Below are 72,089 nucleotides of genomic sequence, written 5' to 3'. Positions count from 1 at the left end.
TTTCTCCTGTGATTCCAGCTACTTGGGAGGCTGAGGCAGGAGGATCACAATTTCAAAATCAGTCTGGGCAACTTAGTGAAACCCTGTCTCAAAATAAAATAAAAAAGGCTAAGGCTGTAGCTCAGTAGTAGAGCTTCCCTGGGTTCAGTCCCCAGAACCATTAAAAAAGAATTTTAAAAAACTGATGCAATTTTGATTTTGCCCTTTTTGGAACAGTAATGTGGAAACCGTATCTAGAATCAGAAAAAAGACATTAATGGAAAAACTAGTGAAATCCAAAGTCTGGGGTTTAGTAGTTAAACATCACTGAGGGTTTCTTAGTTCTGACCAATGTACCGTGGTAATGTACACAGTGGAGGTGACTAACTACATGAGTTTGCCTGGGAAAGGGCTTTCTTGGATGCAGGGTTTTTTTTTTGCTAAAACCAGGACGGTCCAAGCAAACTGGGACAATTGGTCAGTCTACACTGGGGAATCTGGGTTAGAGATACACAGGAACTCTATTATCTTTGTAATTTCTTTTTTTAAATCTTTGTAATTTTTAATTTTCATAAATCTAAAACATTTCAAGATAAAAAGTTTATTAAAAACAAATAAATTAAACATAGCATAAAACAAGTTAGGAATAGTCAACTAATACTAGGAAGACAGGGCTAAAAAAGTTAAAATTTATAGACGGATAAAATTCAAATTTATTGACATCCAATTATGTGCGAATTTTCCTGCTGATCCCTGCCATCAAGTGGACCACAGATGCACACAATATATGTTGCACTTCTCCCTTCTGTTGCATTATCAGAGATATACATGTGTATTTGTGGGGAGCCCGCTGGATTTATTCATTTGACCTGTTATTCATTTTGCTTTTAGCATATATTAAACAAGCTTTTAAAGGTTTTTGCTTTTGTCCATTCTACTGCTTTACCTACTTTCAAAACATTCATTTCTAAACCTGTGTTTGTATGCTTTTATCTTCTCCTCAAAAAAGTTTTCACAATTAGGGGCTGGGATTATGGCCCAGTGGTAGAGCACTTGCTTGGCACGTGTGAGGCACTGGGTTCCATCCTCAGCACCACATAAATAAATAAAATTATTAAAAAGATGAACGATTCCTAATTTAAAGAAAAAGTTTGCACGATTAAACAGCCAGTGTAAAACTTTCTTGGGAGAAAACCTGCACCCGACAGGGGCCGTTCTCACGAACTTTTTTCTTTAAGTCTTCTACTAGTTTTTTTTTTTTTTTTCAGACAGGGTCTTGCTAAGTTGCTGAGGATAACTTTGAACTTGTGATCCTCCTGCCTCAGCCTCCAAGTTCCTGGTATTACAGGGGTGTACTCCCCACGCCCCCAGCATATTATTTAGTTTAAAAGGGGTCACATAGACTCTCATCATACCTATTTGGTGGATGTGAAATAACTTCTGGGTCTCATAAGTATTGGCTAAGGGAAGACATGAACCAATTACTCGGGCTTTGAAATAAAGTACCATGAAAAGACACCCCACAAGCAACCAATTTAGAAGTTAGGTAAGTATGGCATAGGGATGAACTACTTAAGTCGATTAAACATTGATTTTCATATCAAAGTGTGGAATAGTTTGGAATGGATGGGTTACAAAGCTCCAGAGATCAATATTAGGACCAATTTTATTCATTTTATGTGTCAGTGATTTGGAAGAAGGAACATGCGGTAAGCTTGTTGTACAAAACAAGAGGGAGGGTCAGTCAATACCAAGAAGGAATGAAATGACTTATAGACGGGGAACATAAGTAGATAAGTGGCTTATTCAGTCCACTGTGGAGGAAATATGAAGTAGAAAGATTATCTCAGGAATGTGAAGTCAGAATGTTCAAAATAGAGTAAAAAAGGTAAAACTTATGAGTAAATAAGTATGCCATAAGTAAAATAATTCAAATGCTATGAGTAGGGCAAAAATATTGAATATAGAACTTAAAGAAATATATTCTTGGTAAACTATACTAAGAAAACAACTCACTGAAATATATGCATATATATTTATATGTAAATATACATTTATATGTAAATATATGAGATATGTAAATATATATGTGGTATATAAATATATGACATATATACATATACATGAGAAATGTGTATACATGAGATAAATAGTATATGTTATATATACATATAATTATACATAAATAATTGGAAATATATGAGATATGTAAATATATATATGTGATATATAAATATGATATATACACATATACATGAGATAAATAGTATATATGTTATCTATACACATAATTATACATAAATAATTGGAGCAAAAATGAGGACATTTGCTGCCAAGGATGACAGAGTCCTTAAATTATGGGTAGACTATCATTACCAGAAATCTCTTAAATTAAATGATGGAGTCACCTAATTTATTATGCTTTGTAACTTAGATGTGCATTATACTTATTTTATGTATATCCATAATAAGAACATTTAAACATTTCCTTATAAATTTTTAATAATCTGTTCAATTGGTTAATACTAGTTTTGTGGCACCTTTACAATCAATAGGTCATATTGCTGTTTCTTTATTAACATAAAAAGTCTGAAACATGAATCCCAAAAGAACAAATCCATGGCTTTTTGGAATCAATGAATTGTTCAATAGGCTTTTGTTTGATTATCTTCTATTTACTCAACACCGTAGAGATGTTTCTTGATCTCTTTCATTAAATAACATGACTCTTTTGGTAAGGCATAACAAACCCATATTTTCTTGTAATATTTGAAATTAAAGTAAGCCAAATGTCATAGCTTATAAAAAAAGAAAATGTCCCTGAGGGACAAAGCAAGAACTGTTTTGTTTACAAATCATACCTCTCTCTTTCCTTGACATTCACTGCTTAAGAACCACAGAAGAAACAAAACAAAACAAAAGAAACAATAATAAACTACAGAGGAAGAATAAGATATTATAAGATATTATTAAAAGATATTATATTTATGCACAAAGTGCTTATCAGTCAGTCATGGTTGACCAAGCTAAGACAAGCATTAAGTGTACCTTTGAGGGGTGCACTGGAATATGGGAAGTTAAAGAGGAAGGAATTACCAATAGCTGGAAGCAAGGGTTTTATGGAAAGAGGCTGGGACTCCAGCTGAAGCTTTAAGTCTCCTTAGGATTTGCAGGAACATAGGGGAGAGGGAAGGCCAATCCTGGTTGGTGGCAGACAATGAGTTCAGAAGTAAGAGTGATCAACTGCGGGACAGTGGGGAGTCGCAAGAAATGCCCTTGTATGGGAATCACTAAATGTTTTCAGCTAGGGAAAGGAAGATTAATATGATGGCAGATGTAGAACACAAAGGGGCAGGAAAGTCTAGAGTCCTGTCTAGGGCTGTGGAAGCCTGCTCAGGGCAAGGCATGCTCTGATGCCTTCCAGAAGGAGCTGCCTGATGTCCAGGGAATTCTGAATTCAGAGGGCAGTTCTTTGGCAATGGATCTGATATATTTTAGACTTTGTTATTTCTCATCATTTGAATTTGTGCATGGTTATATTTCATTTCTTGCATGCATAGATTGTCTGCTTTTTGAAGGTAAGGGGCCATCCAATGTCTTGCAGATTGGGGTTCAGTAAGTTTTGTGGTTTCAATCTCTCTGAGAGAGATTGTGCAGGAAAACCTGACGGGACACCTGGTGACCAGCTGTCCATGGGAGAGATATGTCAAAGGTGATTTCATGACCCGACTTCTGAGAGAATGATGGCATCACTGTCTAAGACACAGTGTCAGAAGGGAGGGCAGTGCAGATAAGTTGTGAGTGCAGAGTTGAACGTGAGAGTTTGAGGCAAAGTGAGACAGTCAAGAGGAATTTATAGTGCTTACGGCTGTGGAACAGGATCTCAGATGACAGAAGACAACTAAAGATAAGGTTTGAGTTTATTCAATCAATTTATTTCAAAACTGAGGATTTTTGTATTCAGATGTGCTCCAACATTGAGCTATATTGCCCACCCTTTTTATACTTTTTGAGACAGGTTCTCACTAAATTGCTGAAGCTGACCTTAAACTTGTGACCCTCCTGCCTCAGCCTTCTGAGTCTGTGATTACAGGCATGCACTGCCACACCTGGTTTTGTAGGCTCATCTGGAAGCTCAACATTCCTTTTAACTCCAGCCCTCCCCTCTAAACTCAATCCCTGCCGGGCACAGTGTGCACACCTGTAATCGCAGGGACTTGGAAGCTGAGGCAGGAAGATCAAAAGTTTGAGGCCAGTCTGGACAATTTAGTGAGAATTTCAGCAACTCAGCAAGACCCTGTTTCAAAATAAAATAAAAATGACTGGTGGGCTGGGGATATAGCTCAGTGGGTAGAGTGCTTGCCTTGCAAGCACAAGGCCCTGGGTTCAATCCCCAGCACCGCAAAAAAAAAAAAAAAAAAAGAGAGAGAGACTGGGTGGGGATGTAGCTTGGTATAAAACACCCCTGGGTTCAATCCCCAATACCGAACAAAAATAAGACAAAACAAAAACAAAACCAGCACATGAGCCTTCAAAGAAAAGCTCGAGGCAAGGAATTAAAAATAGCCTGGAGTCATGTCATGTCTGAATTCAAGGGCTGGACAGAGAAGAGACGAAAGTGGTGGCATGTCCAATATGATAGGCACGGGACACATGTAGGCATTTAGATTTACATTTATTAAAATTAAATAAAATGAAAACTTCCAGTTCCCGAGTCACACTGACCACATTCCAAGTGCCTACTGGCCACACGTGGTTAGTGGCTATAGGGATGAACTGCAAAAACAGAACACTTCCATGACGGAAGCTAGTTTTTTGAATGGAACAGCATTGCAAAGATCCAAAGAAATGCTCATCTGTGTGAAAACCAGAAAGCAGATGATGCTGAAGGGAGGAGAGCATTTTAAGGAGGAAGTATCAAATGTAAAAATTGGGTGAAGAATTAAATTAAGAAGGCCAGAGGAAGAGAACAAGCTATTGATTTTGGGAAAGGAAAGGAAGGAAAGAAGACAACTGCTAGAGGCAGCAGCAGCATCACATGGAGGTATTCAAAGATAAGAAACTTATGTTATTCTGGGTGTGTTGGCACATCCCTGTAATCCCAACAGTTTGGGAGGCTGAGGCAGGAGGATCACGAGTTCAAAGCCAGCATCAGCAATGTCGAGGTGCTAAGCAACTCAGTGAGGTCCTGTCTCTAAATAAAATACAAAATAGGGCTGGGGATGTGGCTCAGTGGTCAAGTGCCCCTGAGTTCAATCCCCCGTACCCCCTACCAAAAAAAAAAAAAAGAAGCTTGTTCATGTCTGCAGATAAACGGACAAAAGATCTGTCAAAATGGCAAGAGCTCCCAAGTCTACACTCTAGTCTGGGGGTCATGTCATGGTTTCCCTGCTAGCAACTCCAACTCCACCAGTCTAAAACCACTCTCATGATTATCCACCCATACCAAGTCCCATTCATTACATTCCTTCTTTCAGTTCATCTTTCCAGTTACTAAAGCTGGAACACTTAGTCATATTGAATCATTCTCTCCCTTAGCTCTGCAGTTAATTAGTTGCCTGGGAATATTTGTTTCACTGCTTCTATCATGTTCTCATTTGTTACTTTTTTTTTTTAAGTTTAAAATTATTATGTAATTTCAGGCTGAGCAGCCGCATAGAGCAGATGATGATGATGATGATGATATGCTCATCCTGACTTAAGTAAAACTTGTAAAATACAAAGCCTCTTGAAAACCCAAACCCCATTCTATTCTTCATACCAAGGGTAATCACCATTTTAAATTTAGCATTTATCATTCCCTTGCAAGACTTTGCAGTGTTACTACACATTTGTATCTATATATAGTATAGGACAATTTATAGTAAAACATACAATTTGGTATGTTTTAAAATTTGTAACTGATATAAAACATGTAAATGATATTAAATTGTTTATCCTTCTATAATTTTACTTTTTTCACTTAATATTGTTTTTTGTGATTTATCCATGATGATTGTCATCTCTTTTTCCACTTATTTTAAATTCCATTTTACTGAATACATCACAATGTATTATCCATTGTGGGTTATATATGTCTATATGCATATTATGTATCTAACTTTGTGTGTGTGAATGATAAGCATTGGGGAAGTAATGGAACCTTTAAGAGGCGGGGCCTACAAAGCGTTAATTAGGTCATGGGTGCATCACCCTTGGAAGAGATTTTTTCTTTTGGGTACTAGGGATTGAACCTGGAGATGCTCTACCACTGAGCTACACCCATAGCACTTTTATTTTTTGAGACTAAGACTCATTAAGTTGCCAAGGTTGGCCTCAAATTTATGATTCTCCTGCCTTAGCCTCCCAAACCACTGCATTACAGGCATATACTACCACACCTGGCAAGATTAATGTAGTTCTTGAGGGACCTTAGTTTTTTGCATGTAGCTGGTTTCCTCCCCTCTTCTTTGCCATGTTGTAATGCAGTGAGGAGGCCCTCATCAGAAGTTAAATAGAGGAGGTTCAATCTTGGACTCTCAGTTTCCATAAGTATGAGCTAACTAAACTTTTTTAAAAAATAAATAAAAAAGAAACTGTGGTATATATATACAATGGAATATTACTCAGCCATAAAGAATGATAAAATTATGGCATTTGCAGGCAAATGGATGAAATTGGAGAATATCATGCTAAGTGAGATAAGCCAATCTCAAAAAACCAAAGGACGAATGATATCGCTAACAAGTGGATGATGACACATAATGGGGGGTGGGAGGGGTTAGTATTAGGGTTAGAGTTAGGGTTAGGGAGGGGGGCAAGAATGGAGGAAGGAAGGACTGTATAGAGGGAAAAGAGGGGTGGGAGGGGTGGGGGGGAAGGGAAAAAATAACAGAATGAATCAAACAACATTACCCTATGTAAATTTATGATTACACAAATGGTACATGCCCTACGCCATGTACAAACAGAGAAACAACATGTATCCCATTTGTTTACAATAAAAAATAAAAAAAAATAAAAATAAATAAAATACCTAGCTTTAGTTGTTTTGTTATAGAAACACAAAATGAATGAAGACTACACATTCACACACACACACACAATTACATTTATGGCATTTTTTTTTCTTTTTTTGTACAGTATTAAATATCTACATGTCAGATGGGGATTGAACCCAGGGTTGCTTTGCCACTGAGCCACATCCCCAGCCCTTTTTATTTTTTGAGACAGGGTCTCACTAAGTTGCTGAGGCTGGTCTCAAAAACTTGTGATCCTTCTGCCCCAGCCTCCTGAGTTGCTGAGATTACAGGTGTGCACCACCATGCCCTGCACATAGTTGCATATATATTTTACTTTAGCTCTTGGGTTGAAATGGAGTGATGCTATGATGTAACATTTCAGGCATTTTAGGCAAAGTTAGAAAAATTCTATTTCTTCAAGGCAGACAAAAATGGTCTTCAATATTTTCTACAATTTTATTCAATCTTCTCCCTGACACCTCATTCTTTATTTTACCCCCTTCCTCTTATCTTTTCTAGCAAGGTTTTGGACATGGTTGGCTCATTTGATATTAGTTGATGTCATGTGTCTTATTTATACAATTAAAAGAAAAAAGTTCTATTTAACACAGAGACTACAGCATGAAATAAAGTATGAATGCACTATGCTGACGGATGTTGCTCATCATTTAAAAACATCACATACTTCAGTAGCGTCACCTTATTTCTTATTATTGTAAATTTACAACCAAGAGAATTTTTAACTTTCCATATCCTTCTAAGACAGGTTATTAACAAGGTAGAAATATTGGCTCAACTTAGAAATCTAATGTCAGTGGATTAAGCTTCCTAGACTGACATGAAGATGATTTCAGGAGTATTGTGGATAATTAGAAATTTTAGAATACTAAGGAATGTCAATGACCTGGATGAAGAGAATCAGATTTCTTATAAGCACAACAGTCCTTTTTATATCACAGTAATATCCTTGGTATGGAGCTCAAATAAAAATGAGGGTCTAACTTGTGTAGGGATGGTGATCTTGAAAGAGGTGAACTATTATAAGATCAAAGAAATTTTATCATCAGTAATATCAGTTAAATTTTTGTCATTCATTTTCCTACAATTGTCTTGATGAATTTTCCGCTCAATATTAAACATCTACATGCCAGATGTTGGTTAAAGCATTCAAAATACATAATCCGTAATATAAAGAGATTGCATCCTTGCAGGATGTGGTGATTTTATCTACATTATTTATTTATTGGTGCTAGGGATCGAACCTAGGGCCTCCAGCATGCTCTAAGCATATGCTCTGTCCCTGAGGTATACCCTTATCTCCTGTTATGTCTTCTTTATCTTTTGTTTTTCAGATGATAGGTTGGAAAAATTTTAAAATTGATCATTAAAAAACTTGATATATATATATATATATATATCTTCTAGCAAGGATTTGGACATGGTTGGCTCATTTGATATTAGTTGATGTCATGTGTATATATATATATATATATATGTGTCATGTATATATATATATCTCAAGTCTTTTTAGATATATATCTCTCAAGTCTCTTATAGATCATATATTTTAGTTGTAGACGGGCACAAAACCTTTATTAATTTTTATGTGGTGCTGAGGATGAAACCCAGTGCCTCACTAGGCAAGCGCTCTACCGCTGAGCAGCAACCCCAGTCCAAGACTTGATATGTTGATTGGTGAGATTCTTTTCTCATCTATATAATGGTAGATCTACAATATTTATCTTGTAGACTTGTGAGGATTAAGTAAAATGTGAAATGTTTGTGAAATGTTTTACACATAGTAAATGCTAAAAAAAAATCACCTTTTACTAGATTTAGAAACAAGAGATACAGCTCTCAAGGTATGCTTTTGACAAAATATGGATGAACTAAGAAAGTGTTAAGTACACAGTTCATGTAAAATTGAATATTTCTGTGATAGTGATGATGTTAAGTATGAAGAACAAATTAAGATTCTGGAGAGCCAATGTGAACAGGTTAAAGATTTAGGGCAAATAAAAGTGGGGTTCCAATTATAGCAAAAAAGGTTATGTTCATGAGATATTGGTTTAAGTTGAACTACAAAATTGTCACTGTTTTGACTGAAACGCGTAGAGTATGGGTACATAAGGTTTACCTGAATGTTCAAGACTGAAGAAAGGCGTAAGTAGGGACTGTGAGGAAAGGGCATACATAGTCCTTCAGGTGTGGTCCAATTAATCGGGACAGTCTTATTTTTAATACAGAATGGCTAGGCTTATGCAGATGTAGATTAAGCAATGTTTAGTGGCCTCATTTCTTTGTAGGAAAAAGTACCATGTCAGTAGGTACCTAGATGCCTTTGGGGACTTTCAACCTTCGTCACAGTTCAAAAGAATTAAGAAAATTTGCAAAAAATAAAAAAAAAAAAAAAGAAAACCAAAAACAAAAAAGTGAGACTATTGAGGGTAAGCAGATATAAAGTGACACCCAGATCTTCTTACATTATATAAACAGGCTACCACAGAGCTTCCTCAAGTCATTTTGGAAAGAATACAACATCCAGCACAGTGTTTCTCTCCTTGTTCAGCAACTGCAATTTTGGGTTCTAGTGTAAATGTAACCGTAGGTGCCATTGAAAGGCAGCCTTCCATAAGAAAAAAATATATCAGCTGGGTATGGTGGTGGACACCTGTAATCCTACCCACTAGGAGGCTGAGATAGAAGGATTGCCAAGTTAGAGGCTAGCCTGTGCAATTTAATAGACCTTGTTTTAAAATAAAAAATGACTGGGAACATAGCTCTGTGGCAGAAGACCTGGGGGGTTCGATTGCCAGTATGGGGAGTGGGGAAAGAAAGAAGAAAATATCAATTAAACAATATTTAAGATTTGACTACAATACTGCAATAGTTAAGAACAGTATTCTTTCAAGATGCTGTCTTCATTTCCAGTCATCTTAAAATACTACCCATGGCACTAAAGTGTAGTCTGAGGTTTTGATTCTAACTGTAGTGGTGAACATTTTTGATTTATGTATCTTTTAAGAGCATGGTGTCAGAATGGTCTGCGAACCAAAACAAAGTTTCCATGTCATTTGTCAGTTGGTATCAAAGAAGAGATTAATTTAATTTCTGTGGCTAAGTACTTTATTCTCTGAGGTGGCCGGACTAATGTTTTTCAAGAGTGTACTTACACCCCAAAAACATACCCTTACTCCTGGAAAAATATCTAAAAATACCCAAAATAGCCCTTCCAGGGGAAAAGCTACCCTCTATCCAACACATTTAGGTAAGGAGAAAGAGTGGTAATACTGTGATTCCCTTGCTCCCACTCTGTTTTCTTCTCTGTCCTGCTGTACAAATTACCCAGTCCTCTTTTTCTATCTCCCCCATCAGCTTATTCTAACACTTTTATTTTCCTTAAAAATAGTACACCATTTGTTCTATTCTATTCAAAGTGATTTTTTCTACTTAAAATATGAAACCCAAAGGACTTAATATAAGATGAATCCTATTCTAGTACTCAGAATTTCGAGTCTTTTTTTTTTGGTATGGTTGTATATTTTAGGTCAATTCCCTGAAATGTTGATTTTTTGCATAATTAGCAGCCAAATATCACAAGTTTCTCATCCTATGAGCGTAGAAGGTATGTATGCATGTTTTGGAAGTGAGATGCAAACAAGTCTCTAGCAAATGGATACAGAATTTTTTGAGTTAGTGCACACAGTTCAAGTGCTTCAACTTTACAACCTTAGCATAACCTCATTTATTACACGAAGTGTAATAAACAAAATAATTGGAACACTGATTTGAGTCTGATTTCTAATAAAAGACATATTGTGGGCAACGTTTCCACTTCTTGATTTAACCTCCTTGGCAACCAAACCTAAGGGTAATAGGCAGAGATGTCGCTTGGTTGGCAGAACACACATGTAAAACCTAAGCATTTCCCCCAAGGTTGACAGCAAGAATATCAAGGAAACCAAAGAGGGAAGGAATGTTAACCTACTACAGCTTAGGTGAAAGACTTAAAATTAAAGTATAACTAAGGTGATTCATGGGGGTTAAACTTGAGATTCAGTATTTTAAAAACGTTGGCAATTGTGGGGTTTTTACAGGTGATACTTGACTTCATATCAGGAGGATTAAGAAGCAGGGAATAGAGTGTGTGTAGCAAAATGTTTTTTTTTCTTTAAAGGGTTCTGTCTCATTGAACATATACATGCTTCGTACAAAAAACACCTTGTTTTGGTGCCACTGGTCAGTATTAAAGATCTCTTCCCGTGAGGTGACTTGAGATTTCTTTTTGCTTTAAATGCCTGCCTCCCGGGTGGGAAACCTAGGTCTAAGGGGGATGGGAACGGGATGGCTCTGACTGTGAATCTGAGAGCTGAATGTGTGAGAAAAAAAATCCTCCTCCAGCCTCGGAGGGGGTGTCTCCCCCAATACCAGCTCCCTCCCCCCGGGCTCGCGGGGCGGGTCTGGTTTGCTCAGTAGCAGCAGCGGTCGCAGCAGAACCCCGGGGCTGAGCGGCGGCGGCCTCCTGGCAGCGCAGGGAAGCGGCGGCTCCAAGAGCGCGAGGCCCTGGGGAGATCCTGCCGAGGCTGCCGCCGGCATGGAGGAAACGTCGTGCGGAGCCAGAGCCAGCGGGGACGGATTTCCTCCCCAGCTCAGCGCCCCTACAGTTTGGCGGGGCCTGCTCCGAGCGTCAGCGAGGTGGAAGAGGCCTGCGCCGTGGGGCTGGCATCGGCAGCCGGCAAGCGAGGCGGGCACAGCGGGATAACCGGCGAGCCGTAGCCGCTCTCGGGAACCTACGCCGCCACGGCCGCTCATTGTCTCTCCCCTTCCACCCGGGGGGCAAACAGGAAGCGCGCCGCCAGGCCAAGCGACGGACAGGCACCCGGACCAATGAGCACAGCCGACGGAAAGCGTGGCGGCGAATGAGCGCGGAGAAGAGGGGCGGGACTTCCGGGCGGGCTGTCACCCTCTTCCCCCCTTTTGGGCTGGAGGCTCCACCTTTTGTGTTTCCCGCACAGTCAATCAAAATAGGAAAAAAAAATCCCCGGACCGCTCCGGCCGTGTCCGCCGCCGCTTCCCGCATCCTCTCCCGCCGCCGCCGCCTTCGCTCCTCACCATGTGTAAGGCGGCGGGGAGCCCCGCCTGAGGTGCCCTAAACACACTATGACCGGTACGTAAAGCCGAGAGAGAGAGAGCAACCCTTGCTGCCGCCGCCGCTGCCGCCGACCACAGCCAGCTCGGGGCCGCCGCCGCCGGCTCCCGGCCCCGAGTGTGCGACCGAGTGTCTGTGAGAGGCAGAAAGCCGCACTCCCCTCCGCCTTCTTCCCTTCCCCGCCAGCCACCGTCCAGCCCTCTAGCCCCAGCAACGCCGTCTCCCCGCCGGACCCCGGGGCAGGCGGCCCGGTCCGCCGGGAGCGCATCCCCCTGTGTGCGGGTGCGGGCGGGCGTGTGTGAGTGACTGACGGTGCGAGAGGAGCGAGCGCGAGTGAGAGCGAGCGGCGCGAAGGGAAAGGGGAGGAGAGGAGAGGAGAGGGGGCAGGGGCAGCGCGGGGAGGAGGAGGAGGAGGGAAAGAGGAGGAGGAGGGTTACAGCCGCGGCGGGCGGGGGCAGCAGCAGGAGGGGAGGAGGGAGCCGCCGCGCCGCCGCCGCCGCCGCCGGGGGGGCGGGTGGGGGAGGGGAAGGGGCCTCGGTCGGGGCTCGGAGTAATTTCGCCGCGGCCCGCGGGCCCCCCTCCCTCTCCTCCACCCGCCTTCCTCCCCACCCCCACCCCCCCGCGCTGTGCCTGCAGCTCCCGAAAAGCCCGTGAAACAAGAGGAAATGGCTGCCTTGGACGTGGACAGCGGCGGCAGCGGCGGCGGCGGCCACGGCGAGTATCTGCAGCAGCAGCAGCAGCAGCACGGAAACGGCGCGGTGGCGGCGGCGGCGGCGGCGGCCCAGGTGAGGAGCGGCTGAGCCCCGGCCCGGCTCCCCCCTCGCGCCGCTTTCTCCTCCCCTCGCCGCTCCCCTCCCTCCTCTCCCCTCCCCTCCCCCGCCCCGGGAGCTGCCCGCCCGAGGCGCCAACGCTCCGACCCCGCCCGCGCTCCCCCGCCCGCCGCCTTTTTGTGCGTGTGTGTGTGCGCGCCCTCCCGGGGTGGGTTCCGGGCGGAAGGTGGAGGCCCGGCGCGCAGCCCGCCGTCGGCCTGCCGCGGACGGGGCCGGTGTGCGTGCGAGCGGGAGGAGAGCCGAGGAGGAGGAGGAGGAGAGCGCGGGCTGGCTCGCCCGGGCGCTGCCGGCGAGGACCGAGCCGCACTTCCTGTGCGAGCGGCGGCCCGGCCCTAACCGCCACCCCCTCCCCTGTCTCCCTCTCTGAACCCGCCCATCGGGGGTAGGACACTCAGCCGTCACCGCTCGCTCTGCTGGCCGCTACCTGCAGCAAGATAGGGCCGCCATCGCCGGGCGACGACGAGGAGGAGGCGGCCGCCGCAGCCGGGGCCCCAGCCGCCGCCACCGGAGCGGTAAGTCCCGCGTGCGCGGCCCGCCCCCGCCGCGGCCCTGCGCCCGCCATCCCGGGCCTGCGGCGCGCCGGCCCCAAAGGCCTTCTCAGCGCCCGCGCGGCCGCGACACGCGCGGGTCGCCGAGTCAGGGCTTCTTTCCTGCTCTATGCATCCCTGTTTTGATCTCAAGTCAGCACAGGCTTTCTTGAGATTGTCACTGTGGCACCTCGCTCAAAATTCTCTACAAAATGAAGTCTGAGAGGGCGGGGGTAGGGGACTCCAAAATGGATGTTTGAGCAATTCATATCTGTGCTGAAAACTCCTTCGCTGAACACTACATTTTCAAGCACAGCCTATCGGCCATAGATAGTATCAGCTAGAGAGGCAGTGTGTTTAGTTTCTAGAATTTTGAGTCTGGGGCATTTTCTGCTGAAAGTTACTAGATCTTACTGACTTAAGTCGTAAAGGTTTAATTTGAACTCTTTGTATGCAGGAATGAACACTGAGTGCTTCTTTTAGTGACCTTTCAAAATGGTTGAATTTTACTTTTTGCAGACTACTACAAAGTTGTATTAATTTTTCCTAAGCCTGGTAAAAGTCTATTTAGCAGCCGTTGAAATTAGCAGTTATTTACGTAGTACTTTAGCTTTTGAAATTGAATATGAATATCAGTGTTAGAAACAAGTACAGGTGAGGAATTTTATTTACACGCACGTTAATGCATATCATACAGTAGGATTGGTTGGCAAAACTTTTTTCATTATATTATGACCGTAATCCGATAGGATGTGGTGGGTTTCTTTTGGAAGGGTTTTTACAGTGTCTGGGCAGTGGGGAGGAACTGGCAGTGTTAAGATGAATGCTTAAGACAAAATTAGTTAGTAACAGATTGTAGAGTATTAATTACGAATTTTATATTTGGATCGTTGCTATTGCTTTAGTTTAATCTGTAGATGTGTTTGTTTATAATTGAAACCCTTCTCTAATTTTTTTTGGACTATAGGAATTGATTTGTGGTGGTGGCTTTTGGAGGGGGGTACTGGAGATTGAACTCAGGGGCCCTTTTACCACTGAGCTACAAATTATTATTTTTTTTTTTTAATTTTGAGAGAGGGCCTTGATAGGTTTCTGAGGCTGACTTCGAACTTGGGATCCTCCTGCCTAAGCTTCTCTTTTGGCATACAGGCATTGCAACCATGCTGGCCTGTGTAGTGATGTTTTGAATGGTCACAGTAGACAGAAGTTTGATATTTGGTATAGTGAATATGTAGTATGTAGGCATTACAAGTTTAAGCTAATGCTTTGCTAAGTTATACTGTTGGTAAATAGTTTGGAATTTTAGTGCTTCAAATTGTGCTATGGGGGATGTGAATAGTTTTAATGTTTTAGGTGTGCTTTTGTAAGTAGATTAAAGTGTAAAAGCATAAAATTATGTTTGTGAAAAACATTGTTATTTAAACAAATCTATGGATTGGTAAACCATTTTTATGAAGTATATTTCTATACACCAAAAATGCCAAAACACATGAACTGTTAATGAACCACTGCACAAATAAAATTGAAAAATAGATTTCTTCTACTTTTTTCCAAGTAGACTGAAATTTTTCTCCAAATTTGCCAGGTTTAGGTATCAACTTATATATGGGGGAAGGGTGAAGTGAAGAAGGAAGTTATCGGTGAAAATGTTATGTGTTAGTCTCAAGCCTCGGATTAGAATAATGTCTCCAACTATGGCAATAGGATTGCTTCCTGTTTTCATGTCTCTTTAGATCTTTCTCTGAATTATCACATAATCACTGACAACACATTTCCCAACCGAACATGAACTAGAATTAGAGATATGAGATGTATCAGTCAGACACCTCATAATTTGGCAATCATAATAAAATGAAAATATAGTTTTACCAGCAAACTCTTAGAACATACATTGTTGGGGTATGTTTAGCATCTCTACATAAAATTTTTCACTTTAAGTGAAGTTGGTAAGACTGGCTTAGATGCTTGCCTTAGCAAAAATAAAAATTATTTTTTCCAGTTCATGGGCATTTTTTTTCCCCCACTTAAAAATGGACACAGGCCTGTAATCCCATCAGCTCAGGAAGGCTGAGGCAGGAAGATCGAAGTTGAAAGCCCAGCCTCAGCAATTTAGTGAGTCTTTGAGCCATTTAGTTGAGTCTCTGAGCAACTTAATGAGACCCTATCTCAAAATAAAAGGACTGGGGATGGGGCTTAGTGGTTAGGTGTCCCCCCCACCCCCAGTTTAATCCCCATAACCAAAAAACAACAATGAAAAAAAAAAATGGATTTAGATAATAACCTCATTTTAGTTAATTAAATTGTTGGGAATCATGAGAAGTCAGTGCTATTTTGTAGTTGTGTTTTTAAAAATTTATGGAATAATTTTAGATTTACAGGAAAGTTGAAAATAGAGAACTGAAAATTACCTCGTACCCTTCACCCAGCTTCCCCTAATGTTAGAATCGTGGCATATTTGTCAAAACTAGGAAATTAATATTGGTATATTAATTATTAAAGTAATTACAGAATTTATTTGGATTTTGTCAGTTTTTCCATAAATGTCCATTTTCTGCTCCAGGATCCATCTGGTAATAACCACATTGCATGTAGTATTGTGTTTAAAACCCAGTGGAAATATACACGTAAAGTTAAATGTTATGCCAGTTTAGCTTGATATTTCAAGATTTCAAAGGGCCTTGAAAGGCAATCAGCTAGCTGCAGGAAAGGTTTGCTTTAAAGATGTGAATTTGGAATTTGTTACAGAAGAGGATCCCAGACAAGGGTGTTTTGTTGCCCTTCGCATAGTACTCCGGTCACTGTCACAAAAGCATTCTCGCCTATATATAATGTCCCAAAGCATGGATTCCCAAAGATGGAAGCAAGCCTTTCATACTGTATTACTAAAAATGTTGTGGTTTATTTTAGTAATAAACCTGAAATAAAAAAAAGTATACCTTTATGCAAGTATCAACTTGTACAAATTGCTTTTGTGTGAACTTAAGGATTATTTATAATGCTTATTTCATTAGTACTGTAGTGAAATAAACTGAACAGATAAATATTACAAGTCATTGCCTGATCTTTGGTTTAAGTTGTAAATTTAGTATTCATTAGTTTAGCACATAAATGTTGGTGAACTGAAAAAAATTAATAGTAGCTTATTTCAAGAAAAGGTCATTACTCCTATATGTTAAGCCCTACAGTGTCATTGAAATCTGTTTGAGTTCTATTAATGTTCCTTGAAGGTCTCAAGAAATCTGAGTGTTTGCTTAAGAATGGTTCTTAGTTTGATTCCACTTAAGCTTCACACTTGTTCTTGTTTTCAGTTATACTCCTTCCTTGCCTATTTTAGGCTTTTTATATAGCCATCTGTGGGAACGGAGAAGTTAATTATCCTTTCAAAATGCTGTGCAATAAGTGGTATGAATTTTTTCCTTTTCCTGTTCCATAGGTATCTTCTAAGAAATTTCACCTTTTTTTTTTCTTTTCTCTCAATCCCTTCCCTTTCATTTTTATGCACAGTTGCATCCCAGAATACCTTTGTAATGAATTTGAATTTGCTGTGGTAACATTACTGCTGGTACTGTCCTCTGCCTGATACCCCCCCCCCACCGCCCCCACAAGGCTGCTGTATGTTGGGGTCTTCTTCATTTTGTGATTATGTGTTTATAGAGAGAGGAACACTTAGAATATCTTCAGTTACAACTTTTTACAATAATACCAACTTTCATGGCCAAATGATGATATTTTGTTTGTTAATTGTCCAAAAAGAATATTAGTCTAAGAAAAACATTGGATTTTTCTTATAGTTTGTAAGTTCATATAGGGGGTTATCTTGTCTTGTACCTGAACCAATACTAATCCTTTTTTTTAAATTTAAATTTTGATTCATTGTACACAAATGGGGTACAACTTTTCATTTCTATAGTTGTACACTGTCTAGGTTCATGTAATCATACGTATACATAGGGTAATACTGTTTGTATCATTCTATCCAATACTAATTCTTGTTTTGGTTATGTGTGTTTGTTTTTTAAATACTGGGGTTTGAACCCAGTAGTGTTTTACCTCTGAGTTACATCCCTAATCCATTTCATTATTCATTCATTCATTCATTTTTGTGGTGCTAAGGATCAAATGCAGGACCTGTGCAAGCTAGGCAAGTGCACTACCGCTGAAACACATCCCTAGCCCTGTTTTTTAAAATTTTGAGAGTCTAACTGAATTGCTGAGGTTGACCTTGAATTTTCAATCCTCCTGCCTCAGCCTCCAGAGTATCTGGAATCACAGATGTGTGCCACCACCTCCCCCAGGGTTGTGTTTTTGTCTCTCTTGCTTTGATTCTGTAGTGCTTCCAATAGTCTGTAATATAAAATATTTTTATGTTTTTGGTGTCATGACTTTCTGATTTATCCCTTTCCTATTTGTTATTTATTTTACTTTATCTTTTTCAGTGGGAGAAATTTTGCTGATGAAATTTCTTTTGCAAATGAGTAGACTTAGAAAACTTTAATTTTGAAACATTTGTGATTTATTCATTGTGGAATTATGGAAATAGGTGTAAAATTGACTTATAGTGTTTTTAGAAGGTTCTGATACCTCAGTTTTTTTGATTTGTTTTTATCATTCCATTTCTGTCATTTTCTTTGCAATGCTTTTTAAAGTAAAATACCAGTAATTATTCATTCAGTAAATTATATATTAATCTTAATCTATGCCAGCAGTTGTTCTAGCTGTCTAATGGATGCTTTTTAAAATCTGTTCTTTTAATCTCATTAATTACGAAAACTTGGGATTCCAATGTGGTATAAAGTTCATAAAGTTTAACGTTTTCTTTTTGATTCTTGTGACCCTCCCTGCAAGATACTATTTTTGCCCATTGTGAACATGCAATATTCCTCCTTCCTCTAAGCATAGTTGTAGTTGAAATCATCAGAGTTGGATTTGGTGAGGTTCCCCCCCCCCATTCTGTTTAAAAAATCTGTTACACAGCAGATTTAAAAAACTGTGAATCTGTTACATAAAATAATTGTTTTGTTTTCTTGATATTTGTGCTTAAGCTATTTGTTGTCCCCACCATCTTTGAGCTTCACAGATCTTTTTTATATATGCCTTTTACCTTGGGCTTATTCAGAGAAGGTCATAGTGCCTCATTTTGTCTTAGAGATTTCCCTTTCATTTAATGACCTGTTTTGCTGGGGAAAAAGTACTACAGTTTATTTTTATTTAGCTTCTGGAGAGGGTAACTTGGACATATTTACTCAGACTTGTCATTGGAGTGGTTATATTTATTTTCAAGAAATTTCTTGACGAGAAAGCTGTTCATTGGTGGTTGAGTATCTGACTTTCTCTAAAAACAAACAAAACAAAACAAAACTAGGGTGCCGTAAACTTGACATTTTTTTAAAGAAAGGAAAATGGTTGGAATGCCAGTATTATAAAATTAATTTATGTATGAGATAGTGTACTCTTATTAAAAATATTCGTAAATTTAACACGGGCTAGAAATAATTCACAGTTGATTCTCCAGATGAACAGTAATCTTAAGATAAAGATTGGATTTTAGACCTGTTTTTTAGTATACAGACCTTAAATAGCCTTAGTTTACTTAAAATGTCAAAAGACTGAAGTGAAACATGAGTTGTTACTGTAATGTTAGGAAAGCTGAATTAAACTTACAATTTTGATACCAGTTGAAGGTGAATGACATGGGACTTTGATGTCTGGTGCTCCATTTTCAAATTTAAAATTATTAAGTTTAATAAGTATGTATTTCAAAGACAGATCACTATTTTAGTTCAGGCCTGTAGACTGGTACTGGTTCCAGTTTCTCTGCCTTTAGTCTCTTCTACTTTTCTTTCAGTCTCCTTTGAGGGGGCCTTAGTTTATCTTTATCAAATACAGATGTGATTGCACCATTCACTTGCTTATTAAGCATTTATAGCTTTCATTCACTATCTGCAGGATAAAGTCCAAACAATTTAGTAGGATCTACAGGCCATTTACAAGCCTTGATAAAAATGTCTAGTCTTGTTCTCCATTACTTTTGTCTATAAATAGGAGCCTTTCTAGATCCTGTTTTGAACTTCAATCTCAATCAGCATATTGTTCTTTTTGTCTGTAATTGTTTCTATACCTTTCTTAGTGTCTCTATTTCTAACAACAGTGAAATCTTACATATTTTAATACTTCTTATATCTTGCCTGTGAAATCTTCCTCCCCATCTTCTGTTCCCACATAATATTTCGATCATGTGGCTAGCATATGCCATTTTGCACATTGTGTTAGTTTGTATACGTCTGCTTGGATGGAGTGTGAACCGTTTGAAAATAGAGATTGTATTGTTTACTCATTCATTCTTATTCATCTTGGCAGGTATGTTCAAATGTTTGAATTGAGTCATTCAACTATGGTTCATCCTTTATGGATAAATAACTACAAAAAAATAAGGAGTTTCCTTGAAAGATTTTAGATCTTTTGGTTTATTATTTGCATTAAACTTCTTGGAATTTCTAAGTTAGGAGAACAGTATTTGTCTTAACCTTTTTTTATGGACCCCCTTTGGGAATTTGATGAAACCTTAGATTATCTTCCCCTTCCCCAAATTATGCTTTTTCAAAAAGTGATATGCTGTTTTATAGGATTCAGAAATCCCTTGAAGCCCAGTTGTGTGTCGTAAGTTGACAGTGCTAGGCTAGATGTGCTTTTATGTTCTCATTATCTAATGACATGTGGAGTTATAGAAAATCGTAGATAGGTTTGTAAGTAAATGGAATAGAGATGGCTTGATTTTGATGGTAAATCATATAGGGTCTATTCCCAGTGACTTTACTCCTCATCTTAGTGGGGTACAAGTATGGCATAGTGTTTAAGGACCTGAGTTCTGGAGTTAATCTTAGCCTAGTTTTAAATCCTTTATTGGTCACTTGTTAACTATGTGACTTTGTCCTTCAATTTTCTGATCCTATGAAATAGGGATGATGGTAAATTCTGTCGAAATATAGTTGTTTTAACTGGGCAGGTGCAGTGGCACACACCTGTAATCCCAGTGACTTGGGAGGCTGAGGCTGGAGGATCTTGAGTTCAAAGCCAACCTCAGTAATTTAGCTAGGCCTCTAAGCAATTTAGTGAGACCCTGTCCAAAATAAAATGTAAAACGATGTGGCTTAGTGGTTAAGTGCCCCTAGGTTTAATTCTTGGTACTACCCCCCCCAAAAAAAAGAAAGTAAATGAGTTAGTCTTATAAGCCCTGTTATGATACTTACATATAAAGAAAAGCTTAAATGTTAGATATTATTGTTACCATTCCCTTAAACAAAATCTACTCTTTTGACATTGGCATGCAAGATTTTTTAAAATTTTGAGACAGGGTCTCACTAGCTTACTGAGTCTGTCCTTGAACTTGCAATCCCTCTGCATTTGCCTCTGGGGTCACTGCGATTACAGATGGCCTGATGCCTGTGAGGTTTTTTTTTTTTTTTTTTTTCCTTTTCCTTTTCCTTTTGCTTTCTGCTTTCGTCATTGACATTTTCCCAGTGTTGCCTAATTTGTAAACTATAGGAGTGATACCTGAGATTCTTGCCAGTTACAGCATACAAAAATTTATGTCAGGCATTCTACTAGAAATCTTAGAATAGTAAGTAAAACTAAATCAAGTCTCCAGCTTTTGGATTCTAAAAAAACTTTTCAGATGGGGCTATTTTACTGTGTAGTCACAGAGCAATAATAACCTTTCCTCATGAAGTTTTTATAAGATTTCATGGTTTTTCTTTTCTTTTTTTAGTAGTTCATGATAAAAGTGAAGAACTTGATGTTATGCTTATGAAATTCCAGTAATTATGAGTTTATTCTGAAGTACCTTAATACATTTCACAAAAGAATAGCTTTAATTGACTTAAGGTTTATAACAATAATACATAAATCTTATTTTTCTAACTTAGATAACTTGATAACACTGCACTTTCTTTTTTGTTTTCAATTGTAGTACACCTGGTTTATTGACATTTTTAGTGGTTTGCATACTTTTTAATACTTTTTAGTGGGTTGTGAACTTAGCTCTTAAGTAGTTGGCATGTTTGGTTTAAACTGTTCATACTCTATTCTAGCCACCTCCACTTATTTAAAAAAAAAAAACTGTACAACATTAGAGATTATAGGGAGTAACTGAAAGATAATCGGAGTAGATCATTTGATGCATGAGTTCAAGACCTGCCTGGGGCAACATAGCAAGACTCCATTTCCAAAAAACAAAAGAAAAAAGAATCAGGTCATCATTAAATAGAATGACCTTCCTTTGCAAAGCTGGAAGGATCATTATTGTAGTTTGTAGTATTGCTTTTGTATTTGAGTTATGTTGTGTTATTAAGGGGATTTTCACTCTTAGGTAGTACAATTTTTACAAGTTCACAAGTTTTTTTTTTTTTTTTTTTTTTTTAGGACTGGTTTAAACATACCACAAAATATATCACAACATTTTTGTTTTCTTCATCCAGACAGGTGATTTGGCTTCTGCACAGTTAGGAGGAGCACCAAACCGATGGGAGGTTTTGTCAGCCACACCTACAACTATAAAAGATGAAGCTGGTAATCTAGTACAGATTCCAAGTGCTGCTACTTCAAGTGGGCAGTATGTCCTTCCCCTTCAAAATTTGCAGAATCAACAAATATTTTCAGTTGCACCAGGATCAGATTCATCAAATGGTACAGTGCCCAATGTTCAATATCAAGTAATACCACAGATTCAGTCAACAGATGGTCAGCAGGTTCAGATTGGTTTCACAGGCTCTTCAGATAATGGGGGTATAAATCAAGAAAGCAGTCAAATTCAGATCATTCCTGGCTCTAATCAAACCTTACTTGCCTCTGGAACACCTCCTGCTAATATCCAGAATCTCATACCACAGACTGGTCAAGTCCAGGTTCAGGGAGTTGCAATTGGTGGTTCATCTTTTCCTGGCCAAACCCAGGTAGTTGCTAATGTGCCTCTTGGTCTGCCAGGAAATATTACCTTTGTACCAATCAATAGTGTTGATCTAGATTCTTTGGGACTCTCGGGCAGTTCTCAGACAATGACTGCAGGCATTAATGCCGATGGACATTTGATAAACACAGGACAAGCTATGGATAGTTCAGACAATTCAGAAAGGACTGGTGAGCGGGTTTCTCCTGATATTAATGAAACTAATACTGATACAGATTTATTTGTGCCAACATCCTCTTCATCACAGTTGCCTGTTACAATAGATAGTACAGGTATATTACAACAGAACACAAATAGCTTGACTACTTCTAGTGGGCAAGTCCATTCTTCAGATCTTCAGGGAAATTATATCCAGTCGCCTGTTTCCGAAGAGACACAGGCTCAGAATATTCAGGTTTCTACAGCACAGCCTGTTGTACAACATCTACAACTTCAAGATTCTCAGCAGCCAACCAGTCAAGCCCAAATTGTGCAAGGTATTACACCACAGACAATCCATGGTGTGCAAGCCAGTGGTCAGAATATATCACAGCAGGCTTTGCAAAATCTTCAATTGCAGCTGAATCCTGGAACCTTTTTAATTCAGGCACAGACAGTGACCCCTTCTGGACAGATAACTTGGCAAACATTTCAAGTACAAGGGGTCCAGAACTTGCAGAATTTGCAAATACAGAATACTGCTGCCCAACAAATAACTTTGACGCCTGTCCAGACACTCACACTTGGTCAAGTTGCAGCAGGTGGAGCCTTGACTTCAACTCCAGTTAGTCTAAGCACTGGTCAGTTGCCAAATCTACAGACAGTTACAGTAAACTCTATAGATTCTACTGGTATACAGCTACATCCAGGAGAGAATGCTGACAGTCCTGCAGGTGAGTTTTAAATGATGTCCTTCCATAAAAAATGTAGTTATATATGGGGAATTTTTTTTAATTTCAGGTATTTATTAGTATATAGCTTTTAGTAAAGGTTATATATCCCTAGGTTTATTTGTAAGTAGACATCAGAGTAACTTCCAAATTGTTCTTTGAAAGTTTGTAGTTTTTTAAGTTAAGATTTCATTTTTGTTATACCAATTATATTTGTATATAAAATAGTTTTATATGTTTTGACATCTAGTGTTGTCAAGCATTACAGAATATAATTTTGCAGCTAGTATGTCTTGTTTGACCTTGGTGTGATTTGGTTTAAACGTTGTGTGCATTCTATTTGGTTGTTCAGATTAGCATAGAGTAGAATACTGTGTAGCTCTCTCAGTCACAAACCAGCTGTGTAATTTTGTTCAGGTTATTTTTCTCTCGAAAACTCACTCGGTTTCCTCAATGTGTGAAATGGGATATGGGATATTGGACTAGGTAACCTTAGGATACCTTCTAGACCTAAATCCCCCTCCCCCGCACCATCGGAAATTGAACCCAGGGCACTTTACCACTGAGCTACATCCCGAATTCTTTTTTTTTTTTTTAATATTTTGAGGCAAAATCTCTCTCAAGTTGCTGAGACTTAAGAGAGTTGTGATCCTTCTGTCTCCCAAATCGATGGTATTACAGGCATGCCTCACCACTCTCAGATCCTTTTTCTTTTGAGAGATTTGGGACATATACTTAGAATGTTGGAATTGCCCTGGAGTCTCAGATCTGTATTTGGAAATTCTTTAATTGCATTTGTGCCTTCTGGGTCTGGGTTTAGGGCAGCAGTTCTTGAAGTGTGATCTGTGGATGGTTGAGGATCCCCAAGACCCTTTTCAGAGATCCTTTATGTGAAACTACTTTTCATAGTAATACTAAGAAGTTACTTGATTTTCCCCCCCCTTCACACTTTCACTGATGGAGGACCGAACTACTAGTATTTTTCATGACTGTGCACTTAAAGAAAGGTTTGTTGGGGGCTGGAGTCATGGCTCAGTGGTAGAGCGCATGCCTGACATGTGTGAGGCACTGGGTTTGACTCTCAGCACCACGTATAAATAAATAAAGTCCATTGACAACTAAAAAAAAAAAAAATTGTTTCACTGAAGAATGACATACATGAATCAATAAAAACCGTTGTTTTTACTAAATCTCAACCCTTTAGTACTGCATATCTTTTAAAAAATAGTAGCTTTATTGAATTCTAATTCACATACTACAAAATTCATCTTTATACAATTGAGTAGTTTTTAAATATAGTCAGACTTGTGCAACCATCATCACTATCTAATTTTAGAGCATTTTCATCACCCCAAAAAGAAACCCATACCTATTAGTAGTCATTCCTCCCCCTCTCACCCTAGCTTCTGGCAACCTCTGTCTTTCTGTCTCTAGATTTGCTTATTAGTTCATAGTAGTGGAATTGTATAGTATGTGGCCTTTTGTGTCTGGCTTTCACGTACCATGTTTTCAAGGTTTGTTCATGGTAACAGCATTTATCAGTACTTCCGTTTCCCTTTATGACCCAATATTCCTTTGTTTACTAAATTTCATTTTTCTGTTGATGGACATTTGAATCGTTTCCACTTTCTGTCTATTATGAGTAATGGTGCTGTGAACATTTGTGGTTTTTTTGTGTGTGGACATGGATATTCTTTTGGGTATATTTCTAGGGGTGGGTACTTGGTTCTATGGTAATTCTGTGTTTGAGGAATTGCTAAAACAGTTTTTCCAAAAAGAATCCACCATTTTGTGTTCTCATCATCATTGTATGAGGGTTTCAGTTTCTCTAATTCCAGTCAATGCTTGTTACTGACCATTTTTTTATAATAAACACCCTACTTGGTGTGAAGTGGTATCTCATTATGGTTTTGATTTGCAGTTCTTTTTGATGTCTATATAATATTTTTTGTGAGGCAAAGGGAAGTGTGCTTTAATAAAGCATTTCTATTGCATACCAAAATAAAGATAATTTACTTTGAAAAGAAAGTACTTTTCCTAGTTGTACAATCTTGTGTGTTACAAGCTGAAACATTGTTTTTACTTGAAAGAATGACAAGTGATTGTTTTTGAGACCGGGTATTAAGTGACAAATAATTAAGCAAAAATAAATGAAGTAAGCTTGTCATTTAAACCCTACAATATTTCTTGTTAGTGATAAAATATAGGCTTTCCAGTGAAAATTAGAATTTTGACTAATTCAGATCTATTACTATGAGCTTGTTATCTTCTTAATACTTAACATTTTTCTGATGAGATGGGTGGGGATATTAATAAATAGGATGTGCTTGATACTATAATGAGATATACCAACACTTGGAAGGTCTGTGAAAAATTCAGTTAATTAGTAGTTTTTATTTTTTATTTTTATGTATGTGTGTGTATATACACACACATTTATATACATAAACATACATACATACACACATAACACCAGGGGTTGGACCCAGGGTTGCCTTTACCACTGAGTGATATCCCAGACTTTTTTCTAATTATTCTGAGACAGGATCTCATTGTTATTGACATAGTCCTTAAACTCATACCTCAGCCTCACTAGTTACTGGAATTACAGGCGTGTACTAACCTGCCTGACTGTCCATAGCTTTTAGATGATGAACCTATTTTACATGGGTAGAAGAGCCAGTCAAAGTATAAAATAGATCAATAACAAAGTGTGAAAAATTTACCATATTCAACTAACTTGCCACTTGTCAAGTTTGGTGTGGTATCAAAGAAAATCCAATTACCTGAAAGGCTATTAAATTATTCCTCCCTTTTCCAGCTGCATATATTTGTGAGACTAGGTGTCTTCATATACTTCAACCCAAAGCACATATTGCAAGAGATTGAATGTGGAATTGGATCTGAGACCCTTGCCTTCTTTTAACCTAGATATTACAGAGATTTGTGAAAATGTGAAACATGGTTTCTCTTATTATAAAGCATTTTTTGGCAGCTTTTTCATAAAATGTTAATTTATATTAACATGTTATAGAGATATATATTTAATGGTGTCAAGCAAATCCCAGGCCTCATGCATGTTAGGCAAGTACTCTATTGGATTTACTTTAAATGAATTTTAACAATTTAAATTTCTTATTTCTAATATGGTAAGTACCTCTAATGTGGTAAATATATATATATATACATATATATATGCATGCATGTATGTGTGCCAACACGTGTGTGTATCCTACACAAAGAAAAGTTTTTTGGGGAACCTCAGAAATTTTTAAGAATTTAAAAAAGAGCCCTTGGTTGGGGGTGTAACTCAGTGAAGGAGCGTGTGCTTAGTATGTGTAAGACCTTGAATTCAATCCCCCAAGTACATACACATACAAGTTTTCAGACCAAAAATTTTTAGAACTACTGGTAAGATGACAGACTTCTGAAGACAGTCTCAAACATTTGAAAATTCTTTCTTAAAAATATTTGAAAATAGTTTTTAAAGATTACTTAGATTAATGTTATGGCGTTTGATACATGTTAGAAATGTCTCCAGAATTTGTGATTTCTGTGAATTTGTTGGTGTTGAAATTGAGAGTCTCTTACAAAGCATTAAGTATTAGTAAGGTGATTTCATCAGGTGTTATCAAAATAGAAACACTGTCTGAATTAAATACAGAATGGAATTTTTTTAAGTGGTTACGTTTACTTGAAGTGTTGTCTGAAAGGGGGTAAAATAAAGAAGTACTCCAGAAGGACATTGTTTTGAATTTTTTCCAGTTTTAAAGAAAAGGAGCTGAAAGTGGTGGTGCATGCTTAATTCCTACTCAGAACCTGAGACAGGAGGATTGCAAGTCCAGCCTGGGCAATTTAGTGAGACCTTGTCTCAGAATAAAAAAATAATGACTGGGGATATAACGTAGAGCACCGTTGGATTGAATTCAGTACCCATACTGGGGAAAATTTTTTTTCTTGTCGAGAAAGTAAAGTTAAAGCAAATGAGAATTAAAATGCTGGATAGTACACAGCCTATTTAGAAATAAAAACTAAGAATTTTTTTTTTTTTTTTTTTTTGTGGTACTGGGGATTGAACCCAGGGTCTTGTGCTTGCGAGGTGAGCACTCTACCAACTGAGCTATCTCCCCAGCCCAAAACTAAGAAATTTTTATTTTGGGAATATTAGATTTTAGGAAAACTTTTTTCTTGGTGTGTTATTTAATTGATAAGAGAGGGAGATAGGGGTCAGGGTTGTAGCTCAGTGATAGAGCTTATAGGTCTTGTAAGTTCCCCAAGAAGCAGGGGATCCAGAGATAAATTATTATTTTTTCCAGCATAAAGCATTTTTCTGTGCTAGGCATAGTATACCCAGATGAAAATGCTTAATACTTTGACATATGTGGTTTGCGTTTTTGATAAGTATGAAATTAATGTAACGATTTTCCAAAATATTGGCTGAACTACCCCTCCCCCAATCAGGGCTATGGAATTTCTCTCTTTAAAGTTCCCCTTTAATAAAAATGACCTCTGTTCCAGACTTTTAAAAGTATTGGGCTCCTCCTCTTGTGAGATGATTTTAGTGTCCCTTGTCACTTACGAGCAGATCCCTGAGGCAAAGTAAGCACAAGGTTGACAGAATAATATAGGAAAAAGAGGAAGGTGACTTTGGCTAGACTGTTAGTAAGGAAAATCTGAGAAAGGGTAGGTTAAAGAGGGAATTAAGAACTCTGGTTTGGCTTTGTTGAATTTGAAATTTCTAGTACATATACATAGTAGTGTTTAAATAAATAGTTGGATATGTTGGATATCAGAATCTGGTGTTCAGGTTGGTTGGAGATAAAATGTAAGGTGTCATTAATGTATATAGATGTGACAAGATGAAATCATTCAGGTCATATAGCTTCTTAACCTTTTGTTGCATGGTAGAATCTCACAGGGAACTTCTAAAAAATTGCTAACAACTTGTGTTCACCCGCCTCCCAATTCTAATTTAATTGCTCTGTATGTGGCCTAGGAAAAAAAAATCCCCAAGGGATTTTGAAGTGCAGCTGGTTTCTGAATTACTTTGTGAGCAAGAAATATAATAGAGGTTGAAAAATGGTACCATTTTCATCCTGAAAATATTTCTCCAGATTTTTCAAATGAGATGTCTAATGCAGAATCAAAGGTAACCAGGCATGTGAGGAGATCAGACAGAAGAACCAGTGGAAACAATCCAAATAGACAATTGGAACTCCAGATATAAAAATTAATTATCAGATGTGGACCCAAACAACTGTTTGCTGTGGTCTAGGAAATAAAAGTCAAGCTTCAAAATTTTAAGTTAGAGACCATAATAAAAATGACATTGCAGGCTTGTGAAAATAAAACAAATAGAAATTCAGCAACTGAGGATTAAAATAATCCAAAATTGAGGAAAATTTTGGAGGCTTGAGTCCTAGGGCATTGCCAGCATTTAGAGAGTGAAGTAGAGAAAGAGACAGCAAAAGAAACAGAAGAAGCTTCCTGGAGAGAATGATAACCAGGAATCCAAATTAATAAACTACCTAAGAATGGTGGTGGGAGTAACTTTCATACATTGTAGGCAGAATATGTAAAATGATAGAGAATGGGAGATAAGAGCAAGGCTAATGGTTGTCCAAGGCCCTCAACAAGTGGATTCAGTGGAGTGCAAGGGCAGAAAACCTGGCAAGAATGACTTAATGGGGGGAAGAAGTTCAAAAAAAGAATATGGTAACTGGAGGTGGATTTGGTTAAGGGAAAATTTTTCCGAGAATGTTTCAATAAAGACTGGAAAATTGATGCTGTAAAGAACGTAAAATGAATAAAAGATTTGAAGAAGGCAAGCAAGATGAAATATAGGTCCACAGGTATAGTAGAAGTTGGGCATAGAAGTTTGAGAGGTATGAAATGGTCTTCAGAGAAAATTTGGGAATTGAGATGTGAAACAATTGCAGTAGTATTGGGTTCCCACTTGAATAATTAGCACCCTTTTATTTTTTCTCCAGTTATTGTGTGCTACTAGGGGGTAGGTACAGCGTTGGTTCTTTCCTACTCCCAAGTAAAAAGTTCCAAGTACTTTTGATTCTCTCTGCCATGTTTTTGTGAACTATTCTTTCTATCCATTCTCATTTTGTTAACCTGGCTCTTATTGGTCTCCTAAGGTATTGTTATAATGTCTACTATTTTCTTTGCCTCTAATCTTTTCTCTTTCCAGTTCATTTACAATTTTTAAAAAGTTTTGTTTTTTGAATAGGCAATAATGGCACAAGGCACAAATTGAAAAGATATAAAAGTGTAATTAATAGGTTAGTTTCTTTCCTTAATCCCTTAGGTCCTTGCAGCTTTTTATTTTTGAGGGGGGGGGGCACTGGGGATTGAACCCTGGGGCTTTGTGCTTGCCAGGCAAATGCTGTACCCCAGCCCCTGAATTTGTAGCTTTTATAAAAACCCTTGACTTAGAATCTATTTATCTATTTCAGAAATGAGTATATAAATTTGAGGGGGAGGTACTAAGAGAAGCTGAAGGAATTTTAGATGGTCTTGCCTTCATAGGAGGGAATTTAGTAGAATTGACTGGTTGCAAAGTTCTTTTAACACTATAGATTTTATGTGCTGTAGGAATAACATGTTGAAAGATTTATAAAATGTTCATTGTTTTTAAGTAATGCATATCGAAATACTTGTGAATGAAATGTTATATCTGAGATTTAAACACACACACACACACACACACACACACACGCAGAAGTAATTTGGCTTATAGATGAAACAGAATTGCCCCAAAGTTTGTTGAAGCTGGGTGATAGGTATATTGGGGTTTGTTAAATACTGTTTTACTTTTGTATGTATTTGAGATCTTATATAATAAAAAGCTTTTGAAAATGTTTGATCCTCTCATGTTTTTGATGAATGGAAATTGTGGATTACAAAAGTTTTTTAAGAGAAACAGCATACTAGTAGTATATTGGACTTTGGTGCCAGAAATTCCCTGTGATGGCTTGGGTTAGTAAGCCTTGTTCATAGTAACAGCTTGGGCAAAGTGTGAACACTCACTTGGCTCTCAAGTAGAAAGGATTTTATGGTTCTGTAAAAGCCGTGAAGGTAGATTTTGACTCTAGATTGTTTTGCTGCTCCTTTTATCTCCTATAATACAAAGACAGTAATTGATAAATTTCAGGGGTTGGCTCTTTACACTAAACTGCAGTGAGATGTCCTTGGTGTTACTTATAGGTGAAGGGAAAAGCAACTTATAAATGCTGTTGTTTCTTATATTTTGGCCAAAGGCAGAGTAAAAGCTCAAAAACTTGAAAGAAGGTGAACAGATAGAGTGAAACTATATTCAGTCAAATAAGTAGTACTTTTTTTTTTTTTAAACTGGGTGCTATAAAAGAGGAGTATGTACATGTTCATTTCTCTAAAGGCTTACTGATTTGTTGGAGTGTTAATAACAGAAATATGGGACAATATCATCACTATAAATCAGTGCATAATTGACAGTATGAATCAATGTGATAGATTACTAAATTTCATGATGCAGATAATTGTGTGTAGTTCAGAGGAAATCAGAGTGCTCCATTTGTCAGTGAGGACTTCATGAAAGGGGAGAACTTGAATGGGGGTGTCTATATTTGTATAGGTAGAGATGAGGGAAAGATGTTTACTAACAAGATAGAAAGCATTGTCAATGTGCATAAGCACATTGAGTAATCAGGAGACAGCTTAATAATGAGCATTTCCCCCAAAGTGGTTTATAAGTGGTTAAATAGGTATTATTAAATAAATCGTGGAAATATTCATTAGCATATCACAATTTCTGCAAAATTCATTGAAAAATAAACCTGATCCTTTAAGAACTCAAAGCAACATCTTTTTTCTTATTTTGGATTATACATCTCAAGAGATTAGTAGTATGTCATTGGGTTAATTATGAAGAACTACTTAGGGAAATGTTAATAGCATGAATAACAGTTGAGGCTATTTGGTGACTAGTGGTTGATATGGCACATTTCATTTGAGTAGATAGGATAAGAGTGTGGAATACTGACCCTAGCTATGAGAATTTTACTATTTTTAGTTCAGTTAAAGAGCCACTGAAAGTTTTTGAAGAGTAATAACATGAATAAATCAATTCTGAGAAGACTATTTCAGTAATAGGTTGTAATGGGAAGAAACAAGCCCTAAGGAAGGTAGTGATAAACAGGGATAAACTAATGAAAGTAAGGAAGTAAAATACTAGGCATTTCAAGGAATGAACTTATAAGATTAGTGACTAGTTAATGGAATGAGAGATGTATCTACTGTTTTAATAAGAAAAGTCACATCATGAACTGAGTTTAAAGAGTAACTGAGGGAGTCTGGCCAAGTGATATGTTTTAATTGATCGGATTTGTGATACTAGATTGAAGGAACTGTTGATAGTGTAAATAGAGATGAGGTCAGGATGTGAGACTGGAATTAATGTAGGAGAGAAGTTATAAACCCCATCGAAGTTGGGAGAGCAGATAAACTGAGCATGGGAATTAGTTAATAAAAGGTAGATGTTTGGGGAAATTTTGAGGTGGAGTGGGAACTGTAAGTAACTACTATGTTAATAAACATCAGTTAAACATGCAGAAAAGTGTGTACATTTTCTGTCATTTCTAAAATTTTTTTCTTAGGATAATAAAGTTTAGTGAGTAATATTTCTTTGGGTTATAAGATTTCTCTTTCCGGGCTGGGGAGATAGCTCAGTTGGTAAAGTGGTTGCCTTGCAAGCACAAGGCCCTGGGTTCAATCCCCAGCACTGCAAAAAAAAAAAAAAAAAAATTTCTCTTTCCTCTGACATCTGGCATTAGAAAATTTAGTTTGGAATCAGTGGATAGTTACAGTTTTGAGTTTTGGTTTTATCTTACTATCCATCAGAAAAGCATCTACGTGAATTACCTATAAGTTCTAGATATTATCACTGCGTATATTAAAAAGAGCTTATTTTGCTGGTTGCAGTGGCATATACTTGTAATCTCAGACTGAAACAGGATTGCAGGTTCAAGGCCCGCCTTGGCAATTTAGTGAGACCCTGTCTCAAAATTTAAAAAACAACAAAAAGGGCACCTCTGGGTTCGGTCCCAGTACCAAAACCAAAACCCCCAAATATCTTATTTTATCCTAAACTGATCTTTAATAAGTTAGAACACCCAACTTTAAAACAGATTTTTGTGGGAAGGAATTCACTTTTTTTGCTTGGTGCTTGAAAGCAAAACAGTGCCTGCTGCAGGCTGGGCAAGCACTGTACTACTGGGGTATAGCACCCAGCTCCTAAGATTCTTGAATGCCCAAGTGAAGATAGAGTAGAATAGAAATATTCATTTTTTTAGGAGAAAGGGATTTTAGCTTTAGACCTGTGAAACCAGAGCTTCACCTGTGGTTCTAGATAACTGGTTCTTAACATTTTGGTTAACTAAATAGGCAGTTGATTTTTAGTGATAAATGGCAGGGAGTTAATCATAAAGGCTATAAGAGGAAATCTTCTTGAAAGTCAGTACAAATGTCTTTAGCTTTTCTTATTTCATCCCACTTTTGAGGAGTAATTGTGGCTTTTCCTCTCCCCATCTAATTTTTCTTGTCTGCACTTGTTTCAGCAACAGTAACCACTCAGAAAATCTTGGTAAGATGTTTTAAAGAGGATTCAGAGTACTTGTTTGCCACAATGAAGTAATAGTATTTGAGCTTTATTCACATCTTTTCAATTGCTTTTTCCAAAATCTTCAGAAACACTGTTGAAGGGAAAATTATGTTCCATAGTAAAGAAATTTTATTTGTCATACAATTACTATTTATCTTGTAAGTAGTAAAAGCAGTTTACTCAAATAGTATGACTCATAATATTTCATAATTTTATTCCTGTCCCCCTCCTCTTTTTGTGGCTTTGAGGATGAACCCATATGCAGTTAGGTAAGTGCTACATACCCCACCCCCTCTTTATTTTTCCTGAGATGGGATCTCACTGTGTTGTCCTCTCTGGACTGATCTCAAAGTCCTCAACTCAAGGGATCCTCCTACCCTACCTCAGTCTACCAAGTAGGTAGGACAACAGGCAAATGCTACCATGCTGAGCTCCTTTATTGCTTTTTAAAGCAGGTTATATTGAGGGATAAAAAAAATTAAAAAAAGGAATTCCTTGAAAATATAGCTTGAAAATTTTAAATTTGATTTGAAAAATGAGTGTGGTAATCACCAGTGCTGTCTACCTAATATTTTTGGTTCTCTTCCTGGGAACACCCAAGTTAGGTGTAGCTATGTAGCTTGCTTTAGTTAAAGAAATAGGCTACTGTTGCATTATTGTTGACCTGTAACTGAGGAAGCATGCTTTTCCTGAGCTGACTTATGGAAGTGAATTTTAAAAATAAAGCATTGTTTTCAGCCACTATAATTTCAGGGGCTATTAAAACATAATTTGGCTCTGTCCTGTCTTATATGGTAGCCACCAGTTCTGTGATGTTAAGTCCTTTAAATATGCCTAGGTTGAATTGATGTGTAAATATAAAATACAAATGGAATTTTGAGCTGGATGTGGTGGCACACTCATGTAATCCCAGCAAATGCCCCAGATTCAATCCCTGGTATAAAAACAAAAAGGAAAATTTAAAAAAAAAACGAAACAAAACAAAACAAACCCCACCAAATGGAATTTTGAAGATTTAGGATAGAAAAAATAGAATGTAAAATACCATCTCATGAATGTTTATATTGATTTAAATGTAATTATTTTGGACATTTTGGGTTAAATGAAACAGTATTAAAATTAATTTTACTGTTATTTTTTATCTTTTCTGTGACTACCAGAAATTTTGAAATTACTTATGTGACTTGCATCATATTTTTATTGGACCGTGCCCATATAATAGCCTGTTTGGACTGAAATAAAAACTGATACAAGGAATTGTGTGCTCTAATAAAAAAAATTAAACTCTGGCATTGGCTTAAGGGTCCAGTAGCAGGGAAACTGATTTTAGAGCCTGGGAAGATGGGATAGAGGAGAAGCATTTGGTAAAACTTAAATGCAATAAGGCATATAATGTACCCAATGTGTTTGGAGCTTGGAAAACATTGTATTTTAGCCGCCATTGGCTCCATTCAGTGAGGTATTATAAGAAAGAGATGAGCAAGAAAATAATTGACTGTTTTTCTTTTCCTTTTTCTTTCTTTTTTTTTTTTTTTTTTTTTTTGGTACTGAGATTATTTTCATACCACCCATAGATCCTAGTTTTTTAACTTGATACTGTGACTAGATGGGATATTTGGGTTATCTTCTGCAGATGTCTTCTGATAGGTATATTTTGCATGCGGAAAGAGAATATTGGACCAGCAGAGGAACTTGAGAGTCAAGATTGTTCACTAACAGTCTAGTTCTCTTCTAAGCATATGATAGGATTGCCCTTTTCTGTAATTCTTCAAGTTAGGCATAGCCATGTGCCTTTTTATGACCAGTAAATGTGAGTAAAAATTTGAGTAGGATGTGATTTGCCACAAACTCTTAACCTTCCTTAAGGTAATCTTGAAAGCATTCTTAAGTGGAACCTATGTTCCTGAGGAATTGTTAGCAGAAGATCTCCTGCCAACCTGAATTGTGAATTAGGGAGAAATAAACTTTTGTTGCATCAAGCCATTAAGACTTTGGATTTGGGGGGAGGGAGGCATGCTGGGAATTGAACCCGGGGCCTGGTGCATCTTGCGCCTGCAAGGCAAACACTCCGCCAGCTGAGCTACAGCCCCAGCCCCATAACCTCACCAATCTTGATTGATGTGTTTGGATATAATTTTGGGCACTTGCTAAACGTTTGAATTGAATACATTGAAATTTGAGGGCAAAAGAAAAATGTACAAATTATAAAACTGCCAAGATTCAACCTTTGGTTTATATTCCTTGTAATAGTCAACCTGCACACTGACTTAAGAACCCTCTTACATAGGTAATATGGCAAGGTGATTACATAGAAGACACAGAAAGGAAAAAAAGGTGAAACATATAACTAGAGGTTACTAACCAAGGCTGTATGTACAGTATGGTTTAGTGGATTATTTAAAGCATTGTTTTCTGTTTCTGGTCATATCAAGCCACATTAGTATTGTTTTTTGTATTTTGTTTTTTTTTAAGTTGTCAATGGACCTTTATTTAATTAATTCATTCATATGCGGTGCTGAGGATTGAACCCAGAGCCTCATACATGCCAAGCAAGCACACTACCATTGAGCCACAACCCCAGTCCTAGTATTGTTTTTGATCTACAGAGAGTATTTGAAATCCTTAGGAAGAATAATATGCCTTTTAAACACACGTTTAAGGAAGGGAAGTCTTTTTCTTTAGTTTGTTTAAAGGCAGTATTTTTTTTAATGAGGGGGAAAGACCTCATATGGTGATTTCCTCCACCCTAGCCATAGCAACAAATGGCAGCAGCATAATTTTAGTCCAGTGCTAGTGCAGAACCCTTTCCTCTAACAGTCTCTGGTAAATATCCAGTGTATGAGACTGATTGTAATGGGGCTGCTTGGATTTATACAATGACCTGGAACCCCATATATTCATCTTTTCTGTTGGCATAATATCCTTCAAGAAAACAGTTTGAGACTGCTGAAGTAGGTGTTAGCTACCAGTGGCCATCTTCATTTGGTGTGTGGGGATGTTAGGTTTCTTAGGAGTAAACTCAAGATCAGTTTAAAAATCTTGGCTGATTGCAAAGTGTAAAACTGATTTGGAAGATGTAGATTAGACAAGGTAACGGGTATGGTGACTCGGAGCTGGAGAGAAAAAATATCACTGGAGTTTGGGATAAGATAGAAAAACAAGTATATAAAATAAACAAAAAGGGATGGGGATGTTGCTCAGTTGGTAGAGTGCTTGCCTCACAAGCACAATACCCTGGGTTCAATCCCCAGCACTGCAACAACAACAACAACCAAAAAAAAAAAAAACCTAGAATTTTAGACACTAAAAAAAGTGCAGTGTTGTAAGCCAGGCATGATAATGCATACCTGTAACCCCAGGTAAGACTGAGATGGGTGGAAATTGGAGTTATTAGATGAAGATTAAATAATATCCTGGGCTTCCTGCTAAGGAAAATAGATAAATGAGTAATTAATTCTGGAGATATTTCTGTTTAGAATCTGGTAACTTATAAGTTACCTTATAATGATCCTAAGTAACTTATTCTATTCCAAATAAATCGTGTCCTAAAGACTTTTAATTTTAAAGTTTTCAATGCATTTTTGAAGTGATATGCAAATAATTAAATATTAAAATATTAAATAATACTCTTCTCCAAAGTTTAAGTTTTTGAAACCCCAGGGTATTTAAATTTGAGAAAATGGATCAATACTATGTTATGTGTCATTATCATTGTATTTTAAATACAAGAATTATATATAGTATCTAAAAAGCATACCTACAATCTATGTCATGGTTATGTTTTGGGTTTTTTGTTTGTTTGTTTTTGGTATTAAGGATTGAACCCAGGGGCAATGAACCACTGAGCCACATCCCCAGCCCTTTTGTGTATTTTATTTAGAGACAGGGTATCGCTGAGTTTTTTAGGCCCTCACTGAGTTGCTGAGGCTGGTTTTGAACTTGTGATCCTCCTGCTGCAGTCTCCCTAGCTGCTGGGATTATAGTTGTGTGTCACTATGCCCGGCTGCTTTGGAGTATTTTTAGATGTAACTACATCCAATTTGAAAGAATTTTCTGGCAGCATCCAGTTAAAATAAATTAGTAAGAAAATTCATGTGGAAGCCATTTTTTGCATTTTGGGTAACTAATATAAACCTGTATGAACCTGTAGGATAGATAACATCCATTGGGTAGAAACTTTGAAAGCTTGAGAATAAGGCTATGAGAGGTGAGGTTATAAAATCTCATATAACATTAGTTATATATGTTTTATTTCACCCCATGGTCCTACAGCAGGAGGTAGCTTAAAACAACTGTATATTTTTGTCCTCAAGTACTTTGCCTTAAGACAGTTGCATATTCTAGTGATAGAATTTTTCAAAGATCAGGTGATTGGGGAGTGGGAAGGGAAGTAATAGTTATAGTTCTGGTTTGCTTTTAATCAAAAGCAATATTGTATCTCCTAGTTTGAGTACTTAACTTATAATAATGTAGCTTCAGATCATCTTTAGTTATCTCTAAAATGGAATGTACTCCTCTTAAGATAAATATTTGGTACTGTTAGGATTTGAATAGTGAGAGTTGTGAGTTGTGATAGCTGCTTGAAGCAAATCACTTCATGTTTCTAGGATAGCAATTAGGAATTATTGGGAGCTGTCATTCTTTTCTTATCATCTTAACTTGGAGGAACAACCTTTTTAAAAAAAAGAAATCTTCAAAGTAGCTTTAAAGTCTCTTCTTCCTCTTACTCCTCATTTATCATCTGAAGGAGAAAGAAAAACTAGCCCCTGAAGTTTGTGGGGCAGAGGGAGGAAACCTTAGGAAAGAATACTGTCTGTAGTAACTTATAATGTTGATGTCATAGTTATTCTGAATTTCTTAGCTGTGACATTGAAGAATTGTTCTGTGGGGTTCCTAAAATTAAAGTCCTATGAAGTGGGAAGCATCAGGGCAGATAGCCTCAGGGTTTTTGTTTTTGTTTTTAATTAAAAATATTTTTAATTTTAATTTTAATGAAGCATTTTAACTTAAAAGTCAAAAATTTTTAAAACACATTAAATTTATCATTTTAAACAATTTTTAAGTGCTTTGTTCAATAGTGTTAAGTATATTCACCCTGTTCTGCAATAGATTTCTAGAACATTTCTTTTTTTGGTACTAGGGATTGAACCCAGGAGTACTTTACGAGCTCTGTTCCCAGTCCTTTTTATTTTTTACTTCAAAACAGGGTTTTGCTACGTGTGCTGAGTCTGGCCTCAGACTTGGCAATCCATCTGCCTCTGCCTTCTGAGTAGTTGGGATTAGAGGCCTGCACTACTGTGCCTGACTTCTGGAAATTTTTCATCTTGCAAAACTGATATCCTATACCTATTCAGTACCAATTCCCCTGTGCTTTTCTCCCTAGTCTTTGGCAGCTTTCTGCTGTGTGTTTCTATGATTTCCACTGTTTAGATGTTTCATGTTCATGAAATCATAGAGCATTTGTCCTTTTGTGACTGACTTATTTCACTTAGCATAAAGTTCATCCATATTGTAGCATGTGGAACAGTATCTCTTTTTTAAGGCTGCATAATATTCCATTGTACATATATGCTAAAATTTCTTTATCCTTCCCAGATTTTAGAGTCACTAATACTATTTGATCACACTATAGTTTAAAATCACATATATTTATATGTAGGGGAAGGTAACTTAATACTGCTCATTCCTGCGAACAGTCCCTAGTAACTAATGTTTAGTAATAATCTGCAATATGGTTTCATAAAATTTTTGTTGTTTTATGTCTTAGCTTCATCCATTTCAACTGTGCGACTTTAGGTGACTGTATAACACCTTTATTTTATCTTCTAGAAAAAATTAACTGCCACATGGTTGGGTGCATGGAACGAGGTGTAATTATGTTAAATGTTCACAAGAATGCCTGAAAGTAGTAAACCTTACTCTTAGATAACATCTTCATTGTCATTTGATAGAATACTTTTCTCTTAATAGGTTTACCTAGTACTTCAGATTCTAAAAGATGAAGCTAATATTTCACTATATACAGTGTATTAGTTGCAGGCCACCTAAGTCTTTTTCTCATATATTTCTGGTAAGACCATAGAATGAGATCTTCTGTAAGGTATTTTAGAACATTAGTTATTTCCTGGTATGCCCATTTATGTGTGTTTATACTATAGGAGATTGTATTTTCTAGGGTTATATCCTCCAAATGGATAGAAAACCTTTGAAGATAATCTGGAAAACTTGTGTAAAATATGAAAGATGAATAAGATCAATTTTATATATGCATGTTGTACATACATTTGTTTTTTAACTAAGTGAAAGGAATAGAAAGGACTAGAATTTACTCACATATGAAGAATAGAGATAGAACTGGTTGCCCCAGTAAATATATTTTTTGATGTTTGGTAAGAAAATAAAATCAAATTTTAAAATCTGCCCATAAGGTGTTAACTTCTTTGGATTAGACATGAACTATTTTCATGAACTGTGTATAACTTATCCTCTGAAAAGAAAACTGGTAAAAAGACTTTTTAGTAGCTCTGAAACATCCATAGGAATTTGAATAGCTAATGAAAATCTTATTAAACAATATATGAAATTGCAAAGGACTATCCCATAATTCTATTGAGGTGATTTTTTTGGGGGGCAGGTGGAACTGATTAAGGGGAAATTTAAATAAACTAAACTTTAAGAATCAAATATAATTTCATCAGTGCTTTAAGAAACTGAAGGCAGAGAATATGAAAGACGTTGATAACAACGAAATCCTAATGATACGCTATTGATAAAGGAGAATGGCTCATTTTATCAACAGTGCTGTAATTCATATTTATCTAACGTTACCTATTTAAATCCATAATGTATCTTCCAGACTTGATAAAACAGTTAAGAATTTACCTTAAATATTCTATTAACTCTGTTAATAAGTAATTAGCAACTAGTTTTAGGTAGAGATATTTAGGGTGTTTTTCTGATAATATTTTTAATAGAAATCTAGGCATGCTTTGAGTTATTAATGTTTAACCAATATTGAAAATTAATCTTGTCTTGGTAACTATATTTTATGCCTCTCTCTGTGTATTTTATCATTTGAAGTGCTTGCCCTTTATTTCAGTCCTTATCCAGGTGTGCAGAATTTTTTTTTTTCTCTTACCTATATTATTTTTCTTTTTTGGTGGTCTGGGGATTGAACCCAGGACCTTGCGCATGAGAGGCAAACACTTTACCAACTGAGCTATATCCCCAGCCAACCTATATACTTTTCACATGCTTGTTTTATGTATGAATAGGCCTTGAAAACAACATAGTCATGGGACAGAGATACTCTTAGTGCTATACCAGGCCAGATGAAAAGGAAACAAATACTTTCGGATAGAAAATATTCATAATAGCTGCATGCCTTAATCCCAGCAGCATGGGAGCCTGAGGAAGGAGGATCATGAGATCAGAGCCAACCTCAACAACTTAGTGAGACCCTGTCTCTAAATAAAATACAAAAAGGGGCTGGGGATGTGACTCAGTGGTTCAACCCCTAGTACCATCATCCCCCTGCAAATAAATAAATAAATAAATCTATTTTTCATAGTAAAACACCAAACCTGTTAACTTATAAATTCTAAAATGTGTTATGCAGATATCCTTGAATTTGTGTCAGTTAAAATTTTTGCACTTAGGGCTGGGGAGATAGCTCAGTTGGTAAAGTGCTTGCCTTGCAAGCAAAGGCCATGGGTTCGATTCCTAAAATACACAAAGTAAAATTTAAACGAGCATATTCATTTTCTATACTGCTAGTGTATATAGTACAGGTATTGCTATTCGATATAAAGGCTAGTTACAATATTTTAGATAATCTCATGCATTAAATCTACTTTTGTGGGCTTTGTAAATTTCATGCCATTTTACAGTGCTTGTTGTATTAGTCAACTTTCAGTCACTGTAACAAATAACCTGATACAATCAACTTACAAAGAGAGGATTTAGTTTGGGCTGCAGTTTTAGAGTTTTGGGTTCTGTGATCAGGAACACCTCATGGCTGGGATGTGGAAAAGAAAAAGAGGAAAGGGTCCCATAATCCTTTTCAAGGAATACCCCAGTGACCTAAAGACCTCTCACTGATCCCTGCTTCCAGATAGTGCAGTCCTGGGGAGCAAGCTTTTACCACATGGAACTTGAGATGACACTTAAGATCCAAACTACATAGCACTTGATGTCATGACAAAACTCTCAAAGAGTCGGCTATATTTGTCTTTCCCTTTTCTTGAATCTACTTTAGGCAGAGTTTTTTCCTTATTTCACTGAAACAGCTTTTGTGAAGATCACTAGTGATTAACATATTATTACATCCAAGAATCATTTCTTGTTTCTCATTTTACTTATCAAGCATTTAATGTGGTTAGATTCTTGAAAATGATTTTTTTCATTTGACTTATGAGCACCAGGGCTTGAACTCAGGAGCACTCGACCACTGAGCCACATCCCCAACCCTATTTTGTATTTTGTTTAGAGACAGGTTCTCATTGAGTTGCTTAGCACCTCACTTGCTGAGGCTAGCTTTGAATTCCCAATCCTCTTGTCTTAGCTTTCCAAACTGCTGGGATTACAGGTGTTCACCACCATGCCCAGCTTCCTTAATCTCCTATACTTTTTTTTTTTTTTTTTTTTTGGAGGAGGTGGATAACTGGTGATTGAACCCAGGAGTGCTTTATCACTGAGCTTCATCCCAGTCATTTGTATTTTTTATTTTGAGACAGGTTCTCACTAAAATCCCAAATCTTGCTAAGTTGCTGAGGTGGCCTCCCACCCCACCCTAGCCCACAGAGTCATTGGGATTAAAGGTATATGCCATCACATCTGGCTTTCTGCTTACTTTTGAATTGCTCCAGGGTTTCCTTCTATTTACATTGTATTCCATGTGACTCTTAATACCAACTGTATATGCTTATGATACCCAAATTAATATTGGCAGGTCAGTTTGCTACTTAAACTCCCGATCCATCAGCTGCTTGATCATTGTGGTATTCAACAGGCATTTCAAAATGTTCATATCCAAAAATAGGCCTTTAGTTGGCTGCCTTCCCTACAACTTCCTACCTACATTCTGTCCTATTTCAGTTAACAGCAGTTATACAGGACAAAAACTTTGAAAGTCTCTTTTTAACTTCTTTCTCCCGGACATCATACAATAACCTGGTAACAAATCCGTTAGCAGATATCTTTGGCTATAGTGTTTCCTGACTCATTCTACTGTCTCCTCATCAGCACCCTAGTTTTAGGCCATCAATATCTTGTGTTTTAATAATTTTACAGCAGCCCTCTTAATTTAATCAGTATATTTTAAAGATTTATTTTATTTATTTTTTTAATACCCCTTCCTCAGCCTGCCAAGTAGCAGGGATTAAGGTGTTGTGCCCCCACACTGGCTAGTACCCTTACTTTTGCCTTTACCTCCCATAGTCTTTCTATAGAATATCCAGAGTGATCCTGATTCTGGATTTATTTTAATAAAATTCTGTCCAAATTATATCACCCCTCTCAATCCCCCCTTGACTTCCCTTAGGATACAATGTAAAGTCCTTATAATGATCTCAAAGATAATACACAATAACTTGTTAACATGATTCTATTCCCTACTTCCATTCCAAGATCACCTCTGTGATGTTATACTGCTCTTCTATATTCAAGCCACTCTAGTCACACAAGCTGCCTCACTTTTCCCTGAATGTACCAAAGTTACACCCAACTTGCTTTTCTTTTTGCTTTTAACCACTTTGGTCTATTACCTTCTTTAGGTCAGATGTCACCACATTAGCAAAATCTTTCTCTATCCCCTCTATTTAAAATAGCCACTACTGCCTGGGTGCAGTGGTAATGCCTGTAATCCAAGCTACTCAGGAGAATGAGGTGGCAGGATTACAAATTTGAGGTTAGTTTGGGCAACATAACGAGACCCTGTTTCAAAAAAAATTTAATAATAAAAAATAAAAAAGAGTAGCAGCTACTACTTTCCTTCCATTTCCTATCCTTTCTTACCCAAAAACACTTTTTTCCCCCAATTAATCATTGCTCAAGTACTGTGTAAGTTTATTTGTTCTGTCTTCCCCCAACTAGAAAGTTGACTTGATAAAGACATGACATTAACTCTTATTAACTACTTTCTCCTTACAATGTAGAACTGTGAGTGGAGCTGCTTATAGATTTGTTGGGAATAAGATTATAGTCTAAACTTCAAATTATGGACTTAATTTTGGCAGCACAGTCATTTAAAATTTTTAGTGTTCATATTTCAACAAAAGAAATTGTACATTATTCCTAGGTAATTTAGATTAATGCTTTATATTGAAGCATAATATCCAGAAAATTTATAAATCAAATTTTGTATTTGATAAGATTTTACAAAATGAACACACAGATCAAAAAATTGGTTCCAGATCAAGAAATGTATATTACCAACCAAGAAATACTTCTTTCCATTATCCCTCTCAGAAGTAGGAAGTCACCACTCTTCTGTCACCATACAGTTCTCTTTCCCTCTCTGAAAAATTAAATTTTTTTAAGAGCAGTTTCAGGTTCTCAGTAGAACTGAAAGGAAGGTACAGATATATTCTGTATATCCCCTACTCCCACACATGCATAGCCTCCTCCATTATCAACATCTCCCATTAGAGTAGTATGTTTGTTACACTTGATAAACCTACAGTGACACATCATTATCACCCAAAGCTCATACTCTACATACTCTTGGTGGTGTACAGACTGTGGGTTTGGGTAAATAGATAACATACATTCACCATTTTAGTGTCATATTGGGTATTATCACTCCCCTAAATTTCTTCTCTGCCCAACCTATTCATCCCTCCCTTCTCTCTTGTCAACCATTGATTTTTATTCTGTTATTTTATTTTACTGTCTTCAGAGCTTTTTCATTTCCCACAGAGTCGTAGTTGGAACCATTGCATATACTGAGTTTTATATAAATGGAATTCTTAGTTTACATAAATCATGTGATCCTTTTCCTTCTATATGTAGGAGGAGATATACATGTACTTTTTATGTGTATATATTTATATAGAGTGTGTGTATAGATGTGTGACTTCGTTCAAAATTAGTTTCACACTTGTCATTTGCATGTAAGTTGTTAATTTTCATTGGTTTATCATGTTCCATTATACAAATGAATACATCATAGATACAGTGTTACAGTGAATATCATCTAGTTACAGATAATGTTGTGATTTTTATACATTCTTTGATGTCATATATGCATTTCTGTTGCATATATCCCTAGGAGTAAATATAGTACAGAGATAGATTCAACTTTAGAAGATATGGATTATGGATGAAAGATTTTCCAGTGTGGTTCTACTAATTTACATACCTACCATCAGCATACCATCTCAGTGTTACTGGCTCTACTTCTTTTCCAACAATTGGTAGTATCTTTTTAAAAATTTTCAGTCATTCTGGTGGACAGGTAGTGTTATCTCATTACGAATTACATTTTATTTTCCTGGTAACTGATAATGTTTAGTACTTTCCATACTTTTATGGACCATTTAGATTAATTATTATTTTCCTGGATCTCAGAATAATTAGGTACCATTTAGGACACTAATACAGCACAATAAGAAATGTTTTCTTGTTGTCTACACAAATATATTGAAGAAGATGTATACTTGACTCACTTATACTGAAAGCTTAGATTCGGGTTGAGTATCCCATATGTATAATGTTTGGGGCCAGAAGTGTTTCAGGTTTTGGAGTTTTTTGGATCTTGTATTATTTGCAGAGGTGTTACCACTTGAGCATCCTAAATCTGAAATGCTCCAACTCTGAATTTTTTTGGATTTTGGAGCATTTCAGATTTTGCAGTTCAGGTAGGGATGTTTATCCTGTATTTGTCTTAAATTGGCATGCATTTGGCAAAGGGTAAGTATTAAGTACATTAATTTATGATTAGGATTCAAAAATAATACCCAAATGGATACGAGTAAATATAGCGATTGGAAATTATTGGTAATACTTCTTGGGCAATAATTTATTGTCTTTAGTGAGCACTTTGTGGTCCTATTTATTGTAGTTGATTCTTTTTTTTTCTTTTGGGTACCAGGAATTGAATTCAGGGGCACTTAACTACTGAGCCACATCCCGAGCCCTTTTTAATATTTTATTTAGAGAGAGGGTCTCTGTACTTTTTTGTACTTTGCTTTAGGGCTTTGCTAAGTTGCTGAGGCTTCCTTTGAACTTGGAATCCTGCTGTTTCAACCTCCTGAACTGCTGGAATTACAGGTGTGCACCACTGTGTCCAGCGATTCTTAATCTTATAAAATTCTTATTTGCACATAGAGGGACCATAGAGAAATAGAGAACAGAATTTTCCTATGTGGATTATTACCTATATTGGAAATGCTTCCTTAAAGAAGGTTAGTTCATTTTAGTCAAATTGTATTTTCTGAGCATTTTTGAGTGAAGCATTTATGATTTAAAGGGATGTAGGAGCAAATAAGTATAATTAATTTTACCATAAACATGTATAAAGGGAAATGATTTTAAACTGTCTTGAAGTAGAGATAGAGGTTACTTAGATAAAGAACAAAAAAAAATAGAAAACAGTCTAGTCAAAAGAAATAGCTCATACAAGGGTGTGACATTGAAAAAGCATATGTTCTATAAAAATGCTGAGAATTTCAGTTTTTTAATATTTAGAGTTGGAAGAGCAGGGTGGAGCCAGATTGAATACCAAGTTAATGAGTTTGGACTTGATCCTGTAGAAAATAGAGGACTAGTACATATGTTCAATCAGGAAAGTAATGCAATTATAGGTTCTTATTTAGAAGAAAATTTGGGAAACTGAGTAGAAGGTGAATTGAAGAGAGATGAGAGCCTGGGGATGGACTAACAAGACTTACTTGAAGTTGATAATTGGAGTAGTTAGGTTGATGCAAGGAGATTCTTTAAAAATCGGTGGATGATAATTATACAGAATAGTGGGTTTCAGTATGACATATTTGTACATGCTGATAACATACTTCGCTCAGTTTTATTCTTCAGTTCTACCTTCTTCCTCCACCCTACTGTTCTCCCTTCTATTTTCATGGGATTTCTTTTTCAAAGATTTTTTTGGGGTGGACAAAATTTGTTCAATTTGAACCTGTTAAGTTCTTTTTGCTTGTCATTTATCCAGATGCAGTAAGAAAGAAAACTGTAAGTTGTCAATATTCATTTTTATGACTCATTCTTCAAACTTGTTCTTTGTAGGTTTCGGTAATAACAAGAATGTCTTAAAATATTTTCATCTCAATCAGGTTGCATTTCATTCTTTCTTCCTCTTATCAATTGCTCTTTTGTTTCTTATGCTGTCTTTAAGTTATTCTTATATAGGTCCTGTCTAGATTTCTTCATTCTTTTCTTGGTCGGGGGTATTACTGGGGATTGATCCCAGGGGCACTTCATATTTTATTTTGAAACAGGGTCTCTCACTAAGTTGCTTAGGGCCTAACTAAGTTGCTGAGGCAGACTTTGAACTTGGGATCCTCCTGCCTCAACTTCCTGAGTTGCTGGGATTACAGGCATGTGCCTGGCTCTTTATTCATTCTTTTTCTTTTTTTGAACCCAGAGTTTCTTAACCACTAGCCACATACCCAGCCCTTTTATTTTTTATTTTGAGACAGGATCTTGCTAAGTTGCTTAGGGCCTCACTAAGTTGCTGAGGCTGGTCCTGAGCTTGTGCCTCAGCCTCCTGAGTTGCTGGGATTACAGGCATTTGCCACCATGCCCAGCTCTTTCACCATTCTTTTTTGGTACCTGAGATTTAACCCAGGGGCACTCAACCACTGGGCCATATCACCCACCTAGCCCTTTTTTGTATTTTATTTAGAGACAGGGTCTCACTGAGTTGCTTAGGGCCTTGCTAAGTTGCTGAGCCTGGCTGTGAACTCAAAATCCTGCCTCAGCCTCCTGAACCACTGGGATTACTGGTGGGCACCACCATGTCCAGCTCTTTATCCATTCTTTTTTTTTTTTTGCAGTGCTGGGGATTGAACCCAGGGCCTTGTGCTTGCAAGGCAAGCACTCTACCAACTGAGCTATCTCCCCAGCCCTTTATCTATTCTTAATGTTACTATTTTGCCACCTTTTTTCTACCATCTTATCACAAATGATGTTGAATACAAAGAAGATTGAAAGTAGAACTAAAATGAGTAACTTTTAAAATATTGGATAAGATTCCTCATTTTATCCAGATCTATGTGATAATCCATATGCTGTCTTTTATTCAACTTGTAAAAGCTAGTACTGGGCAATATTTGATACAGTTGAGTACTTGATTATAAAGTAACCGTTTAAGATTTACTTGTAGTATCTGGAAGGAGTTTTATTCATATCTGATTCCCACTTCATCTTTTCACTGAGAATATAGAAACAACAGATTAGGTCTCTTCAATTGCCCCTTAATTCCTAGCCATCAAATAAAATTCATTCTTTATCTGGGTACATAGTAGGTAATTATGAATATCTATTAGATGAATGAATGTGCTCTTATCTGTTGGGTCCTTCATCCAACAAAGGAAAAGGTGACTGCTCCCTCAACTAAACCTGTAAGTGCTCTAGATTATCATCTCCTCTTGACTGGAAATTCACTTTCCCTCTGTAATGAATCTTTCTCATAAGCTTTAAAGGTTTATATTTACTGTCTTTAAAACAAAACACCTTTTATCTTGTGTTCCCTTTTAGCTTCAACTGATACGTTTCTCTCTTTTTTCTCAAACTTCATGAAAAGTTGTCTGTTACTCTATCACTTCTTACTCACTAGTCAGTTTCTTTATTGATGTAACTGTGTAGCATTTGATGTTGTCTGTTTCTTACCTTTCTTTGAACACATTCTTTCTTTTTATGCTACCACATTTTCTTGACTGCTCTCTTCTCATCCCTTAAATGTTTGTGTTCCTTATAGGTCACCTTCTCTCCTCATTTTCATAGTTCCTGAGTGATATAAACTACTTTTTTGGATGGACTGTAGCATACTAAAAATCCCCAATTATGTCTAGCATATACCTCTTTCTGTGCTCTAAACCTGTAAAGAAATAAAGCTTCTTTACTTCTGTATCTCACAAATAGTTAAAACTAGGTGATCTTCAGCTTGGAATTAACAATTGTTCTTCTCACCTGGACCTTATCTAGTAGTTTCTATATCATGGAATGGCATCACTGTCAACTTGTTGCCTAGACCAAAATCCCCTTTCATCTCCTTTTTCCGTTTGATTCTTAGTTATTCTGATAAAATATATTAGTTTAAAGCTGTTTGATGCCTTTTAAAAAATTGTTGATTATATGTTCTAATTTTCATTAATGTAAACTCAGAAGTTATTTGGCACACTTGATTTTTTTTTTTTTTTTTTTTTTTTTTTGTGGGTGGGGGAACCATGCTGGAGTTTGAACCCAGTTCCTCACAAGAACTAAGCACATGCTTTGCCATTGAGCTGCATTCCAGCCCAGAATATTTGATTCTTAGGCTGTTTGTACCCTTATTATTAGTGACTAATATAGATCTAAAGATTTTTAGTTTTACATTAAAAATTTGCAGAAATTTGTTTTACCAAAGGAGGTTCTAAATCATTATTAAAAAAAAAAATCAGTTTTCTGAGATGAAAAGAAAAATACTTTGGTTGATCAGTTCTCTTAGTTTCACTTAGAAAATAATGTATTATTACATTATTATATTATTAGTTGTTGCTTCTGAGTAAATGACAGCTTCCTGCCATATCCATTCTTCTGTTATTGCATGCTCATTTTGTTCCCCAGTATGATTTATAATAAAACTCCTCAAAAATAGAAGGTGTCTCATATTACTATATGTCCTTCAATAGTAATGTCGTGGACGTTATAGATAATTTTAGTAATGGTTGACTTCTAAAAACTTAAGCTTTTTTGGAAGCTTAAGTTTGTGAGCAACAGTTTCAAGTGAATGCTGCCTTTTGCATTCCATATATTACCTACAAATAGGCAGAATGGATGTAAGTTATGAGAGATTTAAAGGCATTAGAATTTGTTCCACACTATATTGATCATTAGGTTTATTGACTAACTGAACAACTGTAATAACTGAAGTTTCACTCTTACTGAATTTGTTAAGAAGTAAGCTGTCCTACTGGCTTTATTTCCATTATTGCTTTATCTTTGATATTTAGAATAAAATTATTTTGAAAGGAATAAGGCAGAAATTAACAATGATTATGTTCTGCAAACAGGTAGTTTTTGTTTTGTTTTTAATTTTTATTTTTTAACCTGTTATTCAGTTAGATAAGTTTAGATCTTATGCTTTCTTTCAGTGCCAGTGGGCTGCTTCTCATTTGCATTTGTTTTTTTCTTTAGATATTAGGATCAAGGAAGAAGAACCTGATCCTGAAGAGTGGCAGCTCAGTGGTGATTCTACATTGAATACCAATGATCTAACACACTTAAGAGTACAGGTGGTAGATGAAGAAGGGGACCAACAACATCAAGAAGGAAAAAGACTTCGGAGGGTAGCTTGTACCTGTCCCAACTGTAAAGAAGGCGGTGGGAGGTATGCATACATGAACCATACTCTTTTTGGTTTTGTATTTTTTAAGAGTCCTAGTATGACCATCCCTAATTTTTAAAATACTGCATGCCATGTCACTTAATTTGGAAAATTATTCATTACATGATCATTTTTGGGTGTGTGATTGTATGAGTGTGGCATAAGTTAGAAAACAAAAATATGTGAAATTAAATTTTCAGATCTGAATGCCTTTAAAATTATTTAGTTTTTTTTTTTTTTTTAAATATAACAGATGCGATTTTATTGGCCTATATCAGAAATAATCCTGGTAGCAAACTAGCAGTGGGTTTTACTTAAATACAATAAAAGAATTCTTAGCTTGAGAATTGCAGTTTGTAAACTTATTCTTGTTTTTATTAGATAGAAAATTCAGAAATAGTTGATAAGCACAAACATTTTCCATTTTCAACAGAAATGGGAAATGGGAAAAAAAGGGCCTTAATGGTGGAATTTTTGTTTTAAATGCCGTTGTAGTGTTGAACTAAATGCTAAGACAATAACATGACAGGAATAAATTCAAACCATTAGTATTTGTGTCAAATTGGGTGCTAATTAAGCTTATTAAATAAGAGATTGTGACTCAGTATTTTTGAGGAACACCTTAAATAATTGATGCAGTAATGTTGAAAAGGATGGATGAAGAAAGATTTATTAGGCAAATGTTGACAAAGAGAAAACTTGGATAGCAATGTTGCTATCAGGCAAGGATAGGATTAAGGGAAAAGCATCAGGTGGACAGATAGGGTTATATTTCTTGTTAATAATGTGAAGTTTCTGTCAAGCAGATCTAATATTCATGGTACATTTTTGTACAGCTTCGAAATACGTGAGCAAAAACTGGTAGAACTTTACGTAAAGCCATACTAAACAAATCCTCAGTCATAGTGAAAGGTCTTAACACGCTACTCTTAAGTACTGTTTAAGTGACAAAATATACTGCAAAATAGAAGTGTGTATATAATATACACAGTTTATCTCGTAGGCTTAATCATCTTTCTGCCTCTCTGGGTTAGTCTTATTTGTGGATTTGTACATTGGCCAGCCCATTTGCAATAATAGTAATACTACTACTACTACTACTATTACTATTATTACTACTATTACTACTACTACTACTACTACTACTAATAATAATAATAATAATAATTATAATGACTAGTAACTGCTAACATTGTCAACTTACTATATTCCAGTATGTCTTGTCATCCAGTATGTCATATCAGTGAGGTAGAGACAGGCAGAATGACTCGAGAACACAGTTACTTACTCCAAAACTTTTACCATTATGCTGTACTATATTCAGACTGAATCTGCTTTTGCATTTCATTCTTAGGTGTTTGCACTTATTGTAATCAGTTGTTTTAAATTTATTTGTTCAAAAAAAGTGGAATTCTGGTTAGGCAATAACTTCTGAAATTTATTCTCATTTTAGAGGAACTTATACAAATCAAATCTAATTATAGACCAAGACCTGGCCTGTTTTATTTATTTTTTAAAGTAAAAATCTTTTAATTAGTTTGTACTAAAATAACATTTTTTCCTAAAAATTCAGCGATATAGAATAATATTTTTAAAACACCAAAATCCTAATCTACTTTAACATAACCACTGTAGCATTTTGTTATGTATCCTTTCAGATATTACATGTATTTTAAAGTAGAATCATTATTTCCTCACTGTTTTGTACGTCTTATCTTATTTTGAAAACTTTTGTGACCATATTTATGTCTGTGTAGTATTCTATTGCATGATGTGTAATAATTTAATATCTCCTTTTTGGGGGGCTTGTCATAATCCTTGCACATAGGTCTTTGCACATTTGTCTGATTATATATCATTAATATAAATTGGTAGAAGTAGAATTGCTGGGTTGAAAGAATTTTGTGCTAGGAAAGCTGTATCATTTTCAACTCCCACCGGCATTGTATTAAGATTATCTGCATTTTCACATCCTGACCAACACTGGATTTTAATCATTTAACCTTTTAAAGCTGACAGGCGAAAATAATATATCAGTATTGTTTTACTTGGTGAGGTTGAACATTTTTTTTGGTTGTTATTTTGCCATTTTAAAATTTCTTTTATGAATTGTTTGTCTTTTGTGAATCCGTTCGTTTATGTATTGTCATGTGCAAATATTTTTTCCTAGTTTTATATTGCCTCAATTTAATGTCAGTGGTTTGCAAAATGTATTGTTATATGAGTAGTTCCATCATTCTGACAAACTTTGTTTTTAAGCACACACAAAAAATTTAAGTTGGTCAGTGTTTTATTAGATGCCTTGTTAGGCTGTTAAAAGCCATCGCTATCCGAAATGTTCAGTTATTTTTTTCTAGGACATTTGTGACTTCGTTTTAAAAAATAACTTCTTATAAGTAATAAAAATCAAGGTTCTTAAGAAGAAAACCATATTGTCTCTTAAAACTCATTTGAACACAATTCAACTATGTGTGTGTGTGTGTGTGTGTGTGTGTGTGTATTAGGAATACTTGTGTAAACTACAATTGTTGCATCTAATTAGTAGAAGCATTGACATATATAGTAAGTCTAAAGTATTCCATAGTATTCTGCAAAGATAAGTGGCACATAAAACTTTTAAAAAATAGAATATTGGCCTTTTTTCCTCAACCATTTTCTTAAAAAAATTTTAAAAGAATATGGGCAAGGGCTGGGGAGATAGCTCAGTCCGTAGAGTGCTTGTCTTGCAAGCACAAGGCCCTGGGTTTGATCCCCAGCACTGCAAAAAAAAAAAAAAAAGAAGAATATAGGCAAGATGGCCTTTTTTGAGAACTAATTTCATTCATCATTGAAGAACTGTTTGTCTCTCTCTTTGAGCAAAGTGTAAAAATAATAAAAACTTATTTGTTTAGCCAGTATTTATTGAGCAGAACCAACCTTCAGAGTCACTAGTGGAGGAGACGATTGTGTTAAAGTAAAATAGAATGTTAAAGACATTATCATTGTGTAGGTTTTGTATGGATTAAAAGCATTGATCCATATTTTTAAAGTTCATTTGTAAAATCTGTTTTGTCAGCATTTAGTTTGTCTTGTTTCTCCCACCCTAACCAAGAAGTACCCAGAATTTAGTATTATTTGTTCTGTGTCACTATCTTATCATCATTAAATCACTGGGCACTTAGGAATAGAATCTTAAAATTGTTAGTTTTTTTAGGTTATCTACTAGATGTTAGTGGTATCTAATTATGTGTCAGTCAAGAAGAAAAGATGTGTGAATCTTACCTGAAGTTTGTTGAGAAATTCACTTCAGTCCTTTCCCTTTATAGGACTTGGTATAAATTTATATCTAGTAGTATATTTAGGTCTTATCTCGAATTAAATCCCCCCACCCTTTCTTTGTGCAATGCTGGGGATTGAACCCAGTTCCTCATACATGTTTGTCAAATGCTCTACCACCTAGCTACAGTCCTAGCCCCAGATTTCCTTTTAAAGTAGAAACTTGGACTTGAGTGTTGAGCATTTCCCTTAAATTATAGTATTTATGTACAACCATGCCTCGCTTTTTCTTTCTTAGATACTTATCCCGTTTTTAAACAGTGAATATTTCTCCTAATAATTTAATTGAAAAATCTTTCCCTACTAGTTTTTTGATCCTTTGAGAATCCAGATTTGTTGTGTTGATTTGTTAGAGTCTTAAGACTTACTTAGTGCTCTTAAGCTAAATTTTGCTGAGTTTGTGAAATAGCACTTTTGAGTTTATAAAAAGTTTGAGTTTATCACCTAAGTGATAATCTTAAAGGAGAGGCAAGAGGTCATGAATATACAATTGAACTGAATTGAGTTCTCTGTGAAATTGCTATGGTGAACACAATATGTAAAATTGGTTTGTACATCACTAGCCACAAACATTGCTCTTTTTCTTAGGGCTATTTAAGAGTAAAGCAAAATTTTAAGAAGCTGAATGAAATGGAAACAATAAGACTTTGGCATTGCAAGTGAGCCAGAAAAACATTTCACTCATGAGACCCAGCTCTTTGAAGAGAGTTGTTGAAAATGGGGGTGGACTGGAGCAGAAACTAGAATTGTGTTAGATTATGACATCCTTGCCCTTGAGACAACAGCATGACTCCTCCTTGTCTTTACTTATGCTATTCCTCTGCCTGGAATGCCTTCCCTTCTTTCTATCTAAATCCTACCCACCTCCTCCACGAAGTCTTCTCTAACTACTGGAGCCCACATTGATGTCTCCCTGTTCAGAACACCTATGGCATCTAACAGCCAGCACTGCACCGTTTAGCACTGTTTGTCCTATGGCAATTTCACATGCTACTGAGTGTGAGTACATTAAACTATAAATGTGGGGAAATATGCATTTTTCCAGTAAAATTTGGAAAACAATAGGTGTATTATATACAGGAGGATTTACAGGCTATGGAAAGTTTATAGGCTACACCTAGACTGTGAAATTGGGGGAGGATGGGAAATGGGAGGTTAAATATACTTTTAAATCTCAGAGAAACATTGCAAAGTTTATACAATGTGATTTTGGTAATTGTTGTGTCTAAAATGTCATGTTTTTTTTAAAAAAACTAATTTTAGTAATGGCCTGATTTTTTTTGTTGTTGTAGTGTTTAATGCTATTCATATATCAGTTCTGGAATCAAAAAAGTTTTTAGAAGCCTCTGTTCACTCATCAAAGCACATGTCTCCCAAACTCTGTTCTTGGTATCAAATACTGAAATGTAATGTCAAATTTTATGACATGGGAAAGATGTTCTTTTGTTATATCTTTTATGTATTTTGGGGGATATCTTTGCATGGTTTATGGCAGGAGAAAGTTAGCTGTAAAAATAATTTTGATTTCATTGAATGATAAAGTTAAGACAATAGGTTTAGCTAAATTTTTAAAAAATTTAAAAAGCTTTCTCCAAGTCAGTGTATATATAGGGCGTAGCTATTCAAATATTTTAAAAAATGCTTAAATCACATTAATTTGAATAAATATGCTTAAATCATGTTAATTTAAAGTGTTTAAACTACCTATATACCTTTTAATTGTGCCTGTGCTCAGTTAAATGTGTGCATTTATATTTTGGTTTAAATATTTTAAAATTATCTGACATGACATCATGACTATTTTAATAAAAAGTTTCCCAGTTAATTGAATTGAGCTTATGTGTAGTATTTGAGAATTGTTTTTGACCGAATAGTAAATAGTTTTACTGTACATTCATGTATGTTCAAAATTACATAATTCTTAAGTATATTTACATTTGGACAGCAATCATTAATTCTGAGGTAAAGTTAACATGTAAAACAATGTTTAAAATATAAATTTTCATTTAAATAGATACAAAATAGTTTTGGTTTCTGATTGATATCATGTTGATAATGTGAATTCTCTTTGAAATACAACATGAGGATGGATATATGATGTAAGCGGTAATGTCCATTTGAGTACTTTCATATAAGTGTATATTATTCTGTGTGTGTTTTTTTAGAGGTACCAATCTTGGGAAAAAGAAGCAACACATTTGTCATATACCAGGATGTGGTAAAGTCTATGGGAAGACCTCACATCTGAGAGCGCATTTGCGTTGGCATTCTGGAGAGCGCCCTTTTATTTGTAACTGGATGTTCTGTGGCAAAAGATTTACTCGAAGTGATGAATTACAGAGGCACAGAAGAACACATACAGGTTACTAATATTTTGTTTGATTTGATTTGTTTTTGTGTTTGTGTGCTGGGGATTGAACTATATGCATATTCTAAGTATACACTACACACTGAGCTTTTACTTGCATCCTAATATTTGATGAATTTAATATTGATAATTAATTATATATCAGTTACTTTCAGTAACAATAATATAAAAACCTTATTTCCAAAGAATAAGCCAATGGGAACTAGCTGTAAAACTAAGCTTTATTTTATGCAGACATTGGTTACTTTTATTCTCAATCCCTTTTTTTTTTTTTTTTTCTTTCCTCCTAACACTATCGCAAAGAGTAAACCTTTTGTTCTGATAAATTTGGGCATTTCACCTTTTCTGTTGTTAATTATTATCTGTGAGGTGAGGGAAAGATATTCCACTGAGGAATAGCCAAGGCATTGTTGATGTTAAAACTCTCCTTTAATTTTTTTAAAAAAACACAGTTTTTTAGTTATCAATGGACTTCTATTTATTTATATTGCAGTGCTGAGACTCAAACCCAGTGCCTCACGCATGCTTAGGCAAGAGCTCTGCCACTGAGCCACAATCCTAGCCCCCTTTATTTAATTTTTAAAAATTTTCTTACTGGTGTGTTATATGTAATAGTGGGATTCATTATGCCGTATTTGTATGTGTACATTGTTTAGTTGTTTTTACATAGCATTATGTGGTTGTTACATGAGGTAGACCTAGGGTTGATCCAAACATAATAATTCAGAGATAGTTTTCTCCTGCTACCATGTTAAAATACATGGTCAAAGTATTCATCAGTCTATGCTCAACATTAAAGAATTGAAAAATAGATACTGTTACAAAATCTCCTGAGAGTTTAGAAGAAAAAAGCATGGTGAAATGAAGAGCAGTATTGGATTTTGAAATCTGCTACATCTAGAATCCAATCCAAGTTTTCTATTAGATAAGCAAATAAACTGTCCTTGTTTTTGCTTCATGCTTTTTGTTGTTGTAATAATTTATTTTTTCTAAAAATTTTTAACAGGGCATAAAACAGTTTATTACTTATATAATGAGGTTTTTTTTTGGAGAACAGGGTAGTCTCAGAGTAGTCAGAAAGTAGCTTTTGAATGCTTCATGCTTTTTAAATTTGGCTCTAAATACTGTACATAATAATCAGTGAAGTGTATAAAGCAGTACACATATTAGATGTTCTACTTCCTATATCTTTCATTAGGTGCTAGCCAGATGAGATTAACCTGTATTACATTGCAACAAACAATATTTGAAAATAGAAGCCAGGTGTTATGGTGCAGGCCTGTAATCCCAGTGTCTCTGGAGAGTGAGACAGGAGGATTGTGAGTTAAAAACCAGCCTCAGCATCTTGGTGAGACCCTGTCTCTAAATAAAATTTTTAAAAAGGGCTGGGGGATATGACTTAGTGGTTAAGTGCCCCTGGGTTCAATCCCTGAAACAAACAAACAAAAATGTAGGTAAAAAAAGTGAAAAGATTTTGTGTTATAATTTGTGCTGTTGAAAATTCTTAGAAGGAAAGACAGTTGTTGCTTGAGATAGAAAGGCATCCTTGGGTAATAGACCTTAAGATTTTCCTTAATGCAGTTTGGTCAGTAAGTTGTAAGAGGACATAATGTAAATGGAGGGAAAAGTGTGTGATCAAATAATTTTGGGTTAAAGAGGATACAAATTACCTACAAGGGAGTACTACTTAGGATTTTTAAATTGAAAGCTAAATGAACGTTATACATCTTTAAGTGGGTGATGTAATGTGCATAAATTTCAGCTTCCCAAATTGCTGAGATTATATGCTTCACACTGTGCCTGGTGGATAAAGCATTTTTGAAGAAAAAAATTAAACTGTTTACTAGATTAATTGATTGATTTCACTCTTGATTCCTTTAGGTTGGCCTTTGCCTTCTCTTTCATAGTCCTCTTATGTAGTAGGTCATTGATACAATGGAAGTTCAATCTGTCTATCATTAAGTATAGTATTCTTGCTAGAAAGTAAATTTAGGCATCATGTTTATGTTAACACCTTTAAAATTTTCCTATATCAGGCTGATATTGGTTATTTCAGATGAAACCATGTCAGGTAGCCATCTCCATTATTCTTGGAATTCATCTTTTTGAGCCTCAAGCTTACATCTTTGCTTTTACTCTGGAAGTACTCAGTGTTTTTACTTTGAGTTCATATTTAAGAGTTGAAGGTTTAGTTTTGTGGATACGAAAAGAAGTGTATTACATGTAGATGATTGTGATTAGCTAGTTTCTTTTTCTTTCACCTTGAGTCTTGAACCAACCATGGCCTTCTGCATTCTACCACTGACCTAAGTTACCCAGGTTGGCCTTGAACTTTGGTCTTCCTGACTCAGCCTCCTGAGTCACTGGCATTACAGGCTTTAACAGAGGTGTTTCAAATAAAATTCTTGTCATAGTTTATTAGTCTCTTATACAGTATGTTTGAGGATTGCTTTTCATCAAAAAGTAAAGATGAAATTTATTTTGGAGAGATATTCTATAAAAGAAATCTTGAGGAAGCAGCTCATGAAACTAATACAATTTTAATAGATCCCTGTTTTTCCCACTCAATCATTAGTCTTGGCTTTGTTTCAGGAGAGAGGATCTCAATATTGAAATTGAATTTTTTAAACTAAGTAACTTAATTTTTTTTCTTAACAGGTGAGAAGAAATTTGTTTGTCCAGAATGTTCAAAACGCTTTATGAGAAGTGACCACCTTGCCAAACATATTAAAACACATCAAAACAAAAAAGTTATTCACTCTAGCAGTACAGTGCTAGCCTCTGTGGAAGCTGGGCGAGACGATACTTTGATAACTGCAGGAGGAACAACACTTATCCTTGCAAATATTCAACAAGGTTCTGTTTCAGGGATAGGAACTGTTAATACTTCTGCCACCAGCAATCAGGATATCCTTACCAACACTGAAATACCTTTACAGCTTGTGACAGTTTCTGGAAATGAGACAATGGAGTAAATATTACACAAATACTTATTCATTGTGGTTATTTTTATACAGTAGTGAGAAGAATATTGTTCCTAAGTTCTTAGATATCTTTTTATTGATGTGCAAAAATTTTTGGATTGACAGTAACTTGGTTATACATGACACTGAAATGCCTTACTTTGTATGATATTCCATAGTATATTAAAAATGGTAAAATTGCATGGGTTTTGTAGGTACTTTTGGAATCTAGAAGAAATGAAATTTTACCAAGTTATATAAAGAGAAAATTGAATTTAACAATGCGAATGGTAGTCTAACCAAATGCATCAATCCTGTGTGGTTTAGTGTAAAAATGAGAACATGTTGGTATTTATCTATTGTAAGATAAAAAAAAAAAAAAAGTTGGTGGGTGAAAGAAATCATGTTATGATAAAAATTTTTGTAATTTTCTTGATGACTGGAATTTTTATTATGCATAACTGACAAATCAAGTTTCCAAGCAAATGTTACATAGTGTAGGCTTTACTTAGCTTATCAATTTGTCATTTTGAAGCTAATTATTTTAATTAGGTTAACTATGTACAATATTTTAAGCATTACTCTTGTAAGATTTTGAAAACTACATTTTAACATGGAACTCTAGGGATAGTCACCTTTTAAATCCTGTTGAAAAGCCATGTTTAAGATTTAATTTGCCAAAATAATGTCTTGTTAATATTCTTTCAATAACGAAGTTGGGCAATATAACCAATCTTTAAAAAAGTGTAAAATGTATAGGTTGAGGCATTTGGGTGGTAAAAAATGTTATAGTGAATTATCCCTTTTCTTGAATATTGGAGGACCAAAAAAATAAGGTGTATTGCGTCTTAGCAGTGATTTTTATCCAATCTTGTTTCTAAAAACCATATGTCTGCCAGGGCCTTAAAAGCCATCATGTAAATTACCAGTAAAGTATAACATATGCAAACATAACAAAATCACTTCCATAGTGACGATACTCCAACCATATGGATATTAGTCATAGAAAACTAGAGGTTTTATGATATTTTTTTAAGTTTTTTTTTTTTTTTTTTTTTTTTTTGTCTAGGTAGTCAGTCTGCACTTAAATATCAACCATTTTCCTTTTTTGCTTCTTCCCTTAAAATTTATATGTATCCAATACATTTAATTGAGAAACGTATGTTTTTTTATTATGCTGTATTTTCTTTTTATTTTTTAATTATTGTTTATATTTTCAATTAAAAATGTACAAAATAAAGTTACATTGCTGGTCTTGTAAGAGCTATACAATTTTCCTAAATGTATACCTATAACTGCAGCAGTTCACCTATTTCAAAAATTTGAAATTCTGTTCATTTGTTATCTTTAAGACCACCTCAGATTTAAAGGCTACCTTATTGTACGTTTAAAGTGTATTATAACAGTGTGGTAGTTAATAAAACACTATTTTTTTTTCTTTTGAGTTTGTTGTATTCCTATGCATTTAAAATATTATAGTGGTGTGGGGTAAGAAAATTTGTGTAGCTTATTTTTCTTTAACTTAGCCATTTCAGATTCTCGATTGTAGACACTGAAATTGTAAACAGGTATATTTACTTAATGAGTTGTGTAGAAAATTAAACTGGCAATTTAATTTTTCACCTAAGAATGACTTTGTTAACATACAACTTTTGAAAAAAAAAATCTATAAACTCTTAGCCTATGTTAATTCATATTAGTTTTATCAATTCCATTTTGTGACCTTGTTTTTGCCTTTAAAGCAGTGCATTTTGACTTATCAAAAACCTAAGTTAACATAAACACTGCTTAAAGTGGTAATGTAAGACGAACTTTGGTGAGCAAGATGGGAAGGATCTGTTCAAGAAAGATCTTTTTGAATGTTTGTGTCTAATGATAAAGACAGAGTGGGAGGAAAGGAAGAGACAGGAAAAAAGTAAAAATCATTCCTTTGCACATGTATTCAGAAGTGATAAAAGTTTTCCATTGTTGTTTTTCCAGACCCAGTCTGACCTTGTTACATATTTGAATGCATAGGACAACTCTAAACACACATATAAATTAAATGTGGACAGTTTTTCCATATGTGGAAAGAGAAGATTCCTTGAAATTATAGAAACAAATCAAAGGAATGTATGATTGTTTTGAAGTTACAAGGATTAGAAATTGAATCTTCAAATCCCTGTAGATAATTTTTAGAGTCATTTTTTTAATATTTTAAGATTGTGCAAAGATGATTATTCTATGTGAACAAACTGTCCATTGAGTCAGGAGATTAAACCTTTTTAGAATAAGTAAAGATGTTTCTAAATAATATTAAAGTTTTATCCTAAGTTTATAGAGCACTTGATCCAAGAATTTTCAAACATAATTTAGAGACTAAGTGCAATGAAGAAAAATAGTCCTGAAAATTATTTAGGTAAGTTCTTAGATTTTATTAGCACCCTCTAAGAATATATTAATGATCATAGATCTTTTTCCTAACAAGGAAAGCATTCAACCTCAAGTCTTAAATATTTCTATTTTTCTATGTTGAATATGTTCTAGACATGTAATATTTGAAGAATTACTTACTCTAAGGTCATTTTTTTCTGTTAACAAAATCTGCATAAGTGTATATGAGTATTCAATGAGTGTTTAGGTGTTTCATTTGCTTTGTTTTATAAAGACTAGTATACAGTATATTTACATACAGGTAATTACATACAAGTAATTTCTGTTGTTCACTAGTAGACTAGGTATCTGCTCCACTGTATGACTCAAAAAAAAAAAAAAATCATTTAAAAGCATCTCATTTTCTGTCGGGCTGAGGACATAGATCAGTTGGTAGAGTGCAAGCACAAGGCCCTGGGTTCAATCCCCAGCACCACAAAAAAAAAAAAAAAAAAGGCATCTCATTTCTGTGGATTGTTACTTAAAGATGACTTTGAAAAGTGACTTAGTTAACAAAAAAGTACACAAAATTTTTCAGTGAGATACACTTATAAGATGCCTTGTAAATAACTTTCACCTTTAAAATAGTGAAAAGGTTTGATGTTTAAAAAATTTTTCTTAAATTATAGATAGACATAATACCTATATATGTTTTTGTGTGGTGCTGAGGATCAAACCCAGGGCTTCATGAAACACGTGAGGCAAGCTCTCTACCACTAAGCTACAGTTCTAGTCCCCGTTTTAATAAGACATATACAGATAAGCTGAAGCCATGTCTTAGAAATAGTTCTTAACCAAGGCTGGGGATATAGCTCAGTTGGTAGAGTGGTTGCCTAGCATGCATAAGGCCCTGGATTTAATCTCCAGCTCTACCAAAAAAAAAAAAATCAACCAATATTGTTCATCAGAAAGTGCTAGGGAGCTTTTGTTTGTTTCGTTAAGTCCATATGTTTGACCTCATTTTTTAAAAAAATCTCTTCAGATATTCATGACAGTAGAGTGTCATTTGACATCTACACATGGAGTATAACATTCTATAAGGGTCCCATTCTTGTGGTTGTAGATGATGTGGAGTTTCAGTGGTGGGGTATTAATATATGAACATAGCAAAGGAATGTCCAGTTCATTCCACTGTCTATTCTCTCCCTGCTCCCTTCCCCTCATTCCCCTTTGTCTAATCCAATGAACTTATATTCCTCCCCTTATTGTGTGTTGGCATCTGCATATCAAAGAACATTGGGCCTTTGGTTTTGGGGAATGGCCTATTTCACTTAACATGAATCTCCAGTTCCCTCCCATTTAATGGCAAATGACATAATTTCATTCTTTATGTTTGAGTAATATTCTATAGTGTTTATATACCACATTTTCTTTTTCTGCTCATCTGTTAAAGGGCACTTAGGTTGGTTCCATAGTTTAGCTATTGTGAATTGAGCTACCATGTAAACACTGATAGGTCTGCATCACTGTAGTGGGCTGATTTTAAGTCCTTTGGGTATAGGCCAACGAGTGGGATAACTGGGTTAAGTGATGGTTCCATTCCAAGTTTTCTGAGGAATCTCCTTACTGCTTTCCATAGTGGTTGCACCAACTTGGGAGTCCTACCAGTAACGTATGGGTGTACCTTTTTCCCCACATCCTCACCAACATTTATTGTTACTTGTATTCTTGATAATTGCCATTCTGATTGGAGTGATAGAACCTCAGTGTAGTTTAATTTGCATTTCTCTAACTGCTAGAAATGTTGACCATTTCTCATATATGTTGACCATTTTTATTTCTGCTGTGAAATCAGTTTCTTTGCCCATTTATTGATTGGGTTATTTGATTTAATTGGTGTTAGGTTTTTGAGTTCTTTATATATCCTGGAGATTATATATCCTGCTCTGTCTGAGGTGCAGGTGGCAAAGATTTTCTCCTTTTCTGTAGGCTCTTCATGTTCTTGATTGTTTCCTTTGCTATGAAGCAGCTTTTTAGTTTGATACCATTCCATTATTTTTTGTGTGTGGTGGAGTGGGGGGCGGGGGTTGCTATCAGGGATTGAACTCGGGGGCATTTAACCACTGAACCACATCCCAGGCCCTTTTTTGTGTTTAATTTAGACAGACGGGGTCTCACTGAGTTGATTAGGGCCTGGTTTAGTTGCTGAGGCTGGTTTGAACTTGCCATCCTCCTGCATCAGCCTCCTGAGCCACTGGGCTTACAGGTCTACGCCACTGCACTGCGCCTTTTATTGATTTTGATTTTACTACTTGTGCTTTTAAGAGTTGTTGAAGTTGGTTCCTGAGTTGACATGATGGAGAGTTGGTTGGTCTCATTCTTGACCTGTTCGGGTGGAGGCTATGTATATTTTGAAACAGTTTCTCAGGTTGCTCTGATAGACACTCCTGTGTTATAATCACTAAAAATTCGGCAAGCTTTTCTGGTATCTTTTTTAAAAATTATGTTTATATACATTTTTAGTTGTAGGATCTTTATTTTACTCATTTATTTATATATGGTGCTAAGAATCAAACCCTGTGCCTCACACATGCTAGGCAAGCGCTCTACCACTGGGGCCACAACCCAAGCCCCTCTCTTTGGGATCTTAATTGTAGTTTATTCTTTGTATTGCTTGGAATATTTAAAAAAAATTTTTATTGTATTGAGCATTGTTTGAAATTCGAGATTGTTACATAAATGATTTTGGAATACATTTGGTTTTAAAATTAAGATATGTTAGTCATGCTACCTGTTGGTAGACAATTTATTTTTCAGTTTAAACTATATGAAGTTGGTAAAAATTGTTTTCATTGTGAAAGAATTGTTTCCGTATACAGTATGTTTACAACTTAATGCTATGAATGAGTATTCAGTCTTGTCTGACAAAGGTGTAAGACATTAGTGTTGATGGCTTAGGAACAGAATTGGATATTTTAGTGAACTCACCTTTATTTAGTGTTTTGGAGACACAAAGACATGAATTGGCTACTTGCTTTGTTCAGATAGATTTGCATATAATCGAATATATTGTAAATATATACTTGTGGAAGATTTAATGGGCTATAGAAAACTAAAAGGGAGAATTCTGCATGCAGAAGTCTGGAAAATGCAGGCAGAGTCATTAGCAAAGGCACACTATGCATAATAGGGGAATTTATGAGAGATGGAATGAAGACATTTTGGAGAGGAACTGTCATTGCAAGGAGCTGAGAATTTAGTGTTTATCAATGATAGCTAATTTTGGGAGGGGGGCTTTTGCAGAAGAATTAAGTTCAAGTTCAGAGTTTTCAAACACCGTGGAATCTAGTTGAGCTGACAACTAAACTTGGGAAACAACCACACTAAAGGAACTGGTAAAGAATTAGAGAAGCAGTCAAGAAGACCATAATAAGTGTCAAGGTTGTGCTGATCATCAAGTGCAATAAAGTTAAGTTGATGAAGATCAAGAAAAGACTGCTGGCTTAGGCAATGAAGAATTGCCTGTTGAACTGAGTGGATTAAAGACCAGTCAGTTGAGGGCATGGTTGGAAAAAGCCTATAGAGACAGTGCAGGGCACGACAGTATTGGTGAGAAGAAGGATGGGCAGGTGATTGGCTAGATCAGGAATGAGGAAAAGATTATTTTACAGTTGTGTACTGATTAATATTGGAGTAATAAGTATAAAAATTAGAATGACAGTTCACCTAGAGGTAACTTGTTTATTTTCCTTGAAGTGTAACATTTGAACTTAAAAATCTCATTTTTATTTGGTGTTATGAAATAAACCTTTATACCGTCTATGTATTTTTTTAAAACAGTATTTAAAAACGGCGTGATGCCAGGTTTGGTAGCACACACCGGAATCCCGGTGGCTTGGGAGGCTGAGGCAGGAAGATCACAAGCTCAAATCCAACCTCAGCAACTAAGTAAGACACTTTCTCAAAAAAAAAAAAAAAAAAAAAAAAAGTGTGTGTAGGGGAGTCCTGGGGATGTGGTTCAGTGGTTAAGAACCCCTGGGTTCAATCCCTGGTACTAAAACAACCCAAAACATTCCTCCTTCAAGGAGGAGCTTTTCAGATTAAACAAGGTGGATGGACTTTGGTCAGAGTTGAGCCAGTTAGATGATTTCTCCTAAGAACGTGGAATTGGGAAACAGATACCTTGAAGGGTCCCACTTCTAACATGCATGTGAGGCAGAAAGAACAAAGCAAGGACAACTTAATCCAACCTCCGAGAAAAAGAATGACTGCTTTCATTTCTGATAACTGCATTTTTTAGTTCCAGCTTTTGTGCCTGTCTGCATTTCCTGCTCCTGGGTTCCATAAGAAAGCCTTGAAACTTACTGTAAGACTCCTCTACTTAATTGAGAAGGCTTAGGAGGCTATTAACTTGTTACCAACTGAACAACATGAAATAGTCCATTCTCATATAAGACACGATAGTTTGAAATAGTTGGTAACTTGGTCTCATAGAAAATACCAAAAAGAAGCTGGGAGCAGTGGCCCATGTCTTCAATCCCAGCGACTGGAGGCTGAGGTAGAAGGATCACAAGTTCAAAGCCAGCCTCTGCCACTTAGTGAGGTCCTAAATAACTTAGCAAGACCTTGTCTCAAAATACAAAAAAGGGCTGATGATGTGGCTGAATGGTTAAGCACTCTTGGGTTCAATTCTTGGTACCAAAAAAAAAAGAAAAGAAAAAATAGCAAAAAGAAAAACCAAGTCACAGTGCCAGATGAGTCAGATTTAAATGAGAGAATTGAGTACAGAACTTAGATGAATTTGAAAAGGTGGGCCTTAAAGGACCAATAGAAAAGAAAACTGATGAGGTTTAAAGGTCCCTCTACAGTCGGGACTCCCTCTTATAAGATGACTGGGTCTATATCTGTGTCTGTTTGGTCTTAAGGAATATTGACTTTCTGGCAGTGTTAGCCTTATCTCATACCACATGTTCTTACCTGTATACATATATATTTTAAAATATTTTTTTAGTTGTAATGGACCTTTATTTTATTTATATGTGGTGATGAGAATCAAACCCAGTGCCTCACACATGCTAGGCAAGCACTCTACCACTGAGCTACAATCCCAGCCCATACTTGTATATTTTGGACTTGGAATTGGCTTGTGCATTACTTTTGATTGTATATACCCAAATACTTAGTCCTTCCCACACTTGATCATTTGAAAATTCTTAGTTTATTCTTCATTTTTATTCTTGGTAACTTTCTGTGACTTTTTCATTGTGATCTGTTTAGTGAAGGTAAAGTCAGAGGATAACAGTGATCAAGTGCACAGGATTAGGATTTATGCACATCTGGACTTGCAACCTGCTTACCTGTTATGTGAAAGTGGGCTCCAGCTTTCCACTCTGAACCTTGGTTTTCTACTCTATAAAGTGGGGATGATAACGTGATCTTTGTAGGGTAATTATGGAGATAAATAATGCAGTAATTCATGCATTAAACCATTTCCTACAGTGCCTGTCATATAAGTATTAAAAAAGTAAACCTTAGAGAAATCAATATTCTTCCTACACTTGGAATCAACCATTCCAACATTTATCAATGATGAGCTAATTCAGTGATCTACATAGTTGTCAGCAAACATTAACAACATTGCTGGCATTTATATTGTGCCCATTTTAAGTGAAGTATTTCAAACATACAAAAATTAGAAAACAATGTAACAAAAAACATAACAAATACCTCTGTCCCCATCATCCAACTCTTAACACCATTTTTGTTCATTTGCTTATTTCCCTGACAAAATCATTATAATTCAAATCTGTATAGCCCTGTCTCATTCCATTTTTTTCTCGCTATACTCAGAGAACTGCTGCTCTGAATTTGATGTTTACCAAAATGATACCATGAATGGTTGTATATGCTTATTATGTGGAAGCACATATGGGACTGTTTTCATGTTTTTGAAACTTTTTTGGCAGGGAGGATACTGGGGATTGAACTCAGGGGCACTCGACCACTGAACCACGTCTCCAGGCCTATTTTGTATTTTATTTAGAGACAGGGTCTCAGTTGCTTAGTCCCTTGATTTTGCCGAGGTTGGCTTGTGATCCTCCTGCCTCAACCTCCCGAACTGCAGGGATTACAGGTGTGTGCCACTGCACCCTGCTAATGTTTTTGAAACTATACGAATGGACTCATCCTGTACATAACCTTATGACTTGTGTTTTTGAGATATATCATTCTAACATGTTTCTCTAATTTATTTAATGCTATCTTTCATTGAATGAGTATCACAAATTTCATCTATTTTCTTGTTGGTATTCTGCTTTTAACTATGATAAACAATGCTGCAATGAACTACTTGGCATGTTTACCTATATACATGTGTAAGCATTTCTGAGGTATGTATCTAAAAATTGAATCACTGTACTCTACTATATTTTTATTTTTTTGAGATATTGCCAAATTAATCTCCTTAGTGTACATACCAAATTATACTCCTAGTAGTGGTTTATGGTAGTTCACACTTGCCTGTACTCTTTCCCAATCCTTAGCCTTGGCAGATTTTTTTTTTTTCCTGGTGAAACACAATGCAATTTTATTTTGGAATTTGAGAAAATAATTCTAAGTTCTTCTAGGAAAATAACAAAAAGTGTAAGAATTTTTAAAGGAACCAAAAGTAAAGAAATGGATATATTTAAAAATTGATTATCAAGGACTGGGGATGTACCTCAGTGGTAAAGCACTTACCTAGTATGTGTGAGGCCCTGGGTTCAGTCCACAGCAAGGTAAAATGAGAAGCAAAATAAATAAAAATAATAAATTGATATCAGTAGGCAGAACTAAACCTTAAAGTAGAAACATACATGTTTTTCTCACTACTTCCACCTTTTAACTCCTTTAACTCCTGCCCTGGTCTAGTACTCTCTGGCCTCTCACTTGTGGGGAGTCTTCCCACACAGTAGATGACCTTTTTGAATTGAATATTATGAAGAAGACTTAAGCCCAGCTAGCTGTTGCCCATGGTGTCCATTTCGTCTAAGGACTGGGAGTACAGTCTAGTGCACATGGTGGGTTGATAGGTGTGAAATAGGATGATTTAAATTCTTACTTCCCTGATTTTGGTGAGGTTGAGCATGGTTTCCTAAGTTCATAATCCATGTTTCCTCTGAAGTGAATTGCCTATCCTTTGCCTTTTTGTTTGTTTGGGTTATTTGCATTTTTGCATTGATTTTTAAACACTATTAATCAATTCTTCACACATTATTTTAGAGATGTATGTTCTAGTAAAATCTTTTCCCAGTTGGAGGTTTATCTTTTAACTTTATTATAGTGTTTTTGTGTGTGGTGTTTGCAGTTTTATTTTATGTTCAAATTGTGACTTTTTTGCAGTTTTATTGTGTCTATGAGTGGTGACTTTTTTGTTCTGAAGAAATTCTCTGCCTAATGTCAAAATGGTCTTTTCTCCAAAAACTATTATGATTTTGCCTTTCAATTTGCTTTATCAGTCCACTGAAATTATTTTCACTTATGATGTGATGTCTAATATTTTCCATATGAATAATTGGTTGTCTTAGTTTGGTTCATTGAATGGTCCATCATTTCCCCAGTGATTGTAATAACCTCTGTCATTTATCAAGACTCCATTTGTGTGTAGGTCCATTCCTTGCCTTCTGTCTGTCCCTGTGCAGAGATCATATTTTTTTGGGGGGGAGCGAGAGTTTACTGGGGCTTGAATTCTAACTCACTCAACCACTGAGCCACATCCCCAGTCCTATTTTGTATTTTATTTAGAGAGGGGTCTCAGTGAGTTGCTTAGTGCCTTGCCATTGCTGAGGCTGGCTTTGAACTTGCAGTTCTGCCTCAGTCTCCAGAACCACTGGGCAGAGACCGTATTCTTAATATCATGACTTTAAGGTCTTACCTGGTAAGAACATCTCTGATGCCCTGCCCTCCTTCAGAATGGTTTAATGATTTTCACTATTCTTGAGCCTTGGGTCTTCCTGTGAACTTTAAGACTAAATTGGTAAGCCCCATTAAGTGATCATGGTAAGATTTTTATTGTCATTATGTTGAATTTCTAGATTATTTTGGAGGAAGAATGTTATCTTCTTATCTGTGGACATTCTGTATCTCTTCATTTATTCAAGTCTTCTCAACTATTTTTATAAATTACTAAATTCTCTTTGAAAGATCTTACATCTCCTTATATTTATTCCTATGTAACTTCATTTTTTGTTATTGCTATGGGGAATAGGCTTTTTTAAAATTAAATGTTTAAATTGGTCAGTGCTGGTGAATATGAATGCTATTAATTTTTGTGTAGCAATTTTTTTTTTTTTTTGTACTGGGGATTGAACCCAGAGATGCTTTACTACTGAGATGCATCTTCAGTTCTTTTTATTTTATTTTTTTATTTTGAGATAGGGTCTCACTAAGTTGCCAAGGATGGCCTCAACTTGTGATCCTCCTGCCTCAGCATCCTGAGTTACTAGGATTACAGGCGTGCACCACAGTGCCCAGCTTGTACAGCAATCTTACATAGTTCTTTACTAGATTCTAACAGTTTGTATATTCTATAAGATTTTCAGTGGAGACAGTCATATCATTCTCAAATAAGAAAAGGCTTCTCTCTTCCAATTCTTTCAACTCCACTTATGAAATGTTTGATTAATCAGCAACTAAATGTTAAGTAGAAGTGGAGGTGATAGGCCTCTTCATTCTGTTTCTGACCTGTTACTTGTCTTTCCCACATGTAACCTTATTTGAGCCTTGTAACATTTGGAGATAGGTGGAACAGACATTGCTTCCATTTATGTAGTTCAGGCTTGGGCAAAGTATTACTCAAAGCCACATAGGTAGGTAGTATGGATGCCAAATTTTCTGACTTCAAGTCCTGTCTGATTATTCCAAGTACCACATCTGTCTTCATATAATTTATAGGATTAATGGCATTTATTCCTTCCTTCAACAAACATTTGAGTGCATATTATATACTGGGCACTTGGGATAAAACGATGATCATTTCATCATTTTTGTCCTGAAGGTTTATAGTTAGAGAGGCTGATGGCATTATGACTACAATTACCTTTCTGACTTGAAAAAAATTCAGTCTGGTTTCTCTTGTTTCATGTACTTTTCTTATTATAACAACATATTCCCTTTATTTAAAAGTTAGGAAAAGACTAGCTTCACCCCCCTGCCTTAAACATGATCCTCTAAAAGCTGCAGCATAGCCCTGCTAAATGTCCACAGATGTGACATCTGGAACATCGCACCCCCAAGAATGCACCAGCCTAAGTGTAGGCCCTCTGGCTGCTTGGCACGGTTACATTCATGAGGGCACCTAATAAATGTTTTATGACATTCAAAGAAAGAATATAGAGCCTTACTTGCTGGGGCACTAGTGTTGAACATGAGGCTTGCTTGATAGGCCAAGTAAGGGGAAAAAAAAAACAAAGTAGGAACAGTGTCCTTAAATCTACTCTAACATTGGAGACAGAGTCAACCCTGAAATAGGAACTACAAGGTATTTCTCACATTCTAGAATTTAAATTGAGGACAAGGAACAGAGGCTGGAAGGAAAGGAGTGTGCTGTTAGGAGGCCAGCTGTGTGCAGGTAGTGGAGGTGGGCCTTCACCTGCAGAGCTGGCTACACAGCTTTTGAGTTTTTGTGGTACTGGCGATAAAACCCAATGGTACTCTACCACTGAGCTTACATTCTGACCCTTTTATTTTTTTAATTAATTAATTTTTTATTTGGTACCAGGGATTGATCTCAGGAGCACTTGGTCACTGAGCCACATCTCCAACCCTATTTTGTATTTTATTTAGAGACAGTTCTCAGTGAGTTGCTTAATGCCTCGCTTTTGCTGAGGCTGGCTTTGAACTCGAGATCCTCCTGCCCCAGCCTCCTGAGCTGCTGGGATTACAGGTATGCAGCGTCATTTTTGGCTATTTTTATTTATTATTTATTTATTTATTTTTGAGACAGAGTCTTGCTAAGTGCCTTGGCTGGCCTTGAACTTTTGATCCTCCTACCTTGTCTCCTGAGTTGCTGGGGGTACAGGTATGCGTCACCATGCCCCCATGCATCCTCTTTCAACATCATGAAGAATTGCCAAAGAAACCGGAGACAGGTTCTTGCTGCTGAGTAAAGTCTTAACATTATTTGAAACTGGCTTTTTGGGCTCCCCCAGGGTGATCACACCTTCCTTGTTCTCCAGGCTTTCCCCCACAGCTTTGAGAGTTACTAGAGAGCAAGCTGCAAGCTTGAAAAACCCTCTGGTTTTGTTCCGAAAGAGCAGAGAAAAACTGTGCCTTCTGTCAGGTTACTAGACAGTCAGGCATCCAACAGCAGAAGAAGCTGGGTACTGCTCATCATAAATGTCTGAGGGTTAGTGGCACCAGGTTGCTTCTGTGCTCCATGCGCAGGCAGGGAGGGGAGTGAAGCAGAGGTTTGACTGGTCTTACTCTTGCCTGCTCCTCACCTTCACAGTCAGCTGCTGGAAGGAGTTGCCAGGAGCTTTCCAGTTCCTCTTCCACTCTTCTCAATTTACTTCCATCTGGTTTCTGTCCCATGGCTTCACTGAAAATGCTCTCAAAAAGGTCAACACCAGCCTTCTTAAGTCACATACCATGTAAACATTCACTTCTGCTTAAACCCAAGGTGTTTAGAGCAGGTGACTGGTCGCCCCTTCCTCAAACAGTCCCTGCTCTTGACATCCAGGCTCCACTTAGGTTTCCTTCCCCTGCTCTCTCCCTTGCTTTTTTATTTTTTTATTTTTAATTTTTTGGTACTGGGGCTGAACCCAGGGCTACCGTTTAACAGTTGAACCACATCCCCAGCCCTTTTTACATTATATTTTGAGACAGGATCTCACCAAGTTGCTCAGGACCTATCTAAATTGCTGAGGCTGACTTGAACTCGCCATCCACTTTTCTTCAGCCTTCGAGCCTCTGGGATTCCATGCGTGCCTTTGCTAGTTTTTCTTGTGCCTGATATTTAAATGCTGGCATTTTCAACTTGTTCTTTCTTGCTCTTCTCATTCTGTTCTTTCTTTTTTTCTTTTTGGTATCAGGGATGGACCCAGGGGTGCTTAACCACTGAGCCACATCCCCATCCCTTTCTGTACTTTATTTAGAGACAGGGTCTCACTGAGTTGCTTAGGGCCTTGCCAAATTGCTGAGGCTGGCTTTGAACTCAAGATCCTCCTGCCTCAGCCTCCAGAGCTGCTGGGATTACAGGTGTGCACCACCATGCCTAACTTCATTCTGCTGTTTCACCAGATGATCTCTTTCATTTGGAGAATTTTCCTTTGCTTCAGATATGGAGTATCTCAAATTTCCCATTTCCATTCCACTTCTTATATGAGTTGCAGAAAAGATATTGAATTACCTATTTGGCCCCTCAATTGGAAGTTGCACAAGTACCTCAAATTTTGTTTTCAAATCTCAATTTCTGAAAGTCTGTCCCTAAGCCTGGGCCTTCAGAATTGATCTCAGTGAATGGCATCATCTAATGCATCTCGATGCCAGTGCCAGAAATGTGAAAGTTCCTAGTCACGTTCCCTCCTTCCTGTCCTTCATATCGAGACTGT

The 72,089-nt window shown here is 36.4% G+C and overlaps 1 protein-coding gene across 1 annotated transcript; it reads left to right on the top strand.

The window, feature by feature from the left end:
- The first annotated feature begins 11,472 nt into the window (after positions 1-11,472).
- On the top strand, positions 11,473-59,593 carry Sp3 (Sp3 transcription factor). Its single transcript, XM_047545911.1, has 7 exons — positions 11,473-12,147; positions 12,766-12,914; positions 13,346-13,471; positions 21,961-23,320; positions 49,314-49,506; positions 54,984-55,180; positions 57,845-59,593. Exons 1-7 carry the CDS (start codon positions 12,141-12,143, stop codon positions 58,159-58,161), a joined length of 2,349 nt encoding a protein of 782 aa, XP_047401867.1. The 5' UTR covers positions 11,473-12,140; the 3' UTR covers positions 58,162-59,593.
- The last annotated feature ends 12,496 nt before the right edge of the window (positions 59,594-72,089 follow it).

This window comes from Sciurus carolinensis, chromosome 3 (genome assembly GCF_902686445.1).
Source record: "Sciurus carolinensis chromosome 3, mSciCar1.2, whole genome shotgun sequence".
Classification (NCBI taxonomy): domain Eukaryota; kingdom Metazoa; phylum Chordata; class Mammalia; order Rodentia; family Sciuridae; genus Sciurus; species Sciurus carolinensis.
The sequence above is the reverse complement of the archived record's forward strand: the minus strand, read 5'-3'. Positions and strand labels throughout refer to the sequence as shown.

Excerpts from the sequence above, each read along its gene's own strand:
- Sp3 (XM_047545911.1), top strand. Across the intron at positions 49,507-54,983 it reads TGTAAAGAAGGCGGTGGGAG|AGGTACCAATCTTGGGAAAA; the intron begins GTATGCATACAT and ends GTGTTTTTTTAG. Across the intron at positions 55,181-57,844 it reads GCACAGAAGAACACATACAG|GTGAGAAGAAATTTGTTTGT; the intron begins GTTACTAATATT and ends TTTTCTTAACAG.